Below are 72089 nucleotides of genomic sequence, written 5' to 3' on the forward strand. Positions count from 1 at the left end.
TTGGGAGAGACTCACTACAGAAACTCCTAACTGTTGGAGAGACTCACTACAGAAACTCTCATTAACTGTTGGGAGAGACTCACTACATAAACTCTAACTGTTGGGAGAGACTCACTACAGAAACTCTCATTAACTGTTGGGAGAGACTCACTACAGAAACTCTCATTAACTGTTGGAGAGACTCACTACAGAAACTCTCATTAACTGTTGGGAGATACTCACTAGGCTGACTTGTTAAATTATTTGTTGTATATTTAAAGTATCACAACCAATTATTATTTAGTTAAAGACTACCGTGTGCTAATTTTCCAGGTGTTTTGTGTTTGTGCTTTAATTTTTTAAAACACAAATGCATTATAGAAAGAACCATTTTCTGCACTTCACCAAACCCTGTAATTGTGGGTTAAATGGATGCTTGATGGATGTTTCACCCATTCCAAAAATGTCATATCCCTCAAAGTGTTGCCAGTCTTCTCAAGCAGTGAATCAAGTTGATAGTTAATAGGTCCTGGAAAATGCAGTATTTTCACCAATGTGCAGTAATATTTATCACACCATAGGTTGGACTGAAAGAAATCAATGATTATAGTTGGACTAATAATGGAGCATAGAAAAATGGCAGCAGTTCTAGAACAAACACAGCCTCCATAAAACCTCTATGGTGTCATATGTGGTGTTGATCAGTATTCCCTCCTATCTAATGTAAATGTGTTTGAGTGTCTGTAATAAACCGGGCTTCTCCGGGTCTGGTAGCCTCTGCCTCATTATCGCTCCCTGCTGTTGACGACACAGATGAGCAGGATTGTGAGGAGGGTGGACTAAGTTTCAGGGCAACTGTTACCTGCACTTCCCCGAGAGAGACCTGGCTGCAGGCCGAGCAGCGCTGCCGAGACCTCAGCTCTCACCTGGTCAGCATCATCACCCCAGAGGAACAGCACTTTGTCAACTGTGAGTAGAGGCCTGTGTGTGTGTGTGTGTGTGTGTGTGTGTGTGTGTGTGTGTGTGTGTGTGTGTGTGTGTGTGTGTGTGTGTGTGTGTGTGTGTGTGTGTGTGTGTGTGTGTGTGTGTGTGTGTGTGTGTGTGTGTGTGTGTGTGTGTGTGTGTGTGTGTGAGAGAGAGAGAGAGAGAGAGAGAGAGAGAGAGAGAGAGAGAGAGAGAGAATATCCCTTCATTCTTTCCCCCCCTCCAGCCAACGGCCAGGACTACCAGTGGATTGGGCTCAATGACAAGACCGTGGAGAATGACTTCCGCTGGATAGACGGCACACCACTGGTGAGTCAGGCAGACAGACGCAGTACAGAGGAAGTGGGTTAGCACAGAACTTAGTCCCCACTCAGAGTGCTCTCCCCCAGTGGTTCCCAACATTTCCTTTCCCGGGACCACCAGATCACCGACTGTTGCCTACCACATTCAAACACTGTTCATACTGTACCTGTCCATTCATACACTGTTCATACTGTACCTGTCCATTCATACACTGTTCATACTGTACCTGTCCATTCATACACTGTTCATACTGTACCTGTCCATTCATACACTGTTCATACTGTACCTGTCCATTCATACACTGTTCGTACTGTACCTGTACATTCATACACTGTTCGTACTGTACCTGTCCATTCATACACTGTTCGTACTGTACCTGTCCATTCATACACTGTTCATACTGTACCTGTCCATTCATACACTGTTCATACTGTACCTGTACATTCATACACTGTTCATACTGTACCTGTAGATTCATACACTGTTCATACTGTACCTGTCCATTCATACACTGTTCATACTGTACCTGTCCATTCATACACTGTTCATACTGTACCTGTACATTCATACACTGTTCGTACTGTACCTGTACATTCATACACTGTTCATACTGTACCTGTCCATTCATACACTGTTCGTACTGTACCTGTACATTCATACTTTGTTCATACTGTACCTGTATATTCTGATCTGCATGCCATAGACTACTTACTTACTCTCCTGATTTCTGGGTTTTGTACATTGAAAACAAGAAACCAACAGAAACATAAATGGTCTTTGTAACTTCCTACCAATGTTGCTCTCTACTCCCCTCAGCAATTTGAGAACTGGCGGCCGAACCAGCCGGATAACTACTTTAACTCTGGAGAAGACTGTGTGGTGATGATCTGGCATGAGAACGGCCAATGGAACGACGTTCCCTGCAACTACCACCTGCCCTTCACCTGCAAGACTGGCCCAGGTACGTATGGGTCAGGGGTTAGGGTTCAAGAATTGTGTTTTAGTGTCTGGATGGGCACTGGTAAATGTTTTCTTAAAAACTAATTTTACTGTACCTTCGCCATCATTATGTGTGGTTATCTTATACCTGTGTTGGTGTTACAACTCATTCATGTTTTATAAACTCGTTAGGCAGGTACCCTTCAAAATAAATTGCTACCAATAAATATCATCAGTTGTAATTTGATGGATTGATTGATTTGTCGATTGATTGATTTGCACTGATCATTGTTCCTCAGTATACTGTGGCGCACCGCCAGAGGTGGAGAATGCCAAGATGTTTGGCAGCAGGCGGGAACAGTATACGGTGGGGTCCATCATCCGCTACCAGTGTAACCCAGGCCTCCTACAGCGCCACCTGCCTGTGGTGCGCTGCATGGCAGACGGACAGTGGGAGAAGCCACAGGTGGAATGCCTGGGCGGTGAGTAGTGCACACTCTTTTACTCTTTCAACACTCTATAAACATACCTGTAGGTTAGTCCCACATTGACACACTTCCAATTCTCGTTAAGAACTCTGCTATTGAAATGATCGTTAGAAAGGTGGAAATCGAGGTTCCTTGTAGGTTGATGAAAATGTCACTGTATTTTTCAGTTGAAGCTTTACATTATTGTAATGTTGTCTGATGCTATGAAATTACCTTTGAATCATTGAAGGTAATGTATGAATCATTGAAGGTAATGTATGAATCATTGGAGGTAATGTATGAATCTATGAAGATAATGTTTGTTTCTCTTGCCAACAGCAGTGCCCTCCCCCAGTAACAGAATACAGCGCAGATCGATCAGAAGGCGAGGAGAACCAACCAGCAGCAAACGTCACTAAGCAGGGAAGATTAAAGAAGATCTCTTGAAGATAATTATTTTATAAGAACATTTACAGAACACAGAAGCCATTTTCTAACTTACTAACGAGGTTTGAATGTTTGAAGTACCCACCTTGTACATAAGACCAAATCAACTTTGAGCAGTAACATTGTCTTTTCAGTTTGTCACTCTCTGACTATTTAAAAAAAAAGTATGAATTAAGCCATTATGTAATTGTATGTTTTTGTCATTCTTGTCCCAAAATAATGACATGTGTTCATTATATATAAGAGTTGTTTATTGTTTGGAGTTTTATTGTTATTATTAATATAATTTTTGGTTTTGGTGGATTGTGATGCCGTTGATAAGGTGTGAGTTGTTGCTAAAATACTTTGTCCATGTCGCTAACTAGACTGGATTATGGAGACATGGTGTAGGGTGAAGTTTCCGCTAGACACTGATCTTGGGTCAGTTTTACTTTTCCTCCACTAATGGTTAAGATGAGGGTTGGTGGAGGGGAAGCTGATCTAACTCTGTACCTAGGGGAAACTTCACCCCTGTTCTAGATCTTTGCCAAACCAGACAGTGTGTGTTAGACTGTACCACCCAGAGGTAAACACCCAATCTGGCCAGACGGTATTTAGTGGGGGTTTGGCACGTTGCTATGAGCCAAGCAGAGGCTTGGTGAAATTCACCCATTGAGGAGATACTAGACAGTCAGAAGTATGTTTGTATTCTGGAGGTGCCTACATAATATACACTCACTATGGGAGATGGATATATGTCTAATAATCCATGAAGGACTGTGAATTTGATAGAAAAAGTCTATTGAGTTACTTTTGAGCGCTGTTAGCCTAGCAATGTTAGCCTAGCAATGTTAGCCTAGCAATGTTAGCCTAGCAATGTCCGGTTGTAGCAATGATAAGCAAGATGAGGTAAAGGGGATGAGATCTTGTGCATGTATCCACCAAACAAGCATTTATGAGTCACCAAATGATCACCTATCTTTAAAATAGTAGATGCTAAAGGGGAAAACAATATCTATAATTGTCAGATGTCTTCATACATCAAAAGTGGTGTTGTGTAAAACCGAGAAATCTTTTACGCTTCAATGAATAAACATGTCTGACGAGTTTTGATTTTGGGGTGAACGATCGCTTTCACCTTTTACTGCAGTGGGCTAAATCAGGGTCACATAAATCTACTTTGAAACAAAAGTATCCACCTCACACACATGGTTATGGGCTTAAAAGAAATAAGACACCTGTACCATGTCACATATAGAGTTGAAATGTATTAAATGTTGAGTTTGAATCCCAATATTACACTTTATATACATCACAGAAAACTGAAATATAACAAAACCGTCTGACATAGAAAACAGTTGTTCAAAATAATGCTTATTAATTATGAAATTATGAAAAATATTAATAACATTCCACCCATGAGGCCACTAGGTCATTTGACTGCAGGAAAGGGCTATGGGAGGGGATAATAAGGGAGATATTATTTATTTAATCTCTAAGTCATAAAGAGAAAGCTAGCGAAGCCGACACAGCAGGCTACTGTGTCCGTCTGTATTTCAAACCTACATAATTTGTTTAGAGCAGAAGGGAGACGGAGTGCCTGATGTGAATAATACACAGCAATGTTAGAATCTCTGCCTGCCACACTGGAGAGGCAACATCATGCGATCTACTGAGGCTGCCCTAAAATAAGAGAGTGAAAGAGGACTCAACTTCTCAAATAAGAGAGAGAGAGGACTCAACTTCTCAAATAAGAGAGAGAGAGAGGACTCAACTTCTCAAATAAGAGAGAGAGGACTCAACTTCTCAAATAAGAGAGAGAGAGGACTCAACTTCTCAAATAAGAGAGAGAGAGAGAGGACTCAACTTCTCAAATAAGAGAGAGAGAGAGGACTCAACTTCTCAAATAAGAGAGAGAGGACTCAACTTCTTAAATAAGAGAGAGAGAGGACTCAACTTCTCAAATAAGAGAGAGAGAGAGGACTCAACTTCTCAAATAAGAGAGAGAGAGAGGACTCAACTTCTCAAATAAGAGAGAGAGGACTCAACTTCTCTCTCAGGTTCAGTAGTGACACGGAAGAATAAAAAAACAACAGGCTTGGAGTCAATTCTATTTAAATTTCAGTCAGTTAATTCATTGAAATTCACTGTATTTATTTCCTGAGGGGATTGGAATTTAATCGGAATCGACCCCTTGGTTTTTCAACAATGTTGTTGGCCTAAACAGGACCAAACGGATGAATGTCATTGGTCAGTTTGACACTTTCGTCGTCTCACACAAGGCTGTGCAGTGCATAGCAACTCCATGGGATCAGTTTTATTAACAACTGCAGTAACTTTCAGATCAAATGTTTCTCTTCATTGTCTGTTTTGTTTCACAGAAAAACCTCAGCGGACACATTTATTTCAACTCCAGATCCATCGCCATTTTAATCGCTTGTAGTCCTTCAGTTTTGTATTGTATGCATAACCTGCTGTTATATCTGATGAAGATGCTTCATTCATTGTTTATGTTTACAGGAGGCTGTGCCTCCTCCTTCAACACGCCGTCATATGTCTTGCCGGCCAAAAGCTTCACCTGTAATCATAAACCATATACCAATCAAAGAGATGATGGAGAGGTTCCACAAAGAACAGGCTTAAAGCAATTCAATACCTGGAACTTCCGATGACAGAAGTGTCATTTAAAGTTACACACACCATCATGTTTTACTGTACCCCTGCAGGGCTGAAAGTATTAAGAGCTTTTAGAAGATAATAACACAATGCCAGGTCTAGTGTATAGAATCAAAGGACATAAATGCCTCCTGGCATTGCTGAGGGATGATTGTCTCCAAAGCAGCTGAAGCAACTTGACAAAGGGACATAGAGCAGTGTTTAGCAACCTTTTACTACCAGTGATTGGCAAACTATGACACCCTTGACAACTAACCGCCTGAGGGACCTGTCAGTAACATCCCTGGGAAAGGTGCCGGTCCACGGACCAGAGGTTGAGAAACACTGGTGTACAGCACTCCTGCAACTCCCCCGACCCTGCCATCTGTTTAGGGTTGTGTACTGTAGGCACAAAACAGGAGCAAAGGGTTCTGAAATGGACACGGGATCAGTTACCTGAACACTTCTGTTTTCTTCTGTTTCCCACTAGGCACTAACTGGTTGAATCAACGTTGTTTCCATGTCATTTTAACAGCAAAGATCTATGTGATGACATTGAATCAATGTGGAGAACTGATTGGATTTGCAAAAAGTGATCAATGTAAAGGATTTCGGATATAATTGTCTTTTTTCACCTAACTTTTATCCTAAATCCAATGAGAAGGTTAGCATGTTTGTTGATTTGACTTTGAGTTCACGTTAGTTGACAGTCAAAACTAGATGTTGAACTGACGTCTGTGTCCAGTGGGTTGGTGAGAGCGACTGACCCTGTGCATGAACAGGCCCAATAAACCACACACTGAGAACATCATGAGTAGAGGTGGAGAGGTTCTAGTCTTATGGAGCTGGACAGAATGTACCCAAATGTGCCTGAAATGAACTGTTTGTCTTCCAATGTCTGTATTCAACATTTGTTCCAAAACATGCCAAATAAAGATACTTTACTTGTTACTTTCTCTTGATTTCATTCACTTTCTGTGTGTGGAGCATGTTCAACAGTGAAACATTAATGTTCAAATGGATAGTTTATTGGTATGCTCTTTTAGGTCAGAGTGTTTAACAGGATTGACACACAACAAAGATCAATCTGGGAGTGTCTCCCAAACATTCTAGGTAGAGGCAACAAAAGCCTTCTTTCACCTCCCATCAGTCTCAGTCGACTCACTGTTTCTGAGGCAGCTGGTTCAGTATAAACAGGTATGACTTAGAGTCATGAGGAATAATCCAATTATGGTACATTTCTATTTGCCAACAGGGTGGGTGGCCGTCAGTTTAGCCCTGTGAGTGTGACTGAATAGAGGCCTGTTTGTGGTCCCCTCTCTGCCTTGCCTACTCCCTCCTTCTCTCTTTCTCTCCTTCCCTCCCTCCCTCCCTCCCTCCCCCAGACTGACTGTCTCTCTGTCTGGCCACACCGGTTCACCTCCCTCCCCCAGACTGACTGTCTCTCTGTCTGGCCACACCGGTTCACCTCCCTCCCCCAGACTGACTGTCTCTCTGTCTGGCCACACCGGTTCACCTCCCTCCCCCAGACTGACTGTCTCTTTGTCTGGCCACACCGGTTCACCTCCCTCGCCCAGACTGACTGTCTCTCTGTCTGGCCACACCGGTTCACCTCCCTCCCCAGACTGACTGTCTCTCTGTCTGGCCACACCGGTTCACCTCCCTCGCCCAGACTGACTGTCTCTCTGTCTGGCCACACCGGTTCACCTCCTCCCCCAGACTGACTGTCTCTCTGTCTGGCCACACCGGTTCACCTCCCTCCCCCAGACTGACTGTCTCTCTGTCTGGCCACACCGGTTCACCTCCCTCCCCACACTGACTGTCTCTCTGTCTGGCCACACCGGTTCACCTCCCTCGCCCAGACTGACTGTCTCTCTGTCTGGCCACACCGGTTCACCTCCCTCCCCCAGACTGACTGTCTCTCTGTCTGGCCACACCGGTTCACCTCCCTCGCCCAGACTGACTGTCTCTCTGTCTGGCCACACCGGTTCACCTCCCTCCCCCAGACTGACTGTCTCTCTGTCTGGCCACACCGGTTCACCTCCCTCGCCCAGAACTCCTGGCTGTGTGCTCTTTCTCTCTCCCATCTCTCTCTTTTTCTGTTTGTCTCTCTCACCCACTCACAGTCACTCTGTCTTCCACACGTTCTCTCCCATACTCTCTCCAACACACTCTCTCTCTTCTCGTTCTCTCTGTCACTATCTTACAATCTCTCTCTTGCCTGTTGCACCCTCTGTTGGTTGTTCCATGAAGCTGTTCGGTGGGAAATATTGAGATAGAAAGAGAGCCCCTTAGCGTTTTGACAGCTTAGGCAACACCAGGTGTAGACCTTACACACTTATGTGAGAATGCTATTCATTGACTACAGCTCAGCGTTCAACATCATAGTGCCCTCAAAGCTCATCACTAAGCTAAGGACCCTGGGAATAAACACCTCCCTCTGCAACTGGATCCTGGACTTCCTGACGGGCCGCCCCAGGTGGTAAGGGTAGGTAACAACACATCCGCCACACTGATCCTCAACACGGGGCCCCCTCCAGCGTGCGTGCTCAGTCCCCTCCTGTACTCCCTGTTCACTCATGACTGCACGGCCAGGCACGACTCCAACACCATCATTAAGTGTTCTTATGACACAACAATGGGGTTAGATAGTTCAACTAAGCTGATCTATTGTATAAGTTATATTTTTCATGAATCAATGGGTAATAACAATTCATTAAAAAGTCTAAAAATGAATGTAGCAACTGCAGATTGCCTCTTTAATCCCTGGCGCTGCCCATTCAAAAATACGCTTTGCAAAAACTGGCAAGTGTGCCCTCTATCCATCTCTATGGTTGGAAAACAAGGCAGGGATAGACAGAAATAAGCAGTTGTATACTACAATAATAGATATTGTTTCTCAAACACGGATGTTACTAGTCTTTCCTGTCTTCGGCTTTGCGGATTGTGTGTAAAGGATTACATTTTTGGATTGAATTGAATGGTTTTAAAACAAACAAACCAAGCATACCTCGCACAATCATTAACACGTTAATCAAAAGCCTCTTAAAAGGTAGACAATTTATTTAACAAAAATATCAGCTGAGATCAGCTCCTATGTCGTACAGGAAAATGTTTACAAAGAGAGAACAGTAAATGTTTACAATACAGGAAGTTGAACTAACAATACACATAATATTACAGTTGAAGCTGAGGTCCGGGTTTAACTACAGGTTCATTCACACATAGTGAGGGATCACATTATAGGCTACAACAAGATGTAGGTGGGTCCATAATGTACTACAGTTGTGTAGGTATAGTATTCATACATTATATTACAATATAACACATCTATCAACAGTCATAGATATGCATACTGTAAAGATCTGGCTCATGACATCAGAACAACTGTGTAGATGTTTTAATACTAACTAGTGTACTTCAATGATAATCTGAGGACAACCACTGGAATTTAGCTCAGGTATGATGGTGCATTGCATCTGACTGTTGTTCATTCAATCTCTAGATTATATCTGTCCCTATCAAATAACGCCAAAAAAACAGAGCGAGGAAATCTCAAGTCCTTGAATGTTGGACTACGACAAATGTTCCTGATCTCGTTGACCACAGGCTAGATGCAGTGAGTATTTGATCCTGTGTGAGCAATGCATGTTCACCATGGTGCTGCTAACCTGCTTGTGTAAATAACAAGGGTGGCTGCTCACAAGGAGGACCATAGTAAACATGTACAGCCACTAAGTACAGACAGATAATTCTCCCAGTTGTTAATAGCAGGCCCCAGCTACATTAGAAATTCTCACAACTTCACACCATAACGCAACCTTCGCATCCTAATATAGTAATTATAGAATTTCTATTCATGAGATACACCTATTCAATTCTGGATTGTGATCTGTTACCATACTAGAAGAGATGTGAGATTGGTGATATGTAGATGTATCACATCTATCAGATTTACAGCATACCTGCACTGTAGCAGTACACCCCATGCTTCTGGAATGGAGGGGGGAACCCAAAGCTGCGCACCCCTGGTTCCAGGGGGCCACAGTTGCGGCTGGGTTTGGTGATGGGGTAGCGCAGGCTCCCATCGGCGAGCCATCCGGCATCACAGTGGTTCAGGCCCATGAACCTCCAGGCGACATAGAGCTGGCCCACCTTGGCTATCTGGGCCCCGTCGTTGAAGCACGCCTGCTGGGCCTCAGTGAGGTTGACCTTCTGGGGGTGCTGGAGGTAGTAGACCTTACCTGGAGAAGAGAAAGGGAAACTGTATTGTCTACCCATCCAAATCCAAGCTTAGCATATCTAAACACTCTTAGAAAAAAAGGTGTTATCTAGAACCTAAAATTGTTCTTTGGCTGTCCCCATAGGAGAACCCTTTGAAAAACCCTTTTGTGTTCCATGTAGAACCCTTTCCACAGAGGATTCTACATGAAACCAAAAATGGTTCTACCTGGAACCAAAAATGGTTCTACCTGGAACCTTAAAGGGTTTTCCTATTGGGACAGCCGAAGAACCCTTTTGGAACCTTTTTTCCTAAGAGTGTACACATCCAGTTACACAGTGTTAATCTTTCTCTATGGGATGTACACATCCAGTTCCACAGTGTTGATCTTTCTCTATGGGATGTACACATCCAGTTCCACAGTGTTGATCTTTCTCTATGGGATGTACACATCCAGTTCCACAGTGTTGATCTTTCTCTATGGGATGTACACATCCAGTTCCACAGTGTTGATCTTTCTCTATGGGATGTACACATCCAGTTCCACAGTGTTGATCTTTCTCTATGGGATGTACACATCCAGTTCCACAGTGTTGATCTTTCTCTATGGGATGTACACATCCAGTTCCACAGTGTTAATCTTTCTCTATGGGATGTACACATCCATTTACACAGTGTTGATCTTTCTCTATGGGATGTACACATCCATTTACACAGTGTTGATCTTTCTCTATGGGATGTACACATCCAGTTCCACAGTGTTGATCTTTCTCTATGGGATGTACACATCCAGTTCCACAGTGTTGATCTTTCTCTATGGGATGTAGACACCCAGTTCCACAGTGTTGATCTTTCTCTATGGGATGTACACATCCAGTTCCACAGTGTTAATCTTTCTCTATGGGATGTACACATCCAGTTACACAGTGTTGATCTTTCTCTATGGGATGTACACATCCATTTACACAGTGTTAATCTTTCTCTATGGGATGTACACATCCAGTTCCACAGTGTTAATCTTTCTCTATGGGATGTACACATCCAGTTCCACAGTGTTGATCTTTCTCTATGGGATGTACACATCCAGTTCCACAGTGTTGATCTTTCTCTATGGGATGTACACATCCAGTTCCACAGTGTGGATCTTTCTCTATGGGATGTACACATCCAGTTCCACAGTGTTGATCTTTCTCTATGGGATGTACACATCCAGTTCCACAGTGTTGATCTTTCTCTATGGGATGTACACATCCAGTTCCACAGTGTTGATCTTTCTCTATGGGATGTACACATCCAGTTCCACAGTGTTGATCTTTCTCTATGGGATGTACACATCCAGTTCCACAGTGTTGATCTTTCTCTATGGGATGTACACATCCAGTTCCACAGTGTTAATCTTTCTCTATGGGATGTACACATCCAGTTCCACAGTGTTAATCTTTCTCTATGGGATGTACACATCCAGTTCCACAGTGTTGATCTTTCTCTATGGGATGTACACATCCAGTTCCACAGTGTTGATCTTTCTCTATGGGATGTACACATCCAGTTCCACAGTGTTGATCTTTCTCTATGGGATGTACACATCCAGTTCCACAGTGTTGATCTTTCTCTATGGGATGTACACATCCAGTTCCACAGTGTTGATCTTTCTCTATGGGATGTACACATCCAGTTCCACAGTGTTGATCTTTCTCTATGGGATGTACACATCCAGTTACAAAGTGTTGATCTTTCTCTATGGGATGTACAGAAGTCTAAACATCTCTCACCTCGGAGGGGGGAGGAGGAGCAAAACACATCGTAGCGGTGGAGGTGTGGGTGGCGACTACCGTAACTCCTAACCCCGGGGGAGAGGCCCAGTCCCCCACAGGGCCTTCGGGGCTTGGTGATGGGGTACTGCACTGTCCCGTCAGCCAGCCAGCCTGCGTTGCACCAGTTCAGACCCTCCTCCCAGGCCTGGAACAACTGCTCGAAGGTGGCCAGAGTGGAGTCCTGCTCCTGGCAGACTTGCTGAGCATCATGGTAGGTCAGATTGTAGCGCCCGTGAGGAGGCTGGTAGGGAAACACCACAACTGGAGGGGAACAAGAGATATGTAATGACTGTAATGTAATTCTATTTTTCAGCCAAACAACAGCCCTGCCACTGGAATTACAATAAGGCTGAGGGATAGGACTGGAGCAATGTAACCACAGGTGCAAAGGCAGACAGTCCATGAGATCTAACTGATAGTTTTAACCATGTTTTGAAGCGATACATTGTTTGTTTACAAAGACAAGGTTTACAAACAACGGAGTAAAACAACATATTCTGGGTTTGTGATGGGGTAAAGCAGTTGTACATGGCTCATTAGGAATTGCTTGTGTACGAGTGGCTCTGTTTTATAAAGTCGTTGGTCACCTTTCCAAGTGTGTTGCATTACGGGGATAAAAATTGTCAGACTTTCGCTTCCATGTTGACCTACTTTGACGCAATTAATGTACACAGTGGATATATAGAAATTAAGGGGTTATTTGAGGCTCTCCCTCACTAATTGGCCAAGGCTTTCGACTCTGTCAATCACCGTATTCTTATCGGCAGACTCAACAGCCCTGGTTCCTCAAATGACTGCCTCGCCTGGTTCACCAACTACTTCTCAGACAAAGTTCAGTGTGTCAAATCAGAGGGCCTGTTGTCCGGACCTGTGGCAGTCTCTATGAGGGTACCACAGGGTTCAATTCTCGGGCTGACTCTTTTCTATGTATATATCAACGATGTCGCTCTTGCTGCGGGTGATTCCCTGACCCACCTCTACGCATAGAGGTATACTGTATTCTGTATAGATCTGGCCCTTCTTTGGACACTGTGTTAACAAACCTCCAAACGAGCTTCAATGCCATACAACACTCATTCTGTGGCCTCCAACTGCTCTTAAATGCTAGTAAAACCAAATGCATGTTTTTCAACCGTTCCCTGCCCACACCCGCCCACCCAACCTAGCATCACTACTCTGGACGGTTCTGACTTAGAATATGTGGACAACTACAAGTACCTAGGTGTCTGGCTAGACTGTAAACTCTCCTTCCAGACTCATATTAAACATCTCCAATCCAAAATTACATCTAGAATCGGCTTCCTATTTCACAACGAAGCCTCCTTCACTCATTCTGCCAAACATACCCTCGTAAAACTGACTATCCTAGCGATCCTCGACTTCGGCGATGTCATTTACAAAATAGCCTCCAATACCCTACTCAATAAAATGCTGAGGTAGATGCAGTCTATCACAGTGCCATCCGTTTTGTCACCAATGCCCCTTATACCACCCACCACTGCGACCTGTATGCTTTAGTCGGCTGGCCCTCGCTACATTTTCGTCGCCAGACCCACTGGCTCCAGGTCATCTATAAATCTATTCTAGGTAAAGCGCCGCCTTATGTCAGCTCACTGGTCATGATAACAACACCCACCCGTAGCACGCGCTCCAGCAGGTATATCTCACTGGTCATCCCCAAAGCCAACACCTGTTTTGGCCGCCTTTCCTTCCAGTTCTCTGCTGCCAATGACTGGAACGAATAGCAAAAATCTCTGAAGCTGGAGACTTATATTTCCCTCACTAACTTTAAACATCAGTTATCTGAGCAGCTAACCGATCACTGCAGCTGTACATAGTCCATCTGTAAATAGCCCACCCAATCTACCTACCTCATCCCCATATTGTTTTTATTGACTTTTCTGCTCTTTTGCACACCGATATTTCTACTTGCACATCACCATCTGCTCATCTATCACTCCAGTGTTAATTTGCTAAAATGTAAATACTTCGCTACTATGGCCTATTTATTGCCTTACCTTCTCACGCTATTTGCACACACTGTATATAGACTTTGTTTTTTTCTATTGTGTTATTGACGGTACTGACTGCTTGTTTATTCCATGTGTAACTCTGTGTTGTTGTTTGTGTCGCACTGCTTTGCTTTATCTTGGCCAGGTCGCAGTTGTAAATGAGAACTTGTTCTCAACTAGCTTACCTGGTTAAATAAATAAATAAAATCATGTATTAAAGTTGTTAATAGCAGTGTAATCATGTATTAAAGTTGTTAATAGCAGTGTAATCATGTATTAAAGTTGTTAATAGCAGTGTAATCATGTATTAAAGTTGTTAATAGCAGTGTAATCATGTATTAAAGTTGTTAATAGCAGTGTAATCATGTATTAAAGTTGTTAATAGCAGTGTAATCATGTATTAAAGTTGTTAATAGCAGTGTAATCATGTATTAAAGTTGTTAATAGCAGTGTAATCATGTATTAAAGTTGTTAATAGCAGTGTAATCATGTATTAAAGTTGTTAATAGCAGTGTAATCATGTATTAAAGTTGTTAATAGCAGTGTAATCATGTATTAAAGTTGTTAATAGCAGTGTAATCATGTATTAAAGTTGTTAATAGCAGTGTAATCATGTATTAAAGTTGTTAATAGCAGTGTAATCATGTATTAAAGTTGTTAATAGCAGTGTAATCATGTATTAAAGTTGTTAATAGCAGTGTAATCATGTATTAAAGTTGTTAATAGCAGTGTAATCATGTATTAAAGTTGTTAATAGCAGTGTAATCATGTATTAAAGTTGTTAATAGCAGTGTAATCATGTATTAAAGTTGTTAATAGCAGTGTAATCATGTATTAAAGTTGTTAATAGCAGTGTAATCATGTATTAAAGTTGTTAATAGCAGTGTAATCATGTATTAAAGTTGTTAATAGCAGTGTAATCATGTATTAAAGTTGTTAATAGCAGTGTAATCATGTATTAAAGTTGTTAATAGCAGTGTAATCATGTATTAAAGTTGTTAATAGCAGTGTAATCATGTATTAAAGTTGTTAATAGCAGTGTAATCATGTATTAAAGTTGTTAATAGCAGTGTAATCATGTATTAAAGTTGTTAATAGCAGTGTAATCATGTATTAAAGTTGTTAATAGCAGTGTAATCATGTATTAAAGTTGTTAATAGCAGTGTAATCATGTATTAAAGTTGTTAATAGCAGTGTAATCATGTATTAAAGTTGTTAATAGCAGTGTAATCATGTATTAAAGTTGTTAATAGCAGTGTAATCATGTATTAAAGTTGTTAATAGCAGTGTAATCATGTATTAAAGTTGTTAATAGCAGTGTAATCATGTATTAAAGTTGTTAATAGCAGTGTAATCATGTATTAAAGTTGTTAATAGCAGTGTAATCATGTATTAAAGTTGTTAATAGCAGTGTAATCATGTATTAAAGTTGTTAATAGCAGTGTAATCATGTATTAAAGTTGTTAATAGCAGTGTAATCATGTATTAAAGTTGTTAATAGCAGTGTAATCATGTATTAAAGTTGTTAATAGCAGTGTAATCATGTATTAAAGTTGTTAATAGCAATGCTTGAACAGATGGATGCTGAGGTAGAGCAGGACACAAAGTGTTAGACCAGGATTCAATCCCATCCTGGGTTATAGGCATAGGCATTGCGCTTTTTAAAGGCAATTTACGATTGAGCCGACACTTACAGTGTTTATCGTGAATGGGATCTTCGCAAACGCGGGAACATTGCCTTTAAAAGCCTCAACTATAACCCGCAATTGCATTGAATCCCAACCTTAATGTTTTTCTGAACATGTTAAAAACTTCATGACAAAACATGCTAATTATAATCTGGTGATGTGCTCATTGATGTAAATGAAACATTTCCAAAACTCACAAAGAACTGGACACTTTCACGTAAGGAGAACAGTAAAACATAACATTCCACAAAGGTTTCAGACATAGGAATTGTTAGCTGGGTTGTGTGTGTGTCAGAGGAGGCGGATGGGAGGAGCTATAGGAGGATGGGCTCATTGTAATTGGCTGAATGGAATAAATGGAACTGTATCAAACACATCAAACATATGGAAACCACGTTTGACTCTGTTCCATTGATTCCATTCCAGTCATTACAATGACCCCGTCCTCCTATAGCTCCTCCCACCAGCTTCCTCTGGTGTGAGTGTAACGGAGATAAGATCGTGATGTTAGCTCACTCCATTGAATTGGATATTTTTTTTTGTGGCGCAACTGGTTAGTACGTTGTCAAGCATGGTGGTCACCTGTGTTGGTGAGGCAGAGGGCGCAAGATCAAGTACTGGTAATGATGTTGTGAGCGAGGAAGCAACACTGCTAAGCCTGGTACATGTGCAAGGATTTAATGTTTGAATTGAACGTTATAAAAACACAAACAAACCAAGCATGCGTCCAAAGTACGCAACATCATTAACACATGAAGCAAAATGTTGACTATTTATTTTACAAAAATAAGTTAGTATACGTGTCCGTTATCGTCTAAAACCATGTTAAAACCCACCACCTACATAATCAAACCAGCCAACCAAGTGAGGTACAGGCCATACAGTATAAAATATAAGTACTTGTTTTTTAGATAAAGATAATAACAGCTTATAAATCATCACAGAACTGGTTATTCTTGATAATGAATGAATGACCTATTAATTCGGAGTTCAGCTCCTATGTCATACACAAATATGTTTACAAAGAGAGTACAGCAGATAAATACAATACATGAAGTATAAATACAAATATGCATAATATTGCAGTTGAAGCTGAGGTCAGAGTTTAAATACAGATTCATTCATACTTAGTGATGGATCACATTATAGCCTACAGCAAGATTTAGGTGGGTCCAGAATTATTGGTAAAACATATCAATATTATAATAATATTATTATTCTGTATAATATTCATACATGACATTAGAGGATCAGTCATAGATTAATTCAAGGACCACTTCACAGTTTAACTTCATATTTGTTACATCCAGCACCATACCAGTGTCTGCATATGTGAAATGGTTTTGTAGTCAACAAGGGGTGCGCTCGTAAATTCACTCTGGAGTGCTAGAGAGCGCTCAGAGTGTGCTCTGGGCGTTCGTAAGCGCTCTGGGCGTTTGTCAGATTGTCCATTCGTATATTCAGTGTTTCGCTCTCGGAGCGTTCAGAGCGAACACTGGATACTCTGGCCAAGGAGTAGGGTTGTTCTGAGCGTTCTGGCCTCACAACAGCAGTCAAGCACCCAAGCTAACTGGCTAAAGTTAGCTAGCTTGCTAGCTACTTCCAGACATAAATGAGAGAATACTTCCCTCTGACCATGTTATCCAGAGTTTTGGTGACTAACTGTGCTGCTGGCAACAATTTAATGATGCTTTTTTTTACCGATGTTTACTGACACCGGCCATATTCAACAGGTGTTGAGAGTTCGCAAATTCATCAGTGATTCTGCGCTCTGTCACACTCAGACGATAGTGCTCTGAAATCGGAGTAGATAGCCAGAGTGAATTTACGAACGCACCCAAGGTAGAAGAAAATTACGCCCGGTGATGTCAAGAAGACTGGAAAGTCATTGTATGAAAGTCTTTGTTTTCATTTGAAAATGACAGATGATATCACTGGGAGTCATTTGGTTACAACCCTTTCTTCCATCTTTTTGACTACAAAACATTGAAACGCTCCATTTCCATATGTAGACTGGTATTGTCCTAGATATAATGAATATGAGGTAAAACTTCTATAAAAAAGATACCCTTTACCATAAAGAGAAAGGACATCCCAATCCAGGGAGAAGTCATTGAACAAAATGTTCCTTTTGTTACAGTGAGTGGCTAACCCTGTGTGGGACATGCATGTTGTTCACCATGGTGTTGCTAACCTGCTTGTCTAAATCACAAGGGAGGCTGACAGACTAGCGAGGACTATAACCCTGAAACACAACCATCAGGCCATCGTATCCCAGTATGATTATTTTTTGTCAAGCCTTCACCACAGTAGAGGCCCTCACACACCATACCACAACTTTACATCATAACACAGCCCTCTCACCATAGCCTCTTGAATTTCTATGCATGTCAACATTCATTCATGTGGATTTCGGTTTGTTCCTCTACCTACTATGAGAGATGTAAATGGTATGACCTAAGGTTGGTATGTACTTTTACCACGTATATCAGATTTACCGCGTACCTGCACTGTAGCAGTACACTCCGTGCTTGCGGTGCGGTGGGGCAAACCCAAAGCTGCGCACCCCTGGTTCCATGGGGCCACAGTTGCGGCGGGGGTTGTTGATGGGGTAGCGCAGGCTCCCGTCAGCAAGCCATCCGGCATCACAGCGGTCCAGGCCCATGAACTTCCAGGCGGCGTAGAGCTGGCCCACCTTGGCAATCTGGGCCCCGTCGTTGAAGCACGCCTGCTGGGCCTCAGTGAGGTTGACCTTCTGGGGGAGCTGGAGGTAGTAGACCTTACCTGGAGAAGAGGACATGGCAGAGACCGGAGGTGGATAAGGTGATCAATTCAAAGTTATGCATCTAAGGGAGCTCACTGAAAGTTCACCACAAAATGAAAGTTACTGTAAGAGTCAATTGCAGATTTCTTCAAATACATATAAAAGAATGTTACACAATAGATGGACTGTGCTTGACACTAGTTGTAGGGTGAATTATCTCTATATCTGCACCTGTATAGTGTGTACCTGTATAGTGTGTACCTGTACAGTGTGTACACCTGTATAGTGTGTGTGTGTGTGTGTGTGTGTGTGTGTGTGTGTGTGTGTGTGTGTGTGTGTGTGTGTGTGTGTGTGTGTGTGTGTGTGTGTGTGTGTGTGTGTGTGTGTGTGTGTGTGTGTGTGTGTGTGTGTGTGTGTGTCACCTCGGAGGGAGGAGGAGAAACAGAAGGCGTCGTAGCGGTGGAGGTGGCGGTGGCGTCTACCGTAGCTCCTAACCCCGGGGCGAGGCCCAGCCCCCACAGGGGCTCCGGGACTTGGTGATTGGGTACTGCACTGTCCCGTCAGCCAGCCAGCCCGCGTTGCACCAGTCCAGCCCCTCCTCCCAGGCCTGGAACAACTGCTCGAAAGTGGCCAGAGTGGAGTCCTGCTCCTGGCAGACTTGCTGAGCATCATGGTAGGTCAGATTGTAGCGCCCGTGAGGAGGCTGGTAGGGAAACACCACACCTGGAGGGGAGCAAGAGATATGTAATGACTTTTAAGGCACAATCCTTCATTAGTTTCTCAGCCAAACAGCAGCCTTACTTGGTTAGCCTAACTTAGTTCTAGCTGAGGGATGGGGCTGGACCAAGGTAACACTTCAACCCATAGAGGGAACCTCAGATGTAGTGCATGACAGTACATGACATCAATAACAATGGGTAAGGCAGATGAACAGTACTAAACACATACATTATGTTTTTCAAGAATAAATTGATAGGCTTTATAATATATAATTCATTTAAATGACCACATAATAGCTGTAAATATTGCAGATTGCACCTTAATTGTGTGTGAGTACAGTAGTGATGGGAAGGGGCTGGATGACACTCACAAATGAGGTTGTTATACTGCACTATAATATATTATACCTCGTAGCTCGAGGTTAACAGTGGCGCTCTTGTCCTCCAGCCCGTCGATGACCTCACAGCGGTAACGACCCGTGTCATTGAGCTGGAGTTCAGTCATGACCAGCGAAGCATCTCCTGGTGAGTCCTGTCTGAGATGCACCCGGTCCCTGAGAGATAAATAGAGGACTTTGTTATCATCAATGTGTTGAACAGATGTATAAATATTTTTGTGCAGGCAAACTCAAAATTATCCATTGTATCACAACAGTTGTGTGAAATGCATTTTTCCTCATCTATACAGCCCAGAGTGTCAGTGGTGTAAAGTAACAAAATAAAAAATAAAAAAAAGTATTACCTATGTAGTTTTTGGGGTACCTGCACTTTAGTTGAATATTCATATGTTTGTCAACTTTAACTCCACTTCATTCCTAAAGAAAATATACTTTTTTATTCCCATACATTTTTCCTGACACCCCAAATTGCTTGTTACATTGAAACGCTCAGGCAGGACAGCAAAAAGTGTCCAATTCACACACTTATCAATATAACACACCACCACCCCCATGTCTGCTCTGGTGGACTAAACTCATGTTCCGTTGGCCAGTTTTGGAGCGTGTCCCTGGCTGTCTTTAAATCAAGAATCTGACAGTCTGGTTTGCGTAATATAAAAAATGTAATTTAAAGCATTCACATCGACTTTTGATACTTATGTATATTTAAGACCAGATACTTTTGGACTTTAACTCCAGTAGTATTTTACTGGGTGGCTTTAAAAAAATGATTGAGTCATTTACAACCTCATGCTAATCACATTAACCTACGTTAGCTCAACCGTCCCGCAGGGGACCCACCAATCCTGAAGAAGTTTTAAGATAGTTTTACTTTTACTCAAGTATGACAATTGGGTACTTTTTCTACTTCTGCCAAGTGTGAATTAAGCCTTTTTCAAAATGTAACCTTTATTTATACAGTGAAGTCCCATTTCGACAGATGTCTCTTTGCGAGGAAGCCTGAAATTCACAAAAATGCAGGACAAGAAATGCAAGGTACATAATAAGGAATTTGTGACACAATTATAACAATTTACACCTGCATTAAGAATAGCTAGAGTACCTGAAATCCCCAAAGCTGTGAATGCGGGGCCCGATGGCCACTAGAACGTCTGTCTCATGGCCCCCCACAATGGGCAGCCAGGACCACTTCACCCGCACCCTCCTGGGGGAGCTCAATTCTGGCTCGTACCAGTATCGGCAGGATAGGGTTGCGTTACTCCCTCGCAAAGCGAACACAGAGGGCTGGGAGGAGTCCACATGGAGCTTTACACCGTTAAAGTGGACTAGAAAGGAAAATACACACGAAACAGCAGTTAGTCAGACTTCATTTGGGTCTGTGCAACCCCCCCTGAGAGTTTGAATTGATAAGCCATTTCTGGGTCGTGTTCATTAGGCACCAAGGGACTGAAAGAGGGAGGAACTACCTGGACTTGCTCAATAAGAAAGGCTCACTATCATTTTCAATTGCAAAACATTTGTGTGTATGTTACATGGAAGGTGGATGCATTGCCCCTACCTAAGGCATGTACTCATGTTCAACTCTTCATTCATAAAACATAAGTGTATGCTCCTACTCTCTCCATTGCCGTTTCTGTTGAGAATGTCTTGGTAGAAGAATCTGTTGGAGGAGTATCCGAGGGCGGACAAGCAGGAGAGGAGCAGCTGCAGCAATATCACCAACAGGGGGCGAGGGTGAGCCACCATCATCCTTGTCACTGAACCATAGAGGATACAAGCAAATATAAGGATCTGGGGTATGAGTATAGTGTCTTTAGCCTAATTATAATACTCTCCCTTCTCCCCGAAGTGTGCACTTGTTCACTCCCCTCATGGATATAAAAGGACTGGACTGATATCTGTTCAGCCAATTCAACCACCGTTTCAATTATTTTAAATCCTTGAGTGGGAGCGAACCAGTGCACAATGCAGGGAGAAGGTACAAAAATGGAGTTGGGATGGTGTCTTGACTGGATCCCCTTCCCAGTGGTTCCCATATGGTGGGACGGGACCCAGAGGAAGGTCACAGATAATTCCCTCTGGGTAGCGGCTAAACACTGGGGCCTGTTCAGACACATTGATTTAGATTATGTGGTGGGTCTAAGAGCTGTAAAGGGTGTGGGAACCACTGACTTTGACTGACCCCAATCTCAGTTAGCACTAGCTTCTCCCTCCCCTGCTGCTGGCCTATCTCCCTAGCCCTCATACTGTTACGTTCCACTTGCATATTAACAGTCGTCGTAGCTATAAACTGCCAATAGGTGGCAGTATCATACCATGTTTCGTATGGCAAATCTGCAACTCACAAAATACTTTTAAAAAATGTGAAGTTTATGTCACTGTTTGAGCATTGCAATGGTTGTAGATGAACATTTTTGTTTTGTTTTATTTAGTACTTAGTAAACGTTGGCTCCTAGTCCAAAACTGATGTGAAAACAACATCTTAATTTAGCAATAATTTGTCTGTGCTCTTGCTCCAGATGTCGGTGCTTCTGACCCAAATACAGTCTAGTTAACCAGGGTAAATACGGGAACAAAATGCATAATACAATTAAATCCATCTAAAACATTTTACTGCAGTTCTTTGCCCTGAATACTAGATCTGGAAGACAATTTAATTGAATGCACACACTGTATATATATTTTGTTCTATTGTGTTATTGACTGGACGTTTGTTTATTCCATGTGTAACTTTGTGTTGCTGTTTGTGTCGCACTGCTTTTCTTTATATTAGCCAGGTTGCAGTTGTAAATGAGAACTTGTTCTCAACTGGCCTACCTGGTTAAATAGAGGTGAAATAAAAGATAACATAATACAAATGCACGATTCATTCAGGAGTATCTGTAATACACTCACTAGGGAGCGTAGCCTAGTGGTTAGAGCGTTGTACTAGTAACCGCAAGGTTGCAAGTTCAAACCCCCGAGCTGACAAGGTACAAATCTGTCGTTCTGCCCCTGAACAGGCAGTTAACCCACTGTTCCTAGGCCGTCATTGAAAATAAGAATTTGTTATTAACTGTAGGTTAACTGCCTGGTTAAATAAAGGTAAAACAAAATGTCTATAGTCCATTCTTTCCCTGTTATTTTCTCAGAGGTTTGCCATGGAGTGGAGGGTCGTGTTTGTAGGTTATTACATTTCAATGTGTTTTACAGATTATTAAAAAACAAAACTTTTGGTCACAAAAAAACAGCACTCAAAATATTCAATAGGCAACAATACATGTGTTTTGATTCAACATCTCAATTAGACTTCTTGATCATCATAGTTTTTGATTCTAATATAGAAACCTATAGAGGCGATATGCACCGTAATAGTCAATTTCCCAGAAAGTCGGTAAGGAATATGATACTGCCTCCTGTTCTGCACACCTGACATTTACTTACACATAAGAGACGATTCAGGTAAAACAATTGATCAAACTACGTAGCGGCGATACGAGTAATACAATTTATCAACCTGAATCAGAATAATCTTTTTCAACCTGATACCGTTAATTTGTCAACTGTTTTATGATATTCTTCATGTGGTGATGATTATTTACTTACAGTTGAACAACTAGCTGGTATAATGCCGCGTGACTTTTCTTCGAGTTTTTATTAAACCCCAAAATATTACGTCAAAGAAAAGCGAGAGATGCAGCTTCTTCTGATGGATGTTCAGCAGAAAAAAGTTGTAAGTATGCGGAGTTCTTGGACGGTCCTCAGAAAATATACCCGCCTGTGGTTATAGTGGTACTATGGATTCTGACCCCAATGATGACACAAAAACCATATCCAAGTACCTGGCTTCAAAAGAATAGATGAAAATAATCCACAAGTTGTCCCAAAAACCTTGAGCAATTTACGGTTGTGTGAATGTATTAGAAACAAAGCAAAACCGATCCATCAGACCATTTGTTTTCATTATAAACGGATCCAATGCATAATTACCAGGTCAGCAGAAATAATGACGGACATGCTCTAATACACTGCATGAATTGAGTCCCTTTCCCCAGAGTCTCTCAAACTTTAAAGGGACAATCTGCGATTGCTACATACATTTGCTGACATTTAAATAATGATATATAGAGTGAGCTCAAAGTATTAGGGCAGTGACACCTTTTTGTTGTTTTGCCTCTGTACTGCAGAACTTTGGATTTTCAATGATAACAGCACGTTTTCGACATAGTCCCCCATTTTAGGAGACCAAACGTATTTTGACAAATTAACTTACAGTATATGTGTTAAATTTGTCGAAAGTGTAGTGTTTGGTCCCATATTCCTAGCACGTAACGACTACATGAAGCTTGTGACTTTAGACATTTGTTAGATGCATTTGCTGTTTGTTTTGGTTGTTGTTTACGATTATTTTGTGTCCAATAGAAAGTAATGGTAAATAACGTATTGCGTCATTTTGGAGTCACTTTTATTGTAAATAAGAATAGAATATGTTTCTAAACACTTCTACATGAATGCGGATGCTACCATTATTACAGATAATCCGGAATGAATCGTGCATTTATTTTTATTTTTAATTTCACCTTTATTTAACCAGGTAGGCCAGTTGAGAACAAGTTCTCATTTACAACTGCAACCTGGCTAATATAAAGCAAAGCAGTGCGACACAAACAGCAACACAAAGTTACACATGGAATAAACAAACGTTCAGTCAATAACACTATAGAAAAAATCTATATACAGTGTGTGCAAATGAGGTAAGATTAGGGAGGTAAAGCAATACATAGGCCATAGTGGCGAAGTAATTACAATTTAGCAATTAAACACTGGAGTGATAGATGTGCAGAACAAGTTCTCATCTTAACCCAAATAAGTAAATGTACTGCTGTCTGTATCGGTGGCAGACGGTTTATGTTTAGACCGACACTGTTTAGCAATATAATCTTGCGCTGCTGTATTTTGTTTATCTCAGGGATTGACCCAGGATGACACTTAATTGCGCAATATGTTTAAATGGCCATTTATTCTGTTTTGGTTTATTAGATGCTAAATGAACACTTTATTAGCGGGAGCCTCCTCAGTCATATGTTAGTAGAAGTTAGTGAGAGGTGAACGTATAGTTGGGATTTTATTTTTACCCCTCGTTAGAGGTCGCGCCTTGCATTTTTGGCATCAATCAGACAATGTGTTTATTATTTGTATTTTTTCCCTCCTATTTGTGTATGCCTGTTAAAAAGGTGGGTTGAGGGGGGGGGGGATAAATGCTGGGGAAAGTTGGGGGACAGGGTGGAGCGTAAGGGTGCTTGCCGGGGGGGAGGAGTCGGTTGGATACTGCTCTGGTGTAGGTGCTACATATGCTGATCGTAATGGTTTGGTGGGCTTTCTTACCTTTTTATTGAGTTACATGTTATGCAGGCCTCTATATGAACTACAAACGAGAGGAGGGCGGGGCTTACATTTACTTCCTGGAATGTCAAGGGTTTAAACGAACCAATTAAGAGAGGCAAGGACCTAGCCCACTTGAAAGCACTCTCGTCTGATATTATATTTTTGCAAGAAACCCACCTGAAAAACAATTCTCATAGCAGACTTAATTGTAGGTGGGTGGAGCAAGTGTATCACTCTAACTGCTCTGCCAAAACGAGAGGCAGCGATTCTGGTACGAAAGGAATTCCCTTTCTACATAAAACCACCATTGCGGATAAAGAGGGTCGTTATGTGATCGTAATAGAAGAACTCCACTCTACTTCTGTAACTCTACTAAATATCTATGGGCCAAACATTGATAACCCCTCTTTTTCAAAAGACTCCTTGCCCTGATTCCAGATATCTCTCAGACTAATCTGGTCATTGGAGGGGACCTTAACTGTGTGCTAGACCAATATTTGGATAGATTCTCTACCCGGTGAACCCCTACCTCCTATTCAAGTGAATTCTTGAATACCTACATAAAAATCAAATTTATTAGATATATGGAGGATCGCTAACCCTACGGGTAGGGAATACTCCTTTTACTCTCATGTTCACAATGTTTATACCCAAATTGACTACTTTTTGGTTGATGCGAAATTACTCCCCTATACCTGTAATGTGAGGTATCAGGATTTTTTTAAAAATCTCTGACCACAGTCCACTCACCTTCTCCCTGAGATTGGGTGACATTGTACCAAACGAGAGGGTCTGGAGGTTTGAATCCTCAGCATCTCACATTACCAACATTCTGTGAACATCTTAAAGACCAAATTAAATTTTTCTTTGATACCAACAACACAGAGACTTCCCAGCATTATTGTGGGAAACACTGAACACTGGCTGTATCATCTCCTTTCAGGCTGCCAGGAGTAGGCAAAACAGGGGGAAACATTTAGAATTGAAGGGACAAATTCACTTACTAGATAGGGAGAATGCTAGCCATCCATCCATGGAGAACCATAAAATAATTACTTGAATATAATCAGATTCTCTCAGCTAAAATTGCTAAATCTTTTCTCTATGCCAACCAAAAATATTTTGAATTTGATGACAAACCACACAAATTACTCGGCAGACAACTTCAAAAAAAATGTGAGTGACTGAATGAAGTTAAATCTGCATCTGGGGAATTACTCTCTTCCCCCAAAGGCATCAATGACAGATTCCGTCAGTTTTACGAGACTCTATATACATCTAAAGCAGATCCTAACCCCTTAATTATGCAAAAGGAAGATTCCAACTTCCTGAATAAGGAAATTGCTCTTGGGGAAATTCGAGAAACAATTAAATCTCTAAAGAGTGGCAAGACCCCTGGCCCAGATGGATACCCTGGTGAATTGTATAAAAGATGTTGGTTCAGGCCAATGAGGATGGAGCTCTCCCACCTACTTTGGATGAGGCGTTCATTACAGTTATACATAAGAAGGGTAAAGATCCGGAAGAGGTATGGTCATATAGACCAATATCTCTCCTTAATACAGACCAAAAGATTTGAGCAAAAACTCTGGCTAACAGGATTAGCACTTTAATGGGCAAATTGGTCCATTCGGACCAGTCCAGCTTTATCCCTAACAGAAACTCATTCTTCAATCTCAGGCGCCTCTTCATCATTATGTATGCTCAGAGGTTACCCAACGGGGACCTTGCCGTTATATCTCTTGATGCCGAAAAGGCCTTTGGCCAAGTTGAGTGGTCCTATCTATTCAAGATCCTACAGAAATGTAATATTGGAGATGGGTTCATAAATTGGATCCAGCTTTAATATAGGAACCCTTGTGCAAGAATACTCACTAACCAATCATTGTCGCCCGATTTAACCTTTGTAGAGGGACAAGACAGGGTTGTGCGCTGTCGCCTATGCTCTTTGTTCTAATTATTGAACCTCTCGCTCAGGCGATCAGATCTCATGCAGCAATACATGCCTGTAATACTAAAGTTACTCTAAATAAGATTTCCCTATACGCAGATGACATTCTCCTCTATGTAACAGAACCCCAAGCTAGTATTCCAGCTATTCTTGATGTGATTAATTTGTTTGGTACCTTCTCGGGATGCAGAATAAATTGGAACAAGAGCGAATTAATACCCATACGGTTGCAAAACACCTCTTGGTTAGAACATCTTCCAGTTAAGTTATCTTCAGAAAAATGTACCTACCTAGGAATTGTAGTTACCAAACAAAACTCCTCACTATTTAAAGAGAATTTCCCCTCTCTGAGGCAAAAACTCAAGGCAAACATACAATTTTGGAGAACTCTCCCAATTTCTCTGCTCTGAAGAATTAATGGCATTAAAATGGTCTTCCTCCCACAACTGCTCTACCTATTCCAGAACATCCCAGTATTCATACCTAAATCCTTTAATAAATAACTGGACTCAATAATCAATCCTTTCATCTGGGATTATAAAACACACAGGATAGGTAAAAACACCTCTGTAAATCCAAGATGGAAGGAGGATTGTGTCTCCCAAATTCTATATTTGACTATTGGGCTGCTAACCTCCTGGCGTTGTTACGTTTCTGCTGGATGACACACTTCCGCCTTCCAGCTGGCTTAGTATGGAGCGTGAGGACGGACTCTTTCTCTATTGGCGCTGTGATTTTGTCGCCTGTCAATCTGGAGATGTCACTTTATAGTAACAATCCTATTATACATAGCACAGTCCAAATCTGGAAGCAAATTTAAGTCCACTTTGACCTTAGATCAATATCCTTCATGATCCCTGTTGCGAGGAATCCCTCCTTTGCCCCCTCTAACCTTGATAATACCTTTGAGCGATGGGGAGAGTTGGGGATAAGTACCATAGGGGATCTATACATAGAAGGGACTTATGCCTCCTTTGAGTTGCTGAGGGAAATGTATAATCTTCCCAGAAGTAACTTTTTCAGATACCTACAGATTAGAGACTATGTTAGAAAATACCTCCCAACATTTGGGAATGCTAAACCATCCATGACAGATGTATAAAATACCCCCATGTCATGCCCACCTCAGAAACAGAGTTTATTTAAGTCAAACTGATATCTTGTCTATATGACACCTTCTCAATCTGTTAATACTAAACAAGCACACCTTCTAATAGATGCCATTAAAGGAACAAAATGGGAGGAAGAACTAGGGACTGACATTTAAATGACAAACATGGTGGCAGACTGGGAAGAGAGCTTGGAGTATATCCACACATGCTCCATTAACTCCAGACATCGTCTCATACAATTCAAGGTATTACACAGATTACACTATTCCAAAATTATGCTGCAAAGGATATTTCCTGATACATCCCCTATGTGTGATAAATGTCAGGCTGTGCAGGGTACACCACTCCACTGCTTTGCCCTATGCTCTAACTTGTATGGTTATTGGTGTGGAATTTTTAAGATCCTCTCTGAAGTTCTGGAGACTTCAATTGACCCAGACCCGCTTTTGATAATCCTGGGAGTGTCTGATTCCCTAAACGGATTAACCAACCCCCCAAAACAACATCTCTTAAAGTCTCATTTCGGCAATAAAATGCATTTTGTTGTTTTGGAAAAGGAAGGAAGCTCCCTCTACCAAATTATGTCTCAGCGATTTGGCAAACACTGTACACTTAGAAAGAATTAGATATATTCTGAACAATAAATGATCAACATTTGATCAAATCTGGCAGCCTTTCCTCTCTTACTTGGTCCAGTCGGCGCTGTGAATGTATACATTTTAACGTACTCTCAATTGTAATATTTTAATCTACCTTTTGTCACGTCTGCTCCCGCTCTTCTCCCCCCTGGTGCTTGAGGACACCAGGCTGCCTTTCATTGCACACTCCTGCCATCGATTACGCACACCTGCCTTCCCTCGTCACATCAGCGTTAGTGGACTCACCTGGACTCACTCATCACCTGATCACCTGTTCATTTCCATTTGTCAGTTCCTCATCACCTGTTTATTTCCTCCCCTATATTTGTCAGTTCCTCATCACCTGTTTATTTCCTCCCTATATTTGTCAGTTCCTCATCACCTGTTTATTTCCTCCCCTATATTTGTCAGTTCCTCATCACCTGTTTATTTCCTCCCTATATTTGTCAGTTCCTCATCACCTGTTTATTTCCTCCTCTATATTTGTCAGTTCCTCATCACCTGTTTATTTCCTCCTCTATATTTGTCAGTTCCTCATCACCTGTTTATTTCCTCCCCTATATTTGTCAGTTCCTCATCACCTGTTTATTTCCTCCTCTATATTTGTCAGTTCCTCATCACCTGTTTATTTCCTCCCCTATATTTGTCAGTTCCTCATCACCTGTTTATTTCCTCCCCTATATTTGTCAGTTCCTCATCACCTGTTTATTTCCTCCCCTATATTTGTCAGTTCCTCATCACCTGTTTATTTCCTCCCCTATATTTGTCAGTTCCTCATCACCTGTTTATTTCCTCCCCTATATTTGTCAGTTCCTCATCACCTGTTTATTTCCTCCTCTATATTTGTCAGTTCCTCATCACCTGTTTATTTCCTCCTCTATATTTGTCAGTTCCTCATCACCTGTTTATTTCCTCCTCTATATTTGTCAGTTCCTCATCACCTGTTTATTTCCTCCTCTATATTTGTCAGTTCCTCATCACCTGTTTATTTCCTCCTCTATATTTGTCAGTTCCTCATCACCTGTTTATTTCCTCCCTCATCACCTGTTTATTTCTATATTTGTCAGTTCCTCATCACCTGTTTATTACCTCCTCTATATTTGTCAGTTCCTCATCACCTGTTTATTACCTCCTCTATATTTGTCAGTTCCTCATCACCTGTTTATTACCTCCTCTATATTTGTCAGTTCCTCATCACCTGTTTATTCCTCATCCTCCTCTATATTTGTCAGTTCCTCATCACCTGTTTATTACCTCCTCTATATTTGTCAGTTCCTCATCACCTGTTTATTACCTCCCCTATATTTGTCAGTTCCTCATCACCTGTTTATTTCCTCCTCTATATTTGTCAGTTCCTCATCACCTGTTTATTTCCTCCCCTATATTTGTCAGTTCCTCATCACCTGTTTATTTCCTCCTCTATATTTGTCAGTTCCTCATCACCTGTTTATTTCCTCCTCTATATTTGTCAGTTCCTCATATTTGTCAGTTCCTCATCACCTGTTTATTTCCTCCTCTATCATTTGTCAGTTCCTCATCACCTGTTTATTACCTCCTCTATATTTGTCAGTTCCTCATCACCTGTTTATTTCCTCCTCTATATTTGTCAGTTCCTCATCACCTGTTTATTTCCTCCTCTATATTTGTCAGTTCCTCATCACCTGTTTATTTCCTCCTCTATATTTGTCAGTTCCTCATCACCTGTTTATTTCCTCCTCTATATTTGTCAGTTCCTCATCACCTGTTTATTTCCTCCTCTATATTTGTCAGTTCCTCATCACCTGTTTATTTCCTCCTCTATATTTGTCAGTTCCTCATCACCTGTTTATTACCTCCTCTATATTTGTCAGTTCCTCATCACCTGTTTATTACCTCCTTTATTTCTATATTTGTCAGTTCCTCATCACCTGTTTATTACCTCCTCTATATTTGTCAGTTCCTCATCACCTGTTTATTACCTCCACCTATTTCCTCCTCTATTTGTCAGTTCCTCATCACCTGTTTATTTCCTCCTCTATATTTGTCAGTTCCTCATCACCTGTTTATTACCTCCTCTATATTTGTCAGTTCCTCATCACCTGTTTATTACCTCCTCTATATTTGTCAGTTCCTCATCACCTGTTTATTACCTCCTCTATATTTGTCAGTTCCTCATCACCTGTTTATTTCCTCCTCTATATTTGTCAGTTCCTCATCACCTGTTTATTTCCTCCTCTATATTTGTTTATTTCCTCAGTTCCTCATCACCTGTTTATTTCCTCCCCTATATTTGTCAGTTCCTCATCACCTGTTTATTACCTCCCCTATATTTGTCAGTTCCTCATCACCTGTTTATTTCCTCCCCTATATTTGTCAGTTCCTCATCACCTGTTTATTTCCTCCCCTATATTTGTCAGTTCCTCATCACCTGTTTATTTCTATATTTGTCAGTTCCTCATCACCTGTTTATTTCCTCCTCTATATTTGTCAGTTCCTCATCACCTGTTTATTTCCTCCCCTATATTTGTCAGTTCCTCATCACCTGTTTATTTCCTCCTCTATATTTGTCAGTTCCTCATCACCTGTTTATTTCCTCCTCTATATTTGTCAGTTCCTCATCACCTGTTTATTTCCTCCTCTATATTTGTCAGTTCCTCATCACCTGTTTATTTCCTCCCCTATATTTGTCAGTTCCTCATCACCTGTTTATTTCCTCCTCTATATTTGTCAGTTCCTCATCACCTGTTTATTACCTCCTCTATATTTGTCAGTTCCTCATCACCTGTTTATTTCCTCCCCTCATATTTGTCAGTTCCTCATCACCTGTTTATTTCCTCCTCTATATTTGTCAGTTCCTCATCACCTGTTTATTTCCTCCTCTATATTTGTCAGTTCCTCATCACCTGTTTATTACCTCCTCTATATTTGTCAGTTCCTCATCACCTGTTTATTTCCTCCTCTATATTTGTCAGTTCCTCATCACCTGTTTATTACCTCCTCTATATTTGTCAGTTCCTCATCACCTGTTTATTTCTCCTCTATATTTGTCAGTTCCTCATCACCTGTTTATTACCTCCTCTATATTTGTCAGTTCCTCATCACCTGTTTATTACCTCCTCTATATTTGTCAGTTCCTCATCACCTGTTTATTTTATTACCTCCTCTATATTTGTCAGTTCCTCATCACCTGTTTATTACCTCCTCTATATTTGTCAGTTCCTCATCACCTGTTTATTACCTCCTCTATATTTGTCAGTTCCTCATCACCTGTTTATTACCTCCTCTATATTTGTCAGTTCCTCATCACCTCTATATTTGTCGTTTATTTATTTCCTCCTCTATATTTGTCAGTTCCTCATCACCTGTTTATTACCTCCTCTATATTTGTCAGTTCCTCATCACCTGTTTATTTCCTCCTCTATATTTGTCAGTTCCTCATCACCTGTTTATTTCCTCCTCTATATTTGTCAGTTCCTCATCACCTGTTTATTACCTCCTCTATATTTGTCAGTTCCTCATCACCTGTTTATTTCCTCCTCTATATTTGTCAGTTCCTCATCACCTGTTTATTACCTCCTCTATATTTGTCAGTTCCTCATCACCTGTTTATTACCTCCTCTATATTTGTCAGTTCCTCATCACCTGTTTATTACCTCCTCTATATTTGTCAGTTCCTCATCACCTGTTTATTACCTCCTCTATATTTGTCAGTTCCTCATCACCTGTTTATTACCTCCTCTATATTTGTCAGTTCCTCATCACCTGTTTATTACCTCCTCTATATTTGTCAGTTCCTCATCACCTGTTTATTACCTCCTCTATATTTGTCAGTTCCTCATCACCTGTTTATTACCTCCTCTATATTTGTCAGTTCCTCATCACCTGTTTATTACCTCCTCTATATTTGTCAGTTCCTCATCACCTGTTTATTTCCTCCTCTATATTTGTCAGTTCCTCATCACCTGTTTATTTCCTCCTCTATATTTGTCAGTTCCTCATCACCTGTTTATTACCTCCTCTATATTTGTCAGTTCCTCATCACCTGTTTATTACCTCCTGTTTATTGTTTATTACTCCTCTATATTTGTCAGTTCCTCATCACCTGTTTATTACCTCCTCTATATTTGTCAGTTCCTCATCACCTGTTTATTACCTCCTCTATATTTGTCAGTTCCTCATCACCTGTTTATTACCTCCTCTATATTTGTCAGTTCCTCATCACCTGTTTATTACCTCCTCTATATTTGTCAGTTCCTCATCACCTGTTTATTACCTCCTCTATATTTGTCAGTTCCTCATCACCTGTTTATTACCTCCTCTATATTTGTCAGTTCCTCATCACCTGTTTATTACCTCCTCTATATTTGTCAGTTCCTCATCACCTGTTTATTACCTCCTCTATATTTGTCAGTTCCTCATCACCTGTTTATTACCTCCTCTATATTTGTCAGTTCCTCATCACCTGTTTATTACCTCCTCTATATTTGTCAGTTCCTCATCACCTGTTTATTACCTCCTCTATATTTGTCAGTTCCTCATCACCTGTTTATTACCTCCTCTATATTTGTCAGTTCCTCATCACCTGTTTATTACCTCCTCTATATTTGTCAGTTCCTCATCACCTGTTTATTTCCTCCTCTATATTTGTCAGTTCCTCATCACCTGTTTATTACCTCCTCTATATTTGTCAGTTCCTCATCACCTGTTTATTACCTCCTCTATATTTGTCAGTTCCTCATCACCTGTTTATTACCTCCTCTATATTTGTCAGTTCCTCATCACCTGTTTATTACCTCCTCTATATTTGTCAGTTCCTCATCACCTGTTTATTACCTCCTCTATATTTGTCAGTTCCTCATCACCTGTTTATTACCTCCTCTATATTTGTCAGTTCCTCATCACCTGTTTATTACCTCCTCTATATTTGTCAGTTCCTCATCACCTGTTTATTACCTCCTCTATATTTGTCAGTTCCTCATCACCTGTTTATTACCTCTATATTTGTCAGTTCCTCATCACCTCTCCTCTATATTTGTCAGTTCCTCATCACCTGTTTATTACCTCCTCTGTTTTCCTTCACCTCCTCTATATTTGTCAGTTCCTCATCACCTGTTTATTACCTCCTCTATATTTGTCAGTTCCTCATCACCTGTTTATTACCTCCTCTATATTTGTCAGTTCCTCATCACCTGTTTATTACCTCCTCTATATTTGTCAGTTCCTCATCACCTGTTTATTATATTTGTTGTTTATTTCCTCCTCTATATTTGTCAGTTCCTCATCACCTGTTTATTACCTCCAGTTCCTCATCACCTGTTTATTTCTATATTTGTCAGTTCCTCATCACCTGTTTATTACCTCCTCTATATTTGTCAGTTCCTCATCACCTGTTTATTACCTCCTCTATATTTGTCAGTTCCTCATCACCTGTTTATTACCTCCTCTATATTTGTCAGTTCCTCATCACCTGTTTATTACCTCCTCTATATTTGTCAGTTCCTCATCACCTGTTTATTACCTCCTCTATATTTGTCAGTTCCTCATCACCTGTTTATTACCTCCTCTATATTTGTCAGTTCCTCATCACCTGTTTATTACCTCCTCTATATTTGTCAGTTCCTCATCACCTGTTTATTACCTCCAGTTCCTCATCACCTATTTGTCAGTTCCTCATCACCTGTTTATTACCTCCTCTATATTTGTCAGTTCCTCATCACCTGTTTATTACCTCCTCTATATTTGTCCTCATCACCTGTTTATTTCCTCCTCTATATTTGTCAGTTCCTCATCACCTGTTTATTACCTCCTCTATATTTGTCAGTTCCTCATCACCTGTTTATTACCTCCTCTATATTTGTCAGTTCCTCATCACCTGTTTATTACCTCCTCTATATTTGTCAGTTCCTCATCACCTGTTTATTACCTCCTCTATATTTGTCAGTTCCTCATCACCTGTTTATTACCTCCTCTATATTTGTCAGTTCCTCATCACCTGTTTATTACCTCCTCTATATTTGTCAGTTCCTCATCACCTGTTTATTACCTCCTCTATATTTGTCAGTTCCTCATCACCTGTTTATTACCTCCTCTATATTTGTCAGTTCCTCATCACCTCACCTGTTTATTACCTCCTCTATATTTGTCAGTTCCTCATCACCTGTTTATTTCCTCCTCTATATTTGTCAGTTCCTCATCACCTGTTTATTACTCCTCTATATTTGTCAGTTCCTCATCACCTGTTTATTTCCTCCTCTATATTTGTCAGTTCCTCATCACCTGTTTATTTCCTCCTCTATATTTGTCAGTTCCTCATCACCTGTTTATTACCTCCTCTATATTTGTCAGTTCCTCATCACCTGTTTATTTCCTCCTCTATATTTGTCAGTTCCTCATCACCTGTTTATTACCTCCTCCTCTATATTTGTTTCCTCATCACCTGTTTATTACCTCTATCACCTGTTTATTACCTCCTCTATATTTGTCAGTTCCTCATCACCTGTTTATTACCTCCTCTATATTTGTCAGTTCCTCATCACCTGTTTATTACCTCCTCTATATTTGTCAGTTCCTCATCACCTGTTTATTACCTCCTCTATATTTGTCAGTTCCTCATCACCTGTTTATTTTGTCAGTTCCTCATCTCCTCTATATTTGTCAGTTCCTCATCACCTGTTTATTTCCTCCTCTATATTTGTCAGTTCCTCATCACCTGTTTATTTCCTCCTCTATATTTGTCAGTTCCTCATCACCTGTTTATTTCCTCCTCTATATTTGTCAGTTCCTCATCACCTGTTTATTTCCTCCTCTATATTTGTCAGTTCCTCATCACCTGTTTATTTCCTCCTCTATATTTGTCAGTTCCTCATCACCTGTTTATTACCTCCTCTATATTTGTCAGTTCCTCATCACCTGTTTATTACCTCCTCTATATTTGTCAGTTCCTCATCACCTGTTTATTTCCTCCTCTATATTTGTCAGTTCCTCATCACCTGTTTATTTCCTCCTCTATATTTGTCAGTTCCTCATCACCTGTTTATTTCCTCAGTTCCCTGCTCTGTTCCCCACTGCTGCATTGATTGTTGTTGTCTTTAGTATTAGTTTGCTGAAGCTCTTCCTGTTTCGTTCCATGTCCGTTATTTATTAAATGTTCTCCTCCCCGTACCTGCTTTGTCTCTCCTCTTTCTCTCTACCTGTCCTTGTTCTGTTTGTCTTCTTTTGTATTATTTGCTTTGTACCCAGAACTCTGGGTCTTGTTGTTTCTGTCTGTTCTTTTCTGTTTAGATAAGAATTGCATACTTGTCTTTTATTCCTATACACCATTCTTGTGTGTGTTCAATAAAAAATATTTGAACGAGATACTGGGGTGCAAAGGAGACAAACAATACAAATACACAATGGGGATGAGGTAGTTGGATGGGCTATTTACAGGTGGGCTATTTACAGGTGCAATGATCTGTGAGCTGCTCTGACAGCTGATGCTTAAATAAATTAATAAATATTAGTGAGATGCACACATATATCCCCCACCTCTCCCCAAATGCTAACCTCCCCTGTTATTGTAATGATGCGAGGTTAGCAGGTCTTGGGGGTCATATTTGTGCATCTGTAACTTTCTCACTCATCATTATTCACCATTCAGGATTATCCGTAATCATGGTAACATCCACATTAATGTAGAAGTGTTTAGAAACATATTCTATTCTTATTTACAATACAAGTGACTACAAAATGACACAATACATTATTTACCATTACATTTCTATTGGGCACAAAATAATCGTAAACACAACTAAAAAAACAGGAAATGCATCCAAAAAGAGTCACAATCTTAATGTAGTCATTGTGTGCTATGAGACCAAATACTTAATCTTTTACTACTTTAATACACATAAGTGAATTTTGGTATCCTAAAATGGGGGGACTATGTACAAAAAGTGCTGTAATTGTTTTATGGTTCACCCAATATGGATGGAAATACCCTTAAAGTTGACAGTCTGCATTTTAACCTCATAGTCCAGAGCCAAAACAACAGAAAATGAGTCACAGTCCCAATACTGTACCTATTGAATACTGAAGAATATAACTTATAAATGCCTCCTGAGTTTAGTTCAACTGTTGCACCCCCATCAGAACCCAAAATGAAAATGTAAGCTTGTTTTACTCACTCTCTTTCTGTTGACTTCTGCCTGCTGTGTAGTTATGGGGCCCCTCTCATTACAGAATCCCTATCTTCTATCACTACCCCAACCATAACAAATGAGCTCATCTTGGCCAGCTGTTGGGGGAGTAAAGGGTTGGTTTGCAGCCTGCAGAGAGAGAACAGAGAGGGTTAGACTCTCTTCTGATCCATATATCCTAAACACACACTGTAAAGCAGATGTTATTCATCCCAGATGCATGGAGCACTCCAGCTGGCTACGGTTGTTTCTGGGTGCAACCTGTGCAACCTTTTACGGTGCACTTACACTGTGTCCACATACACAGACATGCACACGCATACACACGCAGACGCACACACACTCTCTGTCTCTCCTCTTGCCAAACACACACACATCACACATTTGTTTTAATATCTTTGTGTGTATCAAACAGTTGATTCCCATTCAAAATCCTATTTTCCCTAACCCTTTAGGCATACGCTTGCCCCCCATCTGAAACAGTTGGAAACTCTTTGTGCATATAGTGCCTTCAGAAAGTATTCATGACTTATTCCACATTTTGTTGTGTTACAGCCTGAATTTTTATCACCCATCTACACACAATACCCCATTATGACAGTGAAAACATGTTTATATAAATGTTAGCAAATTTATTGAAAATGAAATACATAAATATCTAATTTACATAAGTATTCACACCCCTTTGCTATGACAGTCAGAGCAGAAACTACACCATGAAGTCCAAGGAACTGTCTGTCGATCTCTGAGGTAGAATTGTGATGATGAGGCATATATCTGGGGAAGGGTAGAAAACTATTTCTGGAATGTTGAAAGTTTCCAAGAGCACAGTGGTCTCTATCATGTGGAAATGGAAAAAAGTATAGAACTACCCAGACTCTGCCTAGAGCTGGGCGTCCAACCAAACTGAGCAACCGGGCAAGAAGGACCTTGGTCAGTGAGGTGATCAAGAACCAAATGACCACTCTGACAGAACTACAGAGTTCCTTAGCTGAGATGGGAGAACCTGCCAAAAGGACAAAAGTCTCTACAGCCCTTCGCGAATCTGGATTTTATGGGAGAGTGGCCAGACAAAAGCCACTCCTGAGAAAAAGGTACATGACAGCACACCTGGTGTTTGCAAAAAGGCACATGTACGACTCAGAGCATAAGCAAAAGATTCTGTGGTATGATGATACAAAAATGTAACGTTTTGCACTGAATGGAAAGTGTTATGTCTGGAGAAAACCAGGCACAGCTCATCACCCGTCTAACATCATCCCTACCATGAAGCATGATGGTGGAAGCGTTTCAGCGGCAGGGACTAGGAGACTGGTAAGGATGACGGGAACAATGAAGGGAGCAAAATTCAGGCAAATCCTTGATGAGAACCTGCTTTAGAGTGCAAAAGACCTTAGACCGGGGTGAAGATTTACGTTCCAATAGGAAAATGACCCCAAGCATACAGCCAAAGCAATGCTGGAATTTCTTCAGAAGAATAATGTCAAAGTCCTTGAGTGGCCCAGCCAAATCCCAGACTTGAGTCACATTGAAAATCTGTGGAAAGACTTGAAGATTGCTGTTCATAGCCACTCCACATCTAATTTAACAGAGCTTGAGAAAATCTGGGAGAAATGGGAGAAAATCCAAATGTGCAAAGCTGATACTGACATACCCAAGATGTGCAAAGCTGATACTGACATACCCAAGATGTGCAAAGCTGATACTGACATACCCAAGATGCGCAAAGCTGATACTGACATACCCAAGATGCGCAAAGCTGATACTGACATACCCAAGATGCGCAAAGCTGATACTGACATACCCAAGATGTGCAAAGCTGATACTGACATACCCAAGATGTGCAAAGCTGATACTGACATACCCAAGATGTGCAAAGCTGATACTGACATACCCTGATACAAAGCTGATACTGACATACCCAAGATGTGCAAAGCTGATACTGACATACCCAAGATGTGCAAAGCTGATACTGACATACCCAAGATGTGCAAAGCTGATACTGACATACCCAAGATGTGCAAAGCTGATACTGACATACCCAAGATGTGCAAAGCTGATACTGACATACCCAAGATGTGCAAAGCTGATACTGACATACCCAAGATGTGAAAGCTGATACTGACATACCCAAGATGTGCAAAGCTGATACTGACATACCCTAGATGTGCAAAGCTGATACTGACATACCCAAGATGTGCAAAGCTGATACTGACATACCCTAGATGTGCAAAGCTGATACTTTCATACCCAAGATGTGCAAAGCTGATACTGACATACCCTAGATGTGCAAAGCTGATACTGACATACCCAAGATGTGCAAAGCTGATACTGACATACCCTAGATGTGCAAAGCTGATACTGACATACCCAAGATGTGCAAAGCTGATACTGACATACCCAAGATGTGCAAAGCTGATACTGACATACCCAAGATGTGCAAAGCTGATACTGACATACCCAAGATGTGCAAAGCTGATACTGACATACCCAAGATGTGCAAAGCTGATACTGACATACCCAAGATGTGCAAAGCTGATACTGACATACCCAAGATGTGCAAAGCTGATACTGACATACCCAAGATGTGCAAAGCTGATACTGACATACCCAAGATGTGCAAAGCTGATACTGACATACCCAAGATGTGCAAAGCTGATACTGACATACCCAAGATGTGCAAAGCTGATACTGACATACCCAAGATGTGCAAAGCTGATACTGACATACCCAAGATGTGCAAAGCTGATACTGACATACCCCAAGATGTGCAAAGCTGATACTGACATACCCAAGATGTGCAAAGCTGATACTGACATACCCAAGATGTGCAAAGCTGATACTGACATACCCAAGATGTGCAAAGCTGATACTGACATACCCAAGATGTGCAAAGCTGATACTGACATACCCAAGATGTGCAAAGCTGATACTGACATACCCAAGATGTGCAAAGCTGATACTGACATACCCAAGATGTGCAAAGCTGATACTGACATACCCAAGATGTGCAAAGCTGATACTGACATACCCAAGATGTGCAAAGCTGATACTGACATACCCAAGATGTGCAAAGCTGATACTGACATACCCAAGATGTGCAAAGCTGATACTGACATACCCAAGATGTGCAAAGCTGATACTGACATACCCAAGATGTGCAAAGCTGAACTGACATGATGTGCAAAGCTGATACATACCCAAGATGTGCAAAGCTGATACTGACATACCCAAGATGTGCAAAGCTGATACTGACATACCCAAGATGTGCAAAGCTGATACTGACATACCCAAGATGTGCAAAGCTGATACTGACATACCCAAGATGTGCAAAGCTGATACTGACATACCCAAGATGTGCAAAGCTGATACTGACATACCCAAGATGTGCAAAGCTGATACTGACATACCCAAGATGTGCAAAGCTGATACTGACATACCCAAGATGTGCAAAGCTGATACTGACATACCCAAGATGTGCAAAGCTGATACTGACATACCCAAGATGTGCAAAGCTGATATTGACTCAGGGTGATACAGACATTACTGTATTGATTAATACTTTCTGAAGTCACTGTATATTATTACATTTTGTGATGTTTTTGTTTGTTTTGTTCTTCTTCAAGGGTTTTTTCGGCCGCTCGTGAACATTGAGCTTCTTTTCAAGGTAAGACAATGTTCAGAGTCTACGGCCCTTCGTCGGTCATTGGTCAACAGTAGGGATTCTTCAATGAAGTGTTTGTTGTCATCCAATTATAGATGACTCGTTTTCATGCACATTTTTACACTTGAGAAATACTGCACCAAACATCTTATTTAGATGTGACATTTTGTGACTAAGATTTTGTGACAAGGATAGTAAAACCACACACACACAGTGCTAATATATAGTCAGAGTGTAGTTGAAAGCCTTGGCCAGGGGCAAGACATACCAGCCTGTGTGAATAGTAGAGAGATGAGGAGCTAAGAGGGTCTGATTACTACTATAAACACCAGTCTATTGCCCAGCCAGGAGAGTCCTTTATTGGGTCATAGGTGCCCCGTCCCAAATGGCACCCTATTCCCTATATAGTGCACTACTTTTAATCAGAGCCCTATGTGCCCTGGTCAAAAGGTACCATATTTAGATGGGTGCCATTTGGGACACAGCCAGGGAATGTTTGGATGGGAAAGACACAGACAGGACTATGGTCTGACCCACAATGGAAATCCCTCAGGGGTCTCAGTGTTACAACAGAGCGGTCATCAATGGCTTGTATCCCAAAAAGCACCCTATTCCCTATTTAGTGCACTACTTTTGAGCAGGGACCCATAGGGCTTGGGTCAAAAGGCATTAGGGTGCCATTTAGGTCAAACACATGGGTTGTCTTCTGTGGTTCACACTGGACTGGCCAGACTACTTCCTAGTCCCAACATGTATGGGACACCAAAATGGACTAGACATCAAATTTTCCTTCAAAAAGGTTGAGATGAGTTAGTCTAGCCTTGATGACAGTGTTTTATGAATTATTGTGCCATTGTGAAGTCGGGAACAGAGCATTATTTCTAGACAGTCATCACGCCCAAAGAGTCTAAATGACTGTAGTTTATACTGACGCTGGTTGTAAACATGTTTATTGCAACTATGAAGTTTAAGAGTGTCTGTTTATTTTATAAAAGCAATTCAGATTATATGCACCAACATACACAGCCCCATTAACAAGCCCCCGTGATGTCACTTAATAATCAGGTCCCACTTCTGCTGGAACCAACTTTTTTCTGTACTGCTATCCATGACACGCCCATCCTGACAGTATGATCAGACAGGTCAGACAGGAGAATGGGGCTCCACTGCAGAACTAGGGGGAACACAAAGTTCTGCTCTGTAACATCCTGGCAGTGGCATGGTCACAAATTGAAGAGGAAGAAACAGTGGGAGGGAGAGAGAGGGAGGGAAAAGGAGAAGGGGAAGTAGTAGAGGGACAAAGAGAAATGAGAGAGAGAGCAAGAGCGAGAGATAAAGAGAGAGAGAATATGCCTGTCACTGAGAGTTAGGCAGAAGGGCGAAATTACAAAGGGACACTTTTTTGTGCTTCTAACTAAGTTGATGCTATTACTGTAAGACTGATATCAATGTTTACCCATGCAATGTCTTATGTAATGGACATTCTTTTCAATCAAAATGTTTAACACAGAATGTTTTTCAACTTTTTTAAATTAGTGATGTCTGTTGAAGACCAACATATTTGATTTCTTAAAAAGAAAAAAATTCAAACCACAACAGAGTCCAATAATTTCTACTCACTCAATCATTTCTACTTGTCTCTCCATTTCAGGCCGACTTGGAATGCAAGATTATTATTAGAACAAACAAATCTGCTAAATTGGCAAAAAAACTTAAGTCATGGATCAAGTGTGAAAGGTACACACCATCATACTGAACAATCCTTTGCAGCTTTTAGTTTCACTTTAAAAAACAATGCCCTTCCTTCAATTAATATACAGTATAGGTAATGTACAGTTCAATAATTCCATTGTCAGTTAACAAATTTGTTAATTTATTATGTCCAGCTATTTCCCAAAAAGTATATTGCACACAGGCCCTGCTTCAATATACTACTAAGTGCTCATATCAACCAGCTGACGTGTCTACTCTCCCTTCGATACAATCACATCTATATTATGGTAGACCAGGGGTCTTTAACTCCAGGTCTGGGGCCACATCAGGACTGCAAGCTGCTTTTTTGTGGTCCTCGACAGAGCCTTTTGTTTACTGTAAATCACAGTGGAGGCTGCTGAGGGGAAGACAGCTCATAATAATGTCTGGAATGGAGCGAATGGAATGGCATCAAACACATAGAAACCATGTGACACATAGAAACCATGTGTTTGATGCCATTCCATCCATTCTGCGACAGCCCGTCCTCCCCAATTAAGGTGCCACCAACCTCCTGTGTTAAATCAGTGGTATTCAAACTTTTTCAGCAGGGAACCCATTTTTTGGCAGAATTTCTGGTGACCCCAACCCAAATCTAAAAACACAACCTACATCAACAAATAACTTTCAATTCATTGTCTTGTCATCTCTCTAATAAAAATTAAGAGAACCAATATTTCTCAAAAATGTATATTGTCCCATACAATAATCTGTTGGCTACTCTTCATTTTTGAGGTCTTTAAGTCCACGCCGACTGGGATAGGATGTTATTTTTATTTGGCGACCCTGACTCTGAATACCACTGCTGTAAATAGAAGGCTCTCACCCTGGATACATAATGCCAAAGAGCACGGCGGGACAAGCAGCTGCTAGGTCGGCTGGCAAAGTGACATCACACAGAACTGTGAGTGTTTGGAACGTGTTGGAACTGGCAGCGCTGGGGGAAGGTTTGTCCGACATGTTCGCTATACTGTGCTACTTTTGACCACAGCACATGTACTGCCAAAAGGTCAAAAATTGTGCACTACATTGGGAATAGGCTGTCATTTCAGACATACCCTAATTCTTCAAAAGAGAATGTGAGAGCCCATGTATTTAGAATTGACACTGGGCCACAGTCACTGTGGAAAGGATCAAAAACAAATTGGAATTGATCAGTTTTAGCTGAAAATATTTGTAGAAATACAAGCTGTAGAGCAGACTTAATCTGGAAAATATTCTATTGATGCAAAGTTCTGGAACGTTAGAACCTGACACATTTTCCCAAATGTACATTCTATACATTAGATTTCTATGTCCTGGTGGGTGTAGAGGAAGGTGTGACTGATTCCAGTGTGGATAGGTACGTTATGGAGACTGGGTGGAGCACTGGTGGATTATGGGTAATGTAGTTCTAGTAGTCACAGCCCAGCAGCTCCATGCGCAGGGTGATGCGCTCTTGCCACTCCCAGGGCACAACGCGCAGGTAGCGGGCGTAGAACGGAGGCTCAAACAGGTTCTTCTTATGCATGTTGTTGTCAATGTTGCCTTGGAAAATCTGTCAGGGAACACACACACATCAATGGTCAATTGTTAACTACCAAATCTGTCAGGAAACGCACACACATCAATGGTTAACTACCATATCTGTCACATAATGTCAAGGGTCTACACTCAATGAAAAGATGGGTTGTTTATTGGTCTGAACTATGACCTCATTCATGATGACACAACTCCCCTCCCAGTCCCTCTGAGGAAGCCCCTGGCTACGGCACATAATGTCAAGGGTCTACACTCAATGAAAAGATGGGTTGTTTATTCGTCCCTAAAGGTCATTGAATTATTCAGCGTAGGTCCCCAATGCAAATTTAAACAGCCCCTTGCTTGCAGCACTCCCATGGGGGTGAAGATTGGCCTCTCCTATTCCACACAGAGAGGGGGGCTACAGGGGTGAGTGTCACTAGCACTGTTCCAGCCAGGGACAAAACAGGAAGTAAAGAGATCATTCACACAGAGGACCAGGGGATACACTCCACACACAGAGTGGGGGTCCGGAGAGGGGGTCCGTAAATTGGCACGGGAAACACAGTCAGGTCCCAACTCATGTCAACAAACTGTGCAGAGGTTTGCAAAACCCCTTATCCCTACTATCGAAATCAAATAGTCAGGGTAAAAATGATTATAGTATGTCTGTGTCTCTTTACTTTTAAATGGCGTCCTCTCCTTTCCTTTATGAACATTGAAACGGCTGGGTAGACTTATATCATCTAACAGATAAGATCAGTGGCGATGAAGGAGAGGAGACAAGGAAAGGAAACCAATTATGCGTATTAGAACTATGGGGAGCCCCAATATATGGGAGTGTCATAATGAGAATACGTTGTGAGCAGTGGTTCACAGACCTTCTCTGTGTTGGTGTTCTCATCCTTCACCAGGTTCCAGGCCTGTCCGTCGTCGCTATAGGCCACTTTGAAGGCGGACACAAACTGCACCACCCCAAAGTCCTTGGCCCCCTGGGTGATGATGCCTGTCAGATGCTTGGTCTTTTCCAGGTCAACCTGGGACAGGATCATGGAGGACAAGACAATAACATATAGACCAGATTAATGATAATACCTTCAATTCAATGAACCCTGTATTTTGGTATTTAAGAAGTAGCTCTTTTCCCAAGGTCAAATAAAATCACAAAACGTGTCTTGGCTACAGTAGAAAAACCACAGTAGAAAAGAGAAGGATGGTTCACACACATTCAGTTCAGGTGAAAAAAGGAAAAGGTTTATTCCATTTCAAACGTTTCAACTACTACAAGTCCATCTGAGCTTCATCAGTGTCATAGAAACCTACTACTACTACGTAGACTCCCTCAGACTCCCTACAAGGTCACAGGAATGTCTTCACTGTTCAGAAACCTACAACTCTACAAGGTCTTCAGACCTACCCCAAGGTCACAGGAATGTCTTCACTGTTCAGAAACCTACAACTACTACAAGGTAGACTCCCCTCACAGGAATGTCTTCACTGTTCAGAAACCTACAACTACTACAACTACAAGGGGAATGTCTTCAGACTCCCAAGGTAGACTCACAGGAATGTCTTCACTGTTCAGAAACCTACAACTACTACAAGGTAGACTCCCCTCACAGGAATGTCTTCACTGTTCAGAAACCTACAACTACTACAAGGAATAGACTCCCCTCACAGGAATGTCTTCACTGTTCAGAAACCTACAACACTACAAGGTACTACTGTCTTCACTGTTCAGAAACCTACAACTACTACAAGGTAGACTCCCCTCACAGGAATGTCTTCACTGTTCAGAAACCTACAACTACTACAAGGTAGACTCCCCTCACAGGAATGTCTTCACTGTTCAGAAACCTACAACTACTACAAGGTAGACTCCCCTCACAGGAATGTCTTCACTGTTCAGAAACCTACAACTACTACAAGGTAGACTCCCCTCACAGGAATGTCTTCACTGTTCAGAAACCTACAACTACTACAAGGTAGACTCCCCTCACAGACTCCCTACAAGGAATGTCTTCACTGTTCACAGGAATGTCTTCACTGTTCAGAATAAGAAGTGTTCACTGTTCAGAAACCTACAACTACTACAAGGTAGACTCCCCTCACAGTGAGTTCAGAAACCTACAACTACTACAAGGGTGTCTTCACTGTTCAGAAACCTACAACTACTACAAGGTAGACTCCCCTCACAGAAGTTTATAAACAAAGATACTACGTCAACATGTCAGACTCCTATCCCTGATGTCTGTATTCCCACACAATTTGTGCCCAATATTGAATAGCTGTTTCATCATATAAAATAGTATGAACCAAGAACAGATGTCAGAATCCCACAAGGATGATAACAATGATCCATGACTTTTTGTGTTACAAATCATATTAGGAAGAGAAAGTGATCCTTCCTCTAAGCACTGTTTCCATTGATATTTAGATGGTATTCACAGAGAAATGTTGCGGTAACCCTCTATACACTCTGGTACGTACTACAACTAATTCAACACAACTAGGAACTACCTGGTAGCTAAACGTTCCCATCCTAAAGACACAAACAACTAACTCATAGGTTATTACTGTATGAATACCATTTGACCAACTTCCAAGTAATTACCATGTCATTTCTAAACCGTAAAATAAAGTGCTACCCGAAATCCTTTGTTAAAGTAGACAGTTTAAAATGGCAATGTGGGATTGGTACATACATGTACTTACACTACTGTTCAAAACTTAGAAATGTCCTTGTTTTCCATGAAAACATACATGAAATGAGTTGCAAAATGAATAGGAAATATAGTCAAGATGTTGACAAGGTTATAAATAATGACTTTTCATTGAAATAATAATTGTGGTCTTCAAACTTTGCTTTTGTCAAAGAATCCTCCATTTTGCAGACCTTTGGCATTGTAGTTGTCAATTTGTTGAGGTATTTTGAAGAGATTGCGGGTACTATTTAATGAGTACTATTTAATGAGTACTATTTAATGAAGCTGCCAGTTGAGGACTTGTGAGGCGTCTGTTTCTCAAAATAGACGCTCTAATGTACTTGTGCTCTTGCTCAGTTGTGCACCGGGGCCTCCCACTCCCCTTTCCATTCTGGTTAAAGCCAGTCTGCGCTGTTCTGTGAAGGGAGTAGAACACAGCGTTGTACCAGATCTATTCCATGCTGATTTCTCGCATGGAATATCCTTCAAAAACAAGGCCATTACTAAGTGACCCCAGACTTTTGAATGGTACTGTATATAGCTAGCTATTGGTTCTTAAAGAATAGATGTTTAGATGCTTTACTCCATCAGAATCCAAAATACTATTTTACTCCATTGTTTGTAAACAATATAATTTTAAACAAACACTAACTTCAAAATATGGTTAAAAATATGCTTTTGAGCTCATGGATGTTCAGTCTTTGCATCCATAGCTCTGTCTATGAATTTGAGTGTGGTTACATTTCTCCAGGCCCCATCCCTCAGCTGTTTACCAAAACAAGTGGTTTGTTTTTGGAATCCATATTGCCCCTTTAAAAGAGGAGAGTCCGTCTCACCTGTAGCCACTCTGAGCGGTTGTTAGTGGCGGGGGACCAGGCGTTGGTCTTGCCCTGTTTGTCTAGCCGGGCGAACTGTGGGTGCCAGGTGAAGGCATCAATGCCCCAGGTGCGGAAGGCACTGGACGCCGAGAGCTGTCCATCAGAGACAAGGCGGGACTTCATGCCCATTGGCTCAGAGCAACCTGTCGTGTTGGAATATACTGTAAACGAAACAGCAGAGAGACAATGATAGACAGGAAAGGAGTGGAGGTGAAAGACAGAGAACCAATAGAGAAAAACCAATGATCACACCAAAGTGAAGAACCACCCACTCAGTGGAGTATATTACAAGGAGCCCGTCCTCCTAATTTATCCCTCCACCAACCAACACTGCAGCTCAAGGAATGTAGATTAGCCATTTACTGATTGATCGATTGATTTGACATGATATGAACATTGAAGAACAGACAACATGACATAAACAGTGTAGGACCGATAGCATGACATAAAGAGTGTAGGACAGACAGCATGACATAAACAGTGTAGGACCGATAGCATGACATAAACAGTGTAGGACAGACAACATGACATAAACAGTGTAGGACCGACAACATGACATAAACAGTGTAGGACCGATAGCATGATATAAACAGTGTAGGACAGACAACATGACATAAACAGTGTAGGACAGACAGCATGACATAAACAGTGTAGGACAGACAACATGACATAAACAGTGACATAAACAGTGACAGACAACATGACATAAACAGTGTAGGACAGACAACATGACATAAACAGTGAGGACATGAAAGAAACAGTGTAGGACAGACAACATGACATAAACAGTGTAGGACAGACAACATGACATAAAAACAGTGTAGGACAGACAACATGACATAAACAGTGTAGGACCGAACAGTGTAGGACAGACAGCATGACATAAACAGTGTAGGACCGATAGCATGATATAAACAGTGTAGGACAGACAGCATGACATAAACAGTGTAGGACCGACAGCATGATATAAACAGTGTAGGACAGACAGCATGACATAAACAGTGTAGGACCGACAGCATGATATAAACAGTGTAGGACAGACAGCATGACATAAACAGTGTAGGACAGACAACATGACATAAACAGTGTAGGACAGACAACATGACATAAACAGTGTAGGACAGACAGCATGACATAAACAGTGTAGGACAGACAACATGACATAAACAGTGTAGGACAGACAACATGACATAAACAGTGTAGGACAGACAACATGACATAAACAGTGTAGGACAGACAACATGACATAAACAGTGTAGGACAGACAGCATGGCATAAACAGTGTAGGACAGACAGCATGGCATAAACAGTGTAGGACAGACAGCATGGCATAAACAGTGTAGGACAGACAACATGACATAAACAGTGTAGGACCAGACAACATGACATAAACAGTGTAGGACAGACAACATGACATAAACAGTGTAGGACAGACAACATGACATAAACAGTGTAGGACAGACAACATGACATAAACAGTGTAGGACAGACAACATGACATAAACAGTGTAGGACAGACAGACATGGGACATGCATGACATAAACAGTGTAGGACAGATAGCATGACATAAACAGTGTAGGACAGACAGCATGACATAAACAGTGTAGGACAGACAGCATGGCATAAACAGTGTAGGACAGACAACATGACATAAACAGTGTAGGACAGATAGCATGACATAAACAGTGTAGGACAGATAACATGACATAAACAGTGTAGGACAGACAGGTATGCCATATTATTTCCTGTGTAAAGGCACACTACAGAAAGTTAATAGTAAGACCAAGTAATGAAAGCAGGGAATGAAAAGTACCAGACAGATATTTATAATAAAAAAATAACATTTGTCTAAAGGAGGCATTGAAATGAATAGGAAAGGAGGCAGGGAATAGGAAAATAATGAGGAATAGGAAAAGTGAGTGAAGCCCAAACGCCTTACTAGCAGCAAGTCAATTTGAACTGTAGCTCTATACACACTGAGTAATAGGGTGGGGCTGGAAACACATATGGACATGGTGTGTGAGTGTGTGTGAGTGTATGGGTGGTGCTTTTGTCAGGAACTCCGTCCCCATTGTTGCACTGCATGGGTCTCCCTCTGAATGCTGTCCAAACCATTCCCTACAGTATGTGGTCTAAACAGAACTACATCTAGACTCATGTTAGGACATCTAAACAACCCCTCTTACTGTCAGCAAGCTGGACAGAAGAGCCACAGTGTCAACACAAGGAGACCGCATGTACCCAACTTAATGCCTTTTACTTGGTGGGCTTGTAACTTTTCTCAAGGTCTATTTGTGGTTCAGGCAGAGGACTCTGAATGGGGTTTTATTTACAGCTGCATGTCAATAGTCTGGAGTGGCTTCCTCTCTTTATCTCCCTGTTACCATCTGATGTAAAAAAACAAGACACCAAATGGCCAGATCACATTTCTATCACCTGTCCTGAGTTTCCAGATCGATGCAGACGGAGACGAGGAGGAAAGGAAGCCAATTAAAACTATTGAGATGCAGTCTAGTCGTCTTTCCACTCTATTTCCCCGTGTAGAGGTGTCTGTTTACCATTGAGCTCACAGCCCACCAGCTCCATACGCAGGGTGCAGGCCTTGCGACACACCACAGGAATGACGCGGATGAACTGGGCCACGATGGGAGGGTCAAACAGGTTGGTCTTGGTGCTGTCATTATCAATGTTACCCACAAACACCTGTGGCACAGAGCACAGAAGTGATGTCACCAAGTTGTTACAGGCATTCATGTGGGAGCAACTGTACAGGTCCAAGTAAAACATGCCAGTAGGAACAGATCTAGGAACAGCTTAAACCTCCCACAATTCTGACCTTAACCATTAAGAGGATGAAACACATCTGACCCGTTATAAGTTATTGTAGACTGTAGGAAATGGGACAACTGTTTAAAATAACTTACCCTGAGTCACTAACTATAAATGAATATTACTATGGTAAACTCGTATTGTAAAGTCACCTTGTCCTTCCTCTGTCCCGCTGGTCTGTAGGGGGTGTAGGTCTTACCATCAAAGCTGGAAGACACTTTAAAGACCTTAATGTACTCAGCTATGCCCATTCGACTGGCACCCTGGGTGATGATGCCAGTTAGGCGCATCTTCTTTTGCATGTTGATCTAGAGTCAGAGGTCAGAGAGAGGTCAGACAGGGGTCAAACCACTAATCATCCTCCCCACTGGGATTTAGATGATACACTGTTAGAATAAAGGGTTCCAAAAGGTTTCTACAGTTGTCCCCATAGGAACAATGTTTCTGTTCCAGCTAGAAAGTTTTCTACATAGAACCCAGAAGGGTTATTGCGGGAACCAAAAAGGGTTATTCAAAGGGTTCTCCTATGGGGACAGCCAAAGAACACTTATGTTCTAGATGGCACCTTTCTTCCTGAGAGTACAGTGTATGTCTGTTTATATGGGTACTATGGGTACTATGCTTAGACTTTACTAGAGCTGTGTAGCATCATTCAGACACATCTAAAAAGTGTTTCATTTCTTTTCCATGACAATGTCCATAGAGAGGCCAGATCGGGTGACTTCATCAAGTAGAAAAGCATGTTTCAAGCCAAAGTTTAGTCTGGACCCATGAGGTGCTGGCCACAGTCCACCAGTGGGTTATGACCTACCATTTGAGAACACGATTACCACAACAAGTGATTATTTACTAAACTGACTTGGTTCTCTAACCTCCATCCAGGGGTTCTTGTCATGGTTGGCGGCGGTCCAGGCGTTGACCATGCCCTGGTTGTTGAGCCGGGCCAGTTCTGGACCCCAGCGCTGAAGACCCATAATGCCATAGTGTACAGAGGAGGCCGAGATCTGAGACTCTACGATTTCTCCTCCCTCCATCCCCATCAGAGATATACAACCTGGAACAAACACATACATATGTCTTATATAGGAGACAGAAACAGGTTATAATCTCTAATATAGACATACTGGTTGTGACTTAAAGTACAAAGAGAGACCGTTCATAATGTGTAGCACACAGAGTAGTAGACATGTTTCAGTCTCTCCTATGCAGCGGTTCCCCTGCCCTATACTTACGGAGCTGGCATTGCTTTCCAACGTAGGGTGAAGGGCACAGGCAGGTGTAGTCACCATCCAGATCTCGACACATCCCACCGTTCTTACATGGCTGCTTCTCACAGTCATTCACATCTAGACAGGACAAGCACAAGAGATAGACACAGTTACATAGAAGTTGGGTATGTCATCATAATAAACCCTGTCCTAACATAGGAATCTGACATGGGACTTCATAATGTCACATAATAAACCTTGTCCTAACATAGGAATCTGACATGGGACTTCATAGTGGTCCTTCTGTAGCTCAGTTGGTAGAGCATGGCGCTTGTAACGCCAGGGTAGTGGGTTCGATCCCCGGGACCACCCATACGTAGAATGTATGCACACATGACTGTAAGTCGCTTTGGATAAAAGCGTCTGCTAAATGGCCTATTATATTATTATATTATAATGACACATAATAAACCTTGTCCTAACATAGGAATCTGACATGGGACTTCATAATGTCACATAATAAACCTTGTCCTAACATAGGAATCTGACATGGGACTTCATAATGTCACATAATAAACCTTGTCCTAACATAGGAATCTGACATGGGACTTCATAATGACACATAATACCTTTCTGGATGGATTTTTTCAGGAAGACATCAAGACTAAACATTGTTGTCCTTATCTGGTCATATAACTAGATTTTCTCTATGCAACCGGACCATAACGATTGAAAATACATCAGAATGAACCAGTTCTGCCCACTGGGTCTGACATCTAAAACCCTCCCTGGACCTGAGCAGGAGAGAACACAGTCCCTGATGGCTAAATGCAGTACACTTGTACCCCAAAGGTAAGTCAGATATAGCCCAGTGGTAAGACTACCTGGCACGCAGGCTAATCAGCCAGGTGGGTGAACCTTGAAGCACCACAATACCACCAGTGGGCCTCCATAATGCCTCTCTGCAGGTGTGTTCTCGAAGACACAGGGGTGATGATAGGGGCACAGCTGGGGGCAACTTTGGGGCCAGGCATCATAAATGACCACAGGTGAAGGGCAGGGTTGCGGTTTTGGGTGTGCTCTATATTGTGCCTGCAGGGTGAGGTGACCTGGGAGTAGTCTATGGTAGTCTGTCCACTGCTGCAGCTCTTTCTAGTCCCCACCAGGGGGCTCAGTTGTATTATAAATGGCATGGACTAAAACTGGGCTGTATTCATTAGTCCACACCATAGCAAACCATAGCAAAATGGTGTGCAACAGAAAACACTGGTAGGTCCCCTGTTTGCTTCTTATTGAACAACAACAAAATGATTCAACAAAGTTATTGCCGTCAGGGGAATTTTAGAAGTGATTATTGTTATCAGATAAAACAGTATATCCCAAATGGTGGGTCGGTACCTGTTAGCGAGTCATTACTGATTCGTTCTAGGGTGTGGACCTTAGAAAAATCTGCTTTGTTCGTTCATTCAGTGCCCGTGGGTCACAGGAAAATTCCAAAATGGTTTGGTGGGTCATCGGACAGAAATATTTGGTAACCACAGAGCTAGAACATCTTGATATTGTAATTACTCATCCCGGGAATTTAAAAATAGGCCATAAACAGTAAACACAGTGGTTTAAAACAGTGTTTATAGCAGTGTCCCTGGGAGCCACTTCCAGGTTGTAATCTAGGGGGCAGACAGCACTAACACTACATCTTCTGTTTAGCTACTGTTCCCATTAACTCTAAGAGGATTGGTCCCAACTCTAAAACCCATTCCGCTCAACGGCGTGACAACACACACACCCACACTGAGAAATACAAGCACACACCCACGGGCATGCACATACACAGGAAACACACACACGCACCGCACCCTCCAGTCATTCTGAGAATCTACTCGGTAAATAACATCTCTGACCTTGATTAGGTAGATTAAATGCCATAGGTGTATCTTTAGACTATGTGTGTGTGTGTGTGTGTGTGTGTGTGTGCATGTGTGTATGTGTCCATGTCTGTGCCAATGACAGACAGGGACACTGACAGAAGGTCAAGAGTGGTTTGATCCATTCTTAGAAGGAAGGGCAGAAGATTCTAGAATAATGGGGTCCATAACAAACAGCAGTATATCCAACCACTACCCAAGCAGGAGAACTTCAGCCATGTTGGACTAACAAGACAGTACTGGGATCCACCTTACACAATCTATGACGTCTGGTAGAACAAGAACAAATGTGGGTGGTGACAACCAAACAGCAATAACACTGGTGGTCAGACTAGCAGTTAGAGGTTATAAATATGCTATGAATCATCTACAGTTTTGTAGTCGCATCAGCACGCCTGGTTTTTCAATCAGATTCTGGACTTTCAATGGAAAACTTGGACAAACCAAGGAAATGAATGGAAAGGACAAGGGTTATAGTGGCATTAGCCTCCTAGATCCTAATCTGGAATGTGAAAAGTCTTGTACCAGTCCATGCATGAATATCAGTTTGTTTTAATGAGATGGCAACTACTGACCCAACTAGCACTGAGGCTCTCAATAGCTAGGCCTACTGTGTAGAGAGCAGGACTGGCAGAGCTCTCCTCGCTCTGCTAAAGCCTTCTCAGATTAAGAGTGGACAATGGCTAATTGCTGTAAAGGTGCCTCAGAGGGAGAGTTCCTGGCTGGCTAGGGGGGTATTAGAGAAAACCTGGTAGAAGCTTGTATACACAAAACATGCAACTTAGAAAAAGTCAATTGAACATAAATATCCAAGATGGCTGAATTTAAAATTGGGAAATTGTTGAGCTGACATTGTATACCCCATTAATCCAATCATTTATGCTCAACGTGAGTCCAATTTTTTTGCTTTTGCAAGTTCCATTTGACTTTATTACATTTTTTTGTCAGGACCAGTTTATCATTATTATATACAGTACCATGCAAAAGTTTGGACACACCTACTCATTCAAGGGTTTTTCTTTATTTTTACTACTTTCTACATTGTAGAATAATATTGAAGACATCAAAACTATGAAATAACACATACGGAATCATGTCATAAACAAACAAAAAATGTTTAACAAATAAAAATATATTCTATATTTTAGATTCTTCGAAGTAGCCACCCTTTGCCTTGATGACAGCTTTGCATACTCTTGGCATACTCTCAACCAGCTTCACCTGGAATGGTTTTTCAACCGTCTTGAAGGAGTTTCAACACACAGTACGCAGAGCAGTTGTTGACTGCTTTTCCTTCACTCTGCGGTCCAACTTATCCCAAACCATCTCAATTGGGTTGAGGTCGGGTGATTGTGGAGAACCGGTCACTCCATCCCTCTCCTTCTTGGTCAAATAGCCATTACACAGCCTAGAGGTGTGTTTTGGGACATTGTCCTGTTGAAAAACAAATGATAGTCCCACCAAGCGCAACCTAGATGGGATGGGGTATCGCTGGGGAAGCCATGCTGGTTAAGTGTGCCTTGAATTCTAAATAAATCACAGACAGTGTCACCAGCAAAGCACCACCACACCGTTACACCTCCATGCTTCACGGTGGGAACCACGCACACGGATATCATCAGTTCACCTACTCTGCGTCTCACAAAGACACGGTGGTTGGAACCAAAATCTCAAATTTGGACTCATCAGACCAAAGGACAGATTTACACAGATCTAATGTCTATTGCTCATGTTTCTTGGCCGAAGCAAGTCTTTTCTTCTTATTGGTGTCCTTTAGCAGTGGTTTCTTTGCAGCATTACGACCATGAAGACCTGATTCACACAGTCTCCATTTAACAGTTGTTGAGATGTCTGTTACTTGAACTCTGTGAAGCATTTACTTGCACTGCAATCTGAGGTGCAGTTAACTATAACGAACTTCATAATGACACATAATAAACCTTGTCCTAACATAGGAATCTGACATGGGACTTCATAATGTCACATAATAAACCTTGTCCTAACATAGGAATCTGACATGGGACTTCATAATGTCACATAATAAACCTTGTCCTAACATAGGAATCTGACATGGGACTTCATAATGACACATAATAAACCTTGTCCTAACATAGGAATCTGACATGGGACTTCATAATGACACATAATAAACCTTGTCCTAACATAGGAATCTGACATGGGACTTCATAATGACACATAATACATTTCTGGATGGATTTCCTTTCCTGTGACGGTCCTCATGAGAGACAGTTTTATCAAAGCACTTGAAGAAACTTTCAAAGTTCTTGAAATTTTCCGGATTGACTGACCTTCATTTCTTAAAGTAATGATGGACTGTCATTTCTCTTTGCTTATTTGAGTTGTTCTTGCCATAATATAGACTTGGTCCTTTACCAAATAGGGCTGTCATCTGTATACCCCCCTACCTTGTCACAACACAATTGATTGGCTCAAACACATTAAGAAGGAAAGACATTCCACAAATTAACTTTAACAAGGCGCACCTGTTAATTGAAATGCATTCCACGTGATTACCTCACAAAGCTGGTTGAGAAAATGCCAAAGAGTGTGGAAAGCTATCATCAAGGCAAAGAGTGGCTACTTTGAAGCATCTCAAATATATTTAGATTTGTTTAACACTTTTTGGTTACTAAAATGATTCCATATGTGTTATTTCATAGTTGTGATGTCTTCACTATTATTCCACAATGTAGAAAATAGTAAAAATAAAGAAAAACCCTGGAAGGAGTAGGTGTGTCTCACACACACACACACACACACACACACACACACACACACACACACACACACACACACACACACACACACACACACACACACACACACACACACACACACACACACACACACACACTTTAAAGCCCATCCATCAGCAGCCGACGCTTCCCTGGGATGCACTGCAGGCAGAGTTACTTCTCCTCATCATAGAAGGGTTTAGAACACTCATTCTTAGGTTTTTGTTATCCAAATAAATGTTTTAAATGTCATCATAATGGCATCACTGTTTTAAAGGGACAATCTGCAGTTTCGATACAATAACAAAGCCACCCAGCTGCTGTTTTGGTTAACAGCTGAGGGAAGGGGCTGGAGAAATCAACATATTTCTAATTCATGGACAGAGCTATGGATACAAGGACTGTCCATACATGATCTCAAAATGATAGTTTTAACAATGTTTTTATGCTATACAGTTTTTGACTGCAATTACATTGTTTATAAACAAAGGAATAAAACAAGTTTATATTTGGGGTTCTAATAGGGTACGACAGTTGATCTAAACTCATGAGAAATGGGTATGTTTAATTCATTTTAAAAGTCTAAAGCTGGATGTATTTAATACAGATTGCCCCTTTAATGTCATGTTACTGTTATGTCATAGTGTGAAGCCAAAGGGACAATTCTATATCATGTGGATAATACAGTTGTTTTATTCCATTCTGCTCCATGTAAGCACTTACTAAACGTTCCTTTGGATACGAGTGTCTGCCAATGATACGAGTGTCTGCCAATGATACGAGTGTCTGCCAATGATACGAGTGTCTGCCAATGATACGAGTGTCTGCCAATGATACGAGTGTCTGCCAATGATACGAGTGTCTGCCAATGATACGAGTGTCTGCCAATGATGTGAGTGTCTGCCAATGATGTGAGTGTCTGCCAATGATGTGAGTGTCTGCCAATGATGTGAGTGTCTGCCAATGATGTGAGTGTCTGCTAATGATGTGAGTGTCTGCCAATGATATGAGTGTCTGCCAATGATATGAGTGTCTGCCAATGATGTGAGTGTCTGCCAATGATGTAAGTGTCTGCCAATGATGTAAGTGTCTGCCAATGATACGAGTGTCTGCTAATGATACGAGTGTCTGCTAATGATATGAGTGTCTGCCAATGATGTAAGTGTCTGCCAATGATGTAAGTGTCTGCCAATGATACGAGTGTCTGCCAATGATACAAGTGTCTGCTAATGATGTGAGTGTCTGCTAATGATATGAGTGTCTGCTAATGTCTTTTCTGTACTACTCACATATTTAAAAACTTTTTTTTAAAGTAAGGACCAGATTGGACCCCAGTGAAGGTTAAAGAGCTAAATCACAACTTCTTCAAAAGCTGAGATCACACTGAACATCTTATGCCTCCCAAGCAGGAGATTAAAAGGAGATTCATATCCACGATTCACCCAGTCATGCTGCATTTAGTCAACATGGCTGAAAAACGCTTTTTCACTCTAAGACGCTTGGCTGGGTTGCCATTTCCTCATTAGCTAACAGCCCTCCAACGAGCTGAATGAAAGTCTTTCATGAATCATGAGCTCACCACAATGCTTTCTTACACTCATGCACAGAGTGGAAAATGTCTCAGGCGTTTCCAACTTTTACACCCATTAATGTTAATAATGCCTCAACACGACCTGCCATTGACACACCATTCAGTCTGTCAGTTTGTTGTTTTGACCGGAATGGTGAAAGTTAGGATTGGGGTAGTGGACCCTACCCAAGCCAAGCTCTGGTTCTCCTCACCTAAAACAATTTGGCATTAATTGTTTCTGATTTAAAAATGTACCTTAAGACAACAATCTAGGGGAAACGCTGAGTAGTACAGACATGTTGGCCATGTTCGGCTACTTCCCTATTACTTTCACCAATCCTACCAACCAATTCAGATCTGGGATTACTTGAAGGAAGGAAAGCCCGGGTCGGCAGGGAGAATTAGGACAGGTACAGTCACAAGTAAGGAACTTACTGATCTGGCAGTGCACGCCCTCGAAGCCAGGCTGGCATTTACACACGTACTCGCTGAACACGTCTCCTCGTCTGGTCGGAGTGATGACCTCACACGACCCATCATTCCTGCAGGGGTTGGGAATGCAGGGACCTAAGGTAGGATTGACCAATTATAAAGACGGGACACACTCAAGGAAAAAAAAAATCAAGAATATGCTTTCATTTACTGAAAAACAGTCAGGTTTAACACAAGGAAATGGAAGCCAGCGCCTGGATGCCAGTCCAAGAAATTAGCTTTGCTTCTAAAAATGAAGTGACAAGACCAAAATCTCAGTATGCTGAGTATGTTGAATTGTCCCATTTGAAACTCAAAGCTTTTTAAATACGGCCACCTGCCTTGACCATATTTGGCAAGCTCTACTCCTCCTTACCGGTCTCATTGACCTGCCTTGACCATATTTGGCTAGCGCTACTCCTCCTTACCAGTCTCATTGACCTGCCTTGACCATATTTGGCTAGCGCTACTCCTCCTTACCAGTCTCATTGACCTGCCTTGACCATATTTGGCAAGCTCTACTCCTCCTTACCAGTCTCATTGAGGTGGCAGGTGTCTCCAGTAAAAGCATCAGCACAGATACAGATGAATGGGTCCTCCCCCACCCCGGTCACACACGTCCCTCCGTTATGGCAGAGATTCACTTCACAGTAATCTCCTGGAAGAGAGAGAGAGAGAGAGAGAGAGAGAGACATACGTGGAGAGGGGGGAAGAGACAGTGGTAAAGAGAGGGGGGAAGAGAATAAAATGAGGGTATCACAGGGTGGCCACATAAAGGCACGATATGGAGCCTCCATGCACCTGCCATGTTTTAGACAGTTTGACAATCTCTGTGTCAAAAGGAAGTTATACCTCACCTCAATGGCCTCTCCATTACATGTGATCAAGCATATCTTACATCACAGCATGAAAAGTTGGAGGGTTGATAAGGGACGCCCTGGACTCCTGGCCCTGTATTCACAAAGCATCTCACAGTAGGAGTGCTGCTCTAGGGTCAGTATATGCTTTCAGATTATAATGAATAAGATGACACAGGCAGGGAAGACCTGATATTAGGTCAGCACTCCTACTCTGAGACAATTTGTGAATACAGGCACTGGCACTCTAACGAGAGTCGTTTCCCTCCATGAACACAAAGGAGATGTGGTGATACTGAGGGCCCATGTTAGCTGGGAGGTCATAGAGGGCCTAAGTGCTGACTCACAGAGCACAGGAAGGAGAGGACAGAAACAGGTGGTTTTATGGTTCCACTAAGCCAAGAGTGACCTTACAGTCCTCCATGACATACCAGCATACTATTCCAGTTCATAAAACAGAATCAGTTGCTTTACAATGGGTAGGTTCAATGACATACAGGAGGTTGAAGAGGTGAGCTGAGAATGGTCATTAGAGTTGACAATCATGAACAAGCTCCCTGCCTGAGAAAAATAGTTGGTGTGCTCCCTGTCAAGTATTGCTAAATAGCTTATTATAGAGTTACAGGTATACTTGATGTACTTACCCTCTTGGTACAATGTAATTACTAAGTATTTTAGAAGATACCCAGGTCTATGTAATGTAGAGGGCTGCATGGTGGGGATCTCACTCCTCTCACCATTCACCTGGGCTGTTCTATTCATCAGTGGGTTTAACAGCCTCTGTCAACCTTTTGTAGTGAGCATACTGGCTATACTACCAACAGACACGTTACAGCATGAACACCAGCGTTAAAAACACTTCCTTTGAGGAGCTGACAAAGGGGTGAGAGAAAGTGTTGTGTTGAAAGTGTACGAGGCATTTCAAGTTAAAGGCATTTCATGATTTTGTGGAGATTCCTATAAAAGGTGATATCTAGAACCTTAAAGAGTTCTTTGACTGACCCCATAGGAGAACCATTTTTGGTTCCAGGTAGAACCCATTTGGTTCCAGGTAGAACCCTTTTGTAGAACCCTTTCCACAGAGGGTTCTACCTGGAACCCAACAATTCCTCTGCTGATTACACTCAGGAAAGTGAGGGGATGGAAAGGGGAACAGAAGTGACACCTGACTTTGAGTTTATGGTTCATGACAATAAAACATAAATGGTATCAACTCGGTTCAGTTTCTTTCACCAACTGTCAGCTATTCAAGTGGAACGTGACCCTCGTGTTGTGTACAAGCATTTCGCTACACCTGCAATAACAATGAGGTGCGTGGGTGCAAAATAACTTATGTTCTGCTTTTCTTGCTGCTTGGATACTCAGAAACACATTTAAACACAGCGAAAGATCAATCTCGGAACCCAGAACCTAAACTTGAGTGCAGGCTGGTCAGCTACAGTATGTTAACAGTCTGTCATGGGAACTAGCCACAGATTTTTGCTCTGGCTCCAGACAGACACACTGACATGTTAAATGGACTGTGCATTTCATTCTCACCTCCCCCTGTGCTTTACTTCACTAACAGAATGTGTTTGTCTTCCAAACTAAAAGAATGCAGGATTCCCTAGATTATAAACAGATCAGGAATATACTGTACCTCGAAGTGGATTCCCATTTTCCTCAGTTCAGGAATGACCAAAACTTACAAAACACATCAAATCAAATTTTATTGGTCACATACATATATTTAGCGGATGTTATTGCGGATGTAGCGAAATGCTTGTACACAACACCAGGGACGCGTTCCACTGCTCAGACGTTGCATGCATCAACCAATGGTTTCTGCGTGCCAGGACACTTCATTGACTGTGTCATCGACTGACAGATGGATGTGGTTAACTGATAGGTAACATACCTATACAGACGTTGTAAGATCTGACATTGTGTAAGCAGTGGAATGAGACTTAGGTGTGTCGAGGGTCAGGGGGCTTGAGCCAGGTATACCACCTAAACCTATCAACACACAACATGAACAGGTGGTCGAGGTAAAAATTCCTGGTGCACAAATAAGAGTGAATATACAGAGCTCATTCTATCACCAAAGTGAAACTGGTTCTCTAAATTCTCTGAAGATAATCTGAAAATCTCTGCATTATAAGTATTCCAAGAGATGTTGCAAATAAACACGTTTTGTTGTACAGTGATGCGGATATAATTGAGCACATTGTTGCCTAAGCTTACAGGTAGACCTTTCATTACAGTAGCCATACACCTGTACACTCTTAGAAAAAAAAGGTTCTGAAAGGGTTATTTTTCCGTCCCCATAGGAGACCCCTTTTTGGTTCCAGGTAGAACTCTTTTGGGTTCCATATAGAATCCTTTGTGTAAAGGGTTCTACATGGAATGAAAATGGAACCAAAAAGTGTTCTTTAAACAGTTCTATGGGGACAGCTGAAGAACCCTTTTAGGTTGTAGATAGCAGGTGGAGGGTTGCCGGGTAGAATCACAAGCCCGACAGTAAAAATCTGGTGAGAATTGAATATCCTAGTTGCCATCTGCTCCAGGGGTGCTGCGCAGTGGCTGACCCTGTGCTTCCAACCCTTCTGTGTGTGCATTGGGGTGGGTTGAGTAACACAAATACATTTCTGTTCTCCAAAAAGAAAATGGACATTAAGTGTGGTTCCTCTTCCTTTTCAACCTACAATGATTTAGAGTAAACAACATGCCTCTTACAGGAATCACTGGTTGTGATCGTAGACAATAAACATGAGACTGTGCTGCTAACCATATCTTTACATTTAAGTACAGGGTTGACAGTCATCAAAAATCACATGGCAACAATATGTCTGAGTCAGGCGTTCAATTATATACATTGACTCTAAAAATAGCAGACAGGACTGAAATAATACCCTTCACACTTTTGAAGCACCAACTTTGATGATCTTTTAGGTTTATGGGGGTTGTCATCACTAGAACCATGGTTGGAACAACTCACCTAGACCATTTGAGAGAGGTAGTGCCCTCTGGATCGAGGAATTGTCTGAGGCAAAGAGTAGAAATCTTCACTATCGAAGCTCTAGTGATATATTTTCAGTGGTGATATGTGATAAATGTTAAAAATATGATTTACACAATTAAATGAAATCAGAGCTTGAAAAGTGTATTTGAGAGTGAGAAAGAAAATCACTTGACTGAAAGCACACTTCAAATGTAATTCTTAGCTGAGCAATGAAAATTTGATTCATGATGAGTTAAATGATAAACTAATCATTGATCATAGAAACTGACATCCCTTCATTTTACAGACCAAACTACACAAAAAAAGTAATGACAAGAAAAGGACTGTTTCCTGATTAAAAAGAGTGTGCCAATAACTTTTTCCCTCCCATTACGTTTATCCCTTGCTGTCTCTGCCGGTTCCTCTCTCTCCACTGGGATTCTCTGCCTCTAACCCTATTACAGGGGTTGAGTCACTGGCTTACTGGTGCTCTTCCATGCCGTCCCTAGGTGGGGTGCGTCACTTGAGTGGGTTGAGTCACTGACGTAATGTTCCTGTTTGGGTTGGCCCCCTTGAGTTGTGCCGTGGCGGAGATCTTTGTGGGCTATACTCGGCCTTTTCTCAGGATGGTAAGTTGGTGGTGTGGGGGCTGTGCTTTGGCAAAGTGGGTGGGGTTATATCCTGCCTGTTTGGCCCTGTCCGGGGGTATCATCGGATGGGGCCACAGTGTCTCCTGACCCCTCCTGTCTCAGCCTCCAGTATTTATGCTGCAGTAGTTTGTGTTGGGGGGCTAGGGTCAGTTTGTTATATCTGGAGTATTTCTCCTGTCTTATTTTTATTTTACCTTTATTTAACCAGGCAAGTCAGTTAAGAACTAATTCTTATTTTCAATGACGGCCTAAGGAACAGTGGGTTAACTGCCTGTTCAGGGGCAAAACGACAGATTTGTACCTTGACCCCTAGGACCATGCCTCAGGACTACCTGGTGTGATGACTCCTTGCTGTCCCCAGTCCACCTGGCCGTGCTGCTGCTCCAGTTTCAACTGTTCTGCCTGTGGCTATGGAAACCTGACCTGTTCACTGGACGTGATACCTGTCCCAGACCTGCTGTTTTCAACTCTCTAGAGACAGCAGGAGTGGTAGAGATACTCTCAATGATCGGCTATGAAAAGCAAACTGACATTTACTCCTGAGGTGCTGACCTGTTGCACCTTCTACAACCCCTGTGATTATTATTATTTGACCATGCTGGTCATTTATGAACATTTGAACACCTTGGCCATGTTCTGTTATAATCTTCACCCAGCACAGCCAGAAGAGGACTGACCACCCCTCATAGCCTGGTTCCTCTCTAGGTTTCTTCCTAGGTTTTGGCCTTTCTATGGAGTTTTTCCTAGCCACTGTGCTTCTACACCTGGATTGCTTGTTGTTTTAGGCTGGGTTTCTGTACAGCACTTTGAGATATCAGCTGATGTACGAAGGGCTTTATAAATAAATTTGATTTGATCATCCAGCCCACATTTGGATGTCCAGCTCCTGTGACATTTAACCTTTTCACTAAGACCTACAGGTGAAAAGTTGGGACATTGCGTTGTAAATGTCTGATGCAAGAGGTATGGGCCAGAGCAGTCAACACAAGAGAGCTGGACATGAGAGTGACAGGCAAAATCAGCCGTTATATCTGGCATTAATGAAGTGTTGGCCTACAGAGAGTTACTTTGCTTAGTTCTTTTACAGTGAAAAATAGTCATCTGAATAAAATCAATACAGGTAAATGATACAAATATGATCACCTGTGAGTAACCAGTAGGTGTGTAATGGAAGAAGGATGCCAGAAACGTGTTGTAACTCAAACATACTGTTGGTTGAAACAGTGTACTGTACAGTAAGTGTATACTTTATGTTTGTATCTAATACGAGAGTAGAGGGCTTTATGTTTGTATCTAATACGAGAGTAGAGGGCTTTATGTTTGTATCTAATATACGAGAGTAGAGGGCTTTATGTTTGTATCTAATACGAGAGTAGAGGGCTTTATGTTTGTATCTAATACGAGTAGAGGGCTTTATGGTTGTATCTAATACGAGAGTAGAGGGCTTTATGTTTGTATCTAATACGAGAGTAGAGGGCTTTATGGTTGTATCTAATACGAGTAGAGGGCTTTATGGTTGTATCTAATACGAGTAGAGGGCTTTATGTTTCTAGAACCTTAGCTGGAGTCTTTGGCTGATTTGGCTGCCAGAGCCAGTCTACCTCTGAATGTAACATACAGTGTCTTGCGAAAGTATTTGTCCCCTTGAACTTTGCGACCTTTTGCCACATTTCAGGCTTCAAACATAAAGATATAAAACTGTATTTTTCTGTGAAGAATCAACAAGTGGGACACAATCATGAAGTGGAACGACATTTATTGGATATTTCAAACTTTTTAACAAATCAAAAACTGAAAAATTGGGTGTGCAAAATTATTCAGCCCCCTTAAGTTAATACTTTGTAGCGCCACCTTTTGCTGCGTTTACAGCTGTAAGTCGCTTGGGGTATGTATATCAGGTTTGCACATCGAGAGACTGAATTTTTTCCCATTCCTCCTTGCAAAACAGCTCGAGCTCAGCGAGGTTGGATGGAGAGCATTTGTGAACAGCAGTTTTCAGTTCTTTCCACAGATTCTCGATTGGATTCAGGTCTGGACTTTGACATGGCCATTCTAACACCTGGATATGTTTATTTTTGAACCATTCCATTGTAGATTTTGCTTTATGTTTTGGATCATTGTCTTGTTGGAAGACAAATCTCAGTCCCAGTCTCAGGTCTTTTGCAGACTCCATCAGGGTTTCTTCCAGAATGGTCCTGTATTTGGCTCCATCCATCTTCCCATCAATTTTAACCATCTTCCCTGTCCCTGCTGAAGAAAAGCAGGCCCAAACCATGATGCTGCCACCACCATGTTTGACAGTGGGGATGGTGTGTTGCTTTACGCCAAACATAACGTTTTGCATTGTTGCCAAAAAGTTAAATTTTGGTTTCATCTGACCAGAGCACCTTCTTCCACATGTTTGGTGTGTCTCCCAGGTGGCGTGTGGCAAACTTTAAACAACACTTTTTATGGATATCTTTAAGAAATGGCTTTCTTCTTGCCACTCTTCCATAAAGGCCAGATTTGTGCAATATACGACTGATTGTTGTCCTATGGACAGAGTCTCCCACCTCAGCTGTAGATCTCTGCAGTTCATCCAGAGTGATCATAGGCCTCTTGGCTGCATCTCTGATCAATCTTCTCCTTGTATGAGCTGAGAGTTTAGAGGGACGGCCAGGTCTTGGTAGATTTGCAGTGGTCTGATACTCCTACCATTTCAATATTATCGCTTGCACAGTGCTCCTTGGGATGTGTAAAGCTTGGGAAATATTTTTGTATCCAAATCCAGCTGTAAACTTCTTCACAACAGTATCTCGGACCTGCCTGGTGTGTTCCTTGTTCTTCATGATGCTCTCTGCGCTTTTAACGGACCTCTGAGACTATCACAGTGCAGGTGCATTTATACGGAGACTTGATTACACACAGGTGGATTGTATTTATCATCATTAGTCATTTAGGTCAACATTGGATCATTCAGAGATCCTCACTGAACTTCTGGAGAGAGTTTGCTGCACTGAAAGTAAAGGGGCTGAATAATTTTGCACGCCCAATTTTTAAGTTTTTGATTTGTTAAAAAAGTTTGAAATATCCAATAAATGTCGTTCCACTTCATGATTGTGTCCCACTTGTTGTTGATTCTTCACAAAAATATACAGTTTTATATCTTTATGTTTGAAGCCTGAAATGTGGCAAAAGGTCGCAAAGTTCAAGGGGGCCGAATACTTTCGCAAGGCACTGTATAAAGTCCTTGCACGTTAAAGGGACAATCTGGAGTTAATACATCCATTTTTTTGATCTGGTAAATTAATGACATATAGCCATTGATTATTGAAGAATATAATTTAAAAATGCTTCATGAACTTCATCAGAACCCAAAATATAAGATTGTTTTACTCCAATGTTTGTAAACAAAGTCAATGTAAATATACACTGTAGGTCTATAGCGTCAAAACATGGATAAAACTATCATTCTGATCTCACGGATGGTCAGTCCTCGTGGATGGTTAGTCTGTCTGTAAATTTGAGAATGGTTATATTTCTCAAGCCACATCTTTCAGCTGTTTACCAAAACAAGTAGCGGGTCAGTCGCTTTGTTATTGTTTGAATTCCGGATTGTCCCTTTGAAGGATTAGACTTTAACAGTAGATTCTTGCGATATTGTCGTTTGAGTTAACCAACTAAATAAACGGGACTCACCTTTCACTGAGCAGACGGCAGCGATAAGGACACAAGCGCAAATAAATGTCAAAGGGCACAAAAACCCGTGACGTTTCATGTTGATTTCTCGAGAATTCCCCACTCGTTCCGAGAGTAGACCAGATGGATAATATAATACCGTGATGCCGCTAGTTTCCCGGCTGAGATTGACAGGGAAGGTAGGCGGGTTCTAAATTAGCGGGTTCCATGGATTAATGCGCGGGTGGGCGCGTCGGCGGCTGGGGTAGATCCCTAAACCTTGTACTGTAAAATTAGTGTTAACATTTGTGTTTCACTTTATATATATTTGTTACAAACACTTTGGAATAGACATATGTACTTAGAGAACTATGTTGTTGAAGTCTGGCTATAGTATTTGAACAATGGTAGGTTAACATTTTTCGCTATATGTAACTAATTTACCCTTTATAGTGGGTACCTTTACCCTTCCCTCTGCAGATCTGGACCTGGGGGGTTTGATGTCCACATTTGGAGTTTTATCGCTTCCTAGTGGACGTTTTTCCCAATTAAATAGAAAATATTGTGGCTATGGTCAAACCATAGAGATAGATAGAGGACTCTATAGTGCCCAAAAGCACGTTTTAGCATGGGCAGCGCCATTGAGCGCCATTTGGAAGTAGTGTACTGGGTAGGGACTTCTATGGGTTAAAGGAAGGATCACATAATTCCATCCAGGTCATCACAATTAATTATACTTGTGAGCAAACATTCCATAACTACAGGTGGCACAAAAACGCCAACCTTGGCTTATATACCTGTTCAAACAACACACTCCGGGTGGCAGTATGCACCCTTTCAGTTTGCTTGCCAACTCATAGAAGTAATAGAAGAAGGAAATGGACTACTTCAAAATGTGTCCTCTAACTCGGGGTTTACAAACTTTTTCACTCAGGACCCTCTTCCAGAATTGAAGAACATCCCCCCCCCCTAGCTGAAATGGGCTTGTTGATCTGGACATTTCTGGAAAGTTATACATAACTCTCTAAGGTATGTAATAACATGTCAAGAGAAAAACTGATGATGCACTACACAATTTAAAAATGTTACATTCCCACAGTGTGGGAATCACTACTGTAATTATCTCTATGGGTCAAACTTACATCAAGTAATTACAGTAATTACAGATCAAAAGCCTACAAGTACATTTGACTCTTGAAAATGAATTTGTTATAGTGTTGTGAATGTGTGTGATTCATTGGGAAAGTTGTGTGTTTGCACAAAAGTTATTGCTTGAAGGAATAAGAAAGGATTTGTAAGACAAGTCTTTACATATTCAGCTGAAATGTGTAGGTTATCTGAACAAAGTGCTCCGATTTTTTTCTAAAAGGGAATGTATTGATTGGTGTAACATAACTGTTGTTTGGAGGCATCCTCATGCTTCTTGCACATTCCAAGACTATATGCTATTGATCATGAAATGGATTATATGAGACCCAATTATATTGGTTTATACATTGATGCACGACGCTCCACAAGTTTCAGCAATAGGTTGTGATCATTGAGCTAGCTATATATTAAATTACGGATGAATATGTAAAGCATGTTATTTTCCTGAATATATTTTGGGGGATACAGTTATATTCATTTTCTTTAGCCAATCGCTGTAAAGAAACTGGAGCCGCGCTGTGTAAGAGATGGGAAAAATACGTCAGAGAAATTACGTATCTGTGTTTGTAACCCAATAGAATAAGGGGAATCGTATGCAAATGAGATAGGAATAGGAAGTGAATTCCGAGATGTCAGTCTAGCGGTAGCTACATGTTAATGCATGTCCATCGACAGAGAGGAAATAATAGAAAATACGGACCGTAAATTATTTCGAGATAAATATAGAAACATCCCTATGGAAAGACACGGATTCAGACACAAAGGAGAAAAGGAAAAGACTGGACACGGTGTAGGAGAGGACGGTAATAACGAGGTTAGTTTGCCAGCTATTTCTGTCTGTTACGATTAGGTACGGGGCGCAAGGAACTGTGTTGTTTTCGTCGGTTTAGCTAGCTGAACACACCACTATCGAACTAAGCAAGGTATGCTAACTACCTAACAAATGTCATTTTCCATTTGAACACATACCTTCTTAGTTCGCTAGCTGTATGTTGGTTTGACATACTGCGAGAGAGGTTGTCAACATTCATTCCACCACAAGCTCGTGGATGCGCGAAAAGCAGGGATGGTGAGTTGGGGCCCTTTGCCAAATAGCATCGAGCTAACGTTACAGTACTAGTCCTCTATTACTTGTTTACTATATTATTACTTATGTCGACAAAAACATTTTTATTTTACGAAATCCATCTAAAATATTGCTGTGTCCAGCATTACCTGTCGGTGGCAAAGCCATTGATAGAAAAAGCAGCGGGGACTGCATGGTGCGTACTGTATGTAGCTGGTGGTGGGTTTCCCTTGACTAGGCTTGACTTGCTGCGCACCATGATAATCTGCATTTACTGAGATGGCTAACAAAATTAGCTTGCTAGGTAATTGTCTTCTCATGCAGTGTGTTCCTATTCCTATTTTGTCATCATCATCACACACTTAGGCAAATTATTCCTACACCTGCCTACCAATACACATGTCTTCCATGTGATGATAACTAAAACAGGAGAGTTAAAGTTGGGGTAAACCATCGCGCTGCATTCTCACTCATGCCCAGCTGCAAGTGTTCGCTACTGTGACAGACCGATTAAAGAGTATGGTGATATGGGGCTGAGCCCGTGGTGGTTTCCCTAATCTCTCAACTACGCAGCTCTGGAATGTTATTGTATCTCATGGTGGCAGGGCAGGCGGTGATTCTTAGCACAGGCTATCCGTGGCCTATTGAGGCACCTGCTCCCAAATGATTTAAGGCTACATCAGTGATCATGCTGGATGACTGACTGGCCTTCCCACATCAGAGGCAATCTGCAGTTTACATGAAACAACAACAAAGCGGCCACCCATCACTTGTTTTAGTAAAATGTGGAGGAATGGGGTTTGAGAAATGTAATAACACTCAAATTCATAGACAGCGCTATGGATGCAAGCTCTGAGCATCCATGAAATCAAAGTATGGTTTCAAACCCCCCAAAAAAGTGGCTTGTAGTTACTGCAGTTGTTATTAGGACATAACTAATGCATTCTAGATGGTATAGAGGAGAACATACAGAGCCTAGTTTACATCCCAAATGGCACCCTATTCCCTATATAGGCCTAGTGCACACAGCCTTAGAAAGGATTCATAGAAGTGCTTGGCCTGCTGACCTTAGTGGCCATGGCTAATGTAATTGATTCTTATCAGATAGTGTTCTTTCTGATTGGAGTACGCAGTAATTCCATGCTCTACAGGGAATTCCATTTGGGGCAGTGGAGGACAGCGGGGATCACTGTTAGTAATCGGGCTGTTAGGATTGATCACTGCACATTCTCTTGTTAACCAAGGAGACAAATGAACTTTATCACATCCGTCACAAATGACTGGTTTGAGGTCAGTGCTTAATATTGACGAGGAACTACAGGTATTGTAGAACCATGTTAAAGGAAAGAAGTCTAGTATGGAGATATGAAGAGGCACAATTTCTCTGATGTTCTGTTGGGTTGTCTTGACAGATCATGCAAATTCGTAACACCTGCTTTTAAAACATTAAATAAAAGTGTTTGTTTTTCTTCCAGATTTGACCACGTCACTGTGACTCTGTCACTGCACAAATAAAGGCTGTTGGACAGAGTGGATCATCTTTTTATTGAATTTAAACCTAAATTGTAAGTAAATAATTGTTTGATAGAATTGCTCAACTCTTTCCTATCCATGTTCTGAAGTTTGTTTGTTTTATCTAAACTACCTCATCATCTGACTCTCATATTTACATACCACAAGTTCCTCTTTTTGTACTGTAAACCAGCCTACCTCTTTCTCCTCCATCTCTTTTTGTTTTGGCCAGTCTGTTTACCATCATTGGCTTTGTTAATTTTCTGCTTCTGTCATTGCTGCTAGCAGGCAGCTGAAACATATTTAGCTGTTGCTAGGCTACATGCCTTGAATTCCTCTTTTTGACAGAGAAATAGCTAGACTACTTTGTGCCCTCTGTTTGTTCCATGGTCCACACTGTTTACTGCCACTTAAGTTTGGTGAACAAGATGTAAGTTTAAAGTGACATTAATGTAGTTTTGTTGTCCAGGGTACAGTTAATCAGTGTACTAGTGAGCATGGCTGATGTAGGCTAGTTGATTTAATGTGTTCCGTGTAGCAGGATCATCCGTACTAGCTGTATTTGTTCTAAGTGGAGTATTTACAGTCTAACGCTTTGTTTACTTCTCTGTGTTTGTCTCTCTCAGAGGCACTATGGCCACCCAAGACTCAGGCTACTATGACTACACCATCGTCGCCCGGAGATGCCGGCCATGTTCGACGGCATGAAGCTGGCAGCGGTCGCCACGGTGCTGTACGTCATCGTCCGCTGCCTGAACCTCAAGAGTCCCACCGCCGCTCCTGACATCACCTACCAGGACACGCCCCTGAACCGCTTCCTGCTCAAGTCCTGCCCCATCCTGACCAAAGAGTGAGTGACCTTTCTGCCTGTGGTTCAGTCTTTGGCCATGTTCTGCGACCATACAGGACACTAGTCTAGTGCAGGTCTTTACCCCCAATATATCTTAATGCTGAGTGCCAAGCAGAGACACATCAGGTCTCATTTTTCAAGTCTTTGGTATGACTCGACCGGGGGAACCCAACCTTCCAGTCTCAGGGCGGACACTCTAACCCAAGGCCACGAGTATTTTATAGCTTGTTGGGGTCCTGTGATTTGTTCAGGGGGTTTTCAGTAGCCTGTAATTGGACCACTGCACCCATGATCGCCTTGCTGTGACCGCACAAACACTTCTGTTGTCACTCTACACTATAGCCTACATCTAGTCCCACATTCCAAAGAACTCCTGTGTGTTGTGGAAAAAACGATACTCCTGTATGACTAGAGGTTTCTCTGAATGTGTGGCATGGTTCAGAGCCAGTACTCTACTCTACTGGCCTAATAGTCCTGTCTTAAGGGAGTCTGAAGCCCAGTGGGAGACTCTGGAGGCTTCCCTCAGCTGCTGTCTCATTATGTAAGCCTCTGTTACTTCATCTCAAATCTCTGGCCACGAGTTCTCTCCTTACGGCTCTGGTCAAGACTAGTGCACGTATTGAATTGGGATGCAGATACTTTTTATCCAAACAGACTGTAGATGTAGTTAGAGGTTTGTGTGTGTTCATGTGCACTGTTTGCTTTTGTTTGACAGTCTGTCTGTGTTTTAAGACTGGTGTGTTTTTAGCCGTGACTAACGGACCTGGAATGTTCCAGACTTCCTCAGGGAGGCATGCCCAGTTAAACATTTGCCGTCAGTTCATTTTATCTAGTCATAGACTTAATAAGTATGTGATAAGACAATTTGTTTAGCTCCAACTCTTGCAAATTTTATAATTTAAAGGTTCATTATACTAATCAGTAGGTGAATTGCTTCTTAATTAAGTACATTTTAATCTTAATTGTGCACTATATCCCTCCACTGGGCTGTACTCAGTCAAAAGCTAGCCAAGACAGAACGTGTGTAAAAGGATATTGGGCTAGTAGGGCTGTCTTTCATTCATCAATTGCTCCTTGGCACTGTTTATGCTGACTAATGGTCCAAGACGGTTTGTGTAACTCCTAGTGACACCCAGTCGAGTTGCATAACACTGTTTCCAGCACGGTGACCACGGACAGATCAATCATGGAGAAGGAGAGAGGTACACAGTGGAGGAAATATGAGACGGGGGCAACGACTCTGTGTTCAAAGCAGTCCATGCATTCCATCTGTCATTGTATTCTAGAAAATAAGGGCGCAGCTGAAATATTTTATTCAATTTAGCCTACGGAGAGTTTGGGAATAGCCTAAGTAGTTTGGGAGTTCGCCTCTGAAAGGGCAGGTCCTGCACTGGAGTGATGTGCAGCAGAGCCATTCTTCTCTGATGCAGAGTGAAGCCAGGATTCCATGATCAGAGGTCTAAATGGCCTTTTATCTCAATCTGTCCCGGATGGCTTTGTGTTAAGGAAACCAGCCCT

General features: G+C 41.6%; 3 protein-coding genes and 1 pseudogene across 4 annotated transcripts in view; 2 read left to right on the forward strand and 2 right to left on the reverse strand.

Moving 5' to 3' along the window:
* The first annotated feature begins 532 nt into the window (after nucleotides 1-532).
* On the forward strand, nucleotides 533-4862 carry LOC124033452 (brevican core protein-like). Its single transcript, XM_046345482.1, is given in 7 exon segments — nucleotides 533-539; nucleotides 810-849; nucleotides 851-948; nucleotides 1190-1272; nucleotides 2083-2227; nucleotides 2505-2687; nucleotides 3012-4862. Coding segments are annotated over 7 exon segments (636 nt in total). The 3' UTR covers nucleotides 3092-4862.
* Nucleotides 4863-8793: 3931 nt separating this feature from the next.
* On the reverse strand, nucleotides 8794-23421 carry LOC124033512 (annotated as a pseudogene).
* A 17767-nt stretch (nucleotides 23422-41188) lies between these two features.
* Nucleotides 41189-66188, reverse strand: LOC124033513 (lactadherin-like). Of its 2 annotated transcripts, none has more exons than XM_046345530.1 (10): nucleotides 66016-66188; nucleotides 58383-58508; nucleotides 57815-57946; nucleotides 51153-51266; nucleotides 50793-50974; nucleotides 50073-50228; nucleotides 49650-49794; nucleotides 47049-47251; nucleotides 44389-44544; nucleotides 41189-43544 (listed from the first exon to the last, which is right to left on the reverse strand). In XM_046345530.1, the coding sequence occupies exons 1-10, from the start codon at nucleotides 66092-66094 to the stop codon at nucleotides 43401-43403; spliced, it is 1437 nt and encodes a 478-aa protein (XP_046201486.1). In that variant the 5' UTR covers nucleotides 66095-66188; the 3' UTR covers nucleotides 41189-43400. The 2 variants fall into 2 exon arrangements, with proteins under 2 accessions (XP_046201486.1, XP_046201488.1); XM_046345532.1 differs by having other exon boundaries at nucleotides 47049-47233; nucleotides 66016-66187.
* A 4201-nt stretch (nucleotides 66189-70389) lies between these two features.
* Nucleotides 70390-72089, forward strand: part of LOC124033453 (monoacylglycerol lipase ABHD2-like) — a gene marked incomplete at its 5' end in the record, with an annotated part of 23473 nt that continues 21773 nt past the window's right edge. Inside the window, 1 exon segment of the mRNA XM_046345484.1 lies at nucleotides 70390-70571. Within this exon segment, the coding sequence (XP_046201440.1) occupies nucleotides 70390-70571 (182 nt within the window).

This window comes from Oncorhynchus gorbuscha, linkage group LG04 (genome assembly GCF_021184085.1).
Source record: "Oncorhynchus gorbuscha isolate QuinsamMale2020 ecotype Even-year linkage group LG04, OgorEven_v1.0, whole genome shotgun sequence".
NCBI classification, from domain to species: Eukaryota; Metazoa; Chordata; class Actinopteri; order Salmoniformes; family Salmonidae; genus Oncorhynchus; species Oncorhynchus gorbuscha.

Bases quoted from the DNA above. Each gene is read 5' to 3' on its own strand.
- LOC124033513 (XM_046345530.1), bottom strand. From the start codon at position 66,094: ATGAAACGTCACGGGTTTTTGTGCCCTTTGACATTTATTTGCGCTTGT. The intron at 51,267-57,814 runs GTAAGTTCCTTA...TGTCCTGTCTAG, and splicing joins GGGCGTGCACTGCCAGATCA to ATGTGAATGACTGTGAGAAG. The intron at 50,229-50,792 runs GTTAGAGAACCA...CTCTGACTCTAG, and splicing joins ACAAGAACCCCTGGATGGAG to ATCAACATGCAAAAGAAGAT.